The 62,447-nt window shown below is 48.7% G+C and overlaps 1 protein-coding gene across 1 annotated transcript; it reads right to left on the bottom strand.

Annotated features, from left to right (window-relative positions):
• Nucleotides 1-13,523: 13,523 nt before the first annotated feature.
• Nucleotides 13,524-40,970, bottom strand: LOC147700520 (uncharacterized). Its single transcript, XM_086929675.1, has 3 exons — nt 40,691-40,970; nt 15,412-16,523; nt 13,524-15,351 (listed from the first exon to the last, which is right to left on the bottom strand). The coding sequence occupies exons 2-3, from the start codon at nt 15,533-15,535 to the stop codon at nt 13,865-13,867; spliced, it is 1,611 nt and encodes a 536-aa protein (XP_086785801.1). The 5' UTR covers nt 15,536-16,523; nt 40,691-40,970; the 3' UTR covers nt 13,524-13,864.
• Nucleotides 40,971-62,447: the final 21,477 nt, after the last annotated feature.

The raw sequence follows: 62,447 nt of genomic DNA on the forward strand, positions 1-62,447 counted from the left end.
TCTCTCCCTTCTGCCCTCCCTTTCCATCTCTCTCCCCCTCTCTCTCTCTCTCCCTCTCTCTCTCTCTCCCTCTCCCTCTCTCCCCTCTCTCTCTCTCCCCCTCTCTCCCTCTCTCCCCCTCTCCATCTCTCTCTCCCTTCTGCCCTCCCTTTCCATCTCTCTCCCCCCCTCTCTCTCTCTCTCTCTCTCTCTCTCTCCCTCTCTCTCTCTCTCTCCCTCTCCCTCACTCTCTCTCTCTCCCTCTCTCTCCCCCTTCTCTCTCTCTCTCCCTCTCTCTCCCCCTCTCCATCTCTCTCTCCCTTCTGCCCTCCCTCTCCATCTCTATCCCCCCCCTCTCTCTCTCTCACTCTCTCTCTCTTCATCCCTCTCTCCCTTCTGCCCTCTCTCTCAATCTCTCTCCCCCTCTCTCTCTCTCTCTCTCTCCCTCACTCTCTCTCTCCCTCTCTCTCTCTCTCTCTCCCCCCTCTCTCTCTCTCTCTCTCCCTCTCTCTCTCTCCCCTCTCTCTCTCTCTCTCTCTCCCTCACTCTCTCTCTCCCTCTCTCTCTCTCTCCCTTTCTCTCTCCCTCTCCATCTCTCTCTCCCTTCTGCCCTCCCTCTCCATCTCTCTCCCCCCCCTCTCTCTCTCTCTTTCTCTCCCCCTCTCTCTCTCTCCCTCTCTTCTCTCTCTCTCTCCCCCCCTCTCTCTCTCTCTCCCCTCCCTCCCTCTCTCTCTCTCTCTCCCTCTCTCTCTCTCTCTCCCTCTCTCTCCCTCTCTCTCCCTCCCCTGTCTCTCCCCCTCTCTCCCTCCCCTGTCTCTCCCTCTCTCTCCCTCCCCTGACACTCCCTCTCTCTCCCTCCCCTTTTCACACTGTTAAAAGTAGATTGTGAAGGGCAGCCCTGCCATCAGCCAGGGGCAAGCGGGCTTATGTATGTGACCACCAGAAACCTGCGTGCCAGGTCAAAGCCCTGAAGGAAATATATGTGTCACATACAGGCGTGCAACGCCCATTGAGTTTGAAATCGCCCCACCCCCTTGTCAGCCCGGGACCATTAACTTTTTAATGAGGCTTTGTTCTGTTTCACCTCTTCCGAGGCCCCTGCAGCTCCACTCTATGGCTGGAATCTCTCGCCCCCAGAGAGCAGAGCCCCTCCGAATCCAGGCTGCTGCAGCCGGTGGTGTTTACGGACACTCAAGAATTTTTTTTTTAAACTGGTACATGTCTGTAAGGTCCGCGGGCCGCCAAGGAAGGCTTGCCGGGCCGCGGGCGGCCCGCGGGCCGTACTATGAGTACCCCTGCCTTAGAGCATTTGCGCGCTTTAGAAGCAAACAAATTTAAATTCTTCCAGTTCCGTGTTTTTATGGGCTTTTATTTCGGCATTTGCGATTCTTGCATTGAAGTCGCCCACTATTATCATTTGGGAGTTCCCTCCTGACTCCAGGATAGTTTCAACTATGTCAAATATCTCATTCATCTGTGTATTCTTTTACGGGTCGAGCAGGCATCATTGTTGAATTGAAATAAAGTGTCCACCGAGTGAGCATTTGCTTCAGTTAGTTTCATTTTCGATGCATTGTATATGGTTACTCAGAAGTTGTATTATTTCAACTTCCCACTGTATCTCGATTGTAAGGAGAGTGGAGAGGCCCCCCTCAGCGTGGCCTTTCTTAACCTTTGTAGCAGGAACATCAATAAGAAAGTCATTCACCCAGTTGAATTTTGCATATGACCAGGTCTCTACGAGACAGATGATTGCTGGGCAAAATCTCATCAAGCTATGCAACTTATATGTTTCTAGGCCAGCCAGGTTTCAAGAGATAATCGCCAAATTGCCACTAAAAACGAAGCTTGGGGTCTTTTGGCGAGAATTTTTAAAAGTGCAAACATGACCCGAAGGTATCAGAGCACTTTACACGAGCACCAATGGTGTTACAGATGGACAAACTCATTTTGTTAGGCGCGGGGAGATTACCCAGAATTGTAGGATGTTGAGCATCCCTGACATGACTCGAACCTGGTTCCCCAGCATCAAGGTCCACCACTCTAGCCTTTAGGACACATCCTCTCCGCTTACTCATTAATTTTTTTTTTCACTTAGGCTTCTCGACAGCCAAGACCTAAAGACATCAGTTTTTGCATTAACCCCTTTGAACTGAGTTCAGTTCCATATCTGTCCACCTTCTTTATCAATCTGTGGTTGTGCGGCAAGTTAACAGCAAACCAGTTCTGGTGTTCCTGGTAAGTTAAAGGGATTTCCAACTCTTGGTATACCCTATAACGGGCTAGAGGGTCTACCGTTCTTTAGGCTTTAAACTGCCCCGAGGCAGCACTGATAGGCTCAAACCCCACCCATGAGTAAAATCTTTCAAAGGCATATGCCCCGCGTGCAGCTAGTGTCATTGTAACTGACCCCGCCTCTCTTGTGACATTCAAGTGGGGTTGGTGGTAGGCGGCTGCCTTTCCAGCTCCTACGGCGTTGTCTCGTGCTGGGGAGTTGAAGCTCAACTCGTGCAGAGAGAACGCATTCGCCAGGATAGGCTGGCAATCTTTGTCGTTTCTCTTCTGACTTAAGAAGTAACACTTTTCCCAGGAACTACATTGGGGAATACTTGCTTTGTTAGATACAGGACGTGAGGTGTTTACTTTGCACATTTCTGTTGTTCATACAAAGTAATAGGAAGCTATTGTGATATTCTGTTTACGTTTGGATCTGAGGACATATCAGACAGCATGGCATGGCTCTATCCACAGAAGAGTGTAATGTTACGCGTGGATCACTGTTGATAACCGATTCCTAGTTTAGTATCAGCTCCATTTTATCCTCGTGATTTATAGTAAAGATGCATTGGTGCCTTTTGTGTTATTTCACTAACAGGGAAACAGGAACACACCAAGGTCAGCTCTTCGCCCCTGTTCTGCTTCAAGCTACATATTGTGGGTAGGTGTTTTATCATGAGCAAGAAGAGAGGCGAAGGGTTACTCTATTACGCTGACTAAGAATACCGAAGGACTTTGCTTTACAGGTATATGCAAAACCCCGTAAGGCAGGAATAGGCATTACTGTGCATGTATGGTGTGTATCTTGTATTATAAGGTTCTCATTCTCATTACAGGTCTCCTTCCCTGCTGTCCCCATCCTTCCATTCCCCCGCTTGATCACTCCATTGAGTCTGTATACTCAACCAGACCTTGGGGCTATCAGGAGGTGGACCATATAGAGCAACATTTGATCCTGAGGATTCAAGGCGGCGACACTTATCCTTTATCGCTTCAACAAAAGAGGGGGCGGGGGAGGAGCCAAGATGGCGACCTGATCGAACGTGTAGTCCCTCGGCTCCGGAGACCGTCTCCTTCTTTGTGACTATCCTGCCGGTGATCCTGTTTTTAAAAGGCACGCTGTGGAAGCCGATATGCTCAGGCGGCCCGCGGTGAAATCCTGAGGCTTGCGATTCCCTGCAAGTGGGAGCAATGTCCGACTGAAGTTTGCGGCCCGCAGCGGACCCGAGACCGGGGCCTCGAGTGGACGCTGGGGCCGGCTGCCGGGTGATCAACACCGGGCGCCAGAAGCTGCTTTGACCCGGTCGGACCATTTGCATTAGACGCGGCCGAATTTGGAACGTGCGCCCCTTTGGACTGCAGGCACTGTGTTGGTTGTGCCTGGTGATTTATCCGCAGAGACTACATGAGCGCAGATACCCACACCGCGACTGCAGACGAGTGCTTGAACACAGCCCCGCTAGTGGCGGGAGACTCCCGATCTTTCTACCCCCCCAATATCGGGCGGTGCTGCTTGCTTCAGGGACAATGCTCACGGCCTCTTTTCGGACCCGCTTAACGCCTTTCCCTGAGCTGTAAACCTGTGGCCCAATATCAGCAGCCCTGCTCCACTCGAGGTGTTTCCAGGGGTGATCACGAAGTGCACAATGGAGGGCAGCTTTGGAGAGCCTGTGTCATGGAGTGATGGTGGATGTGTGGTGCAAGAAGACTTGGCCGGAAGGGAGCGTGGAACTGCTCGGGGCTATGGAGATCTATTGGTGGCTATTGACTCCCTTCATTCCGAAGTGCTACACTCTGCAAGAACCCTGATCAACAAGGTGGACGTTCTAATAAGTGCTCGTGGATGCTCCAAAATGGCCGCCTCGTCAGACTGTAGTGGTGTTCTTTGTTCCACGTCTGACCGCGACAGGATGGCGGCGTTGCGTAGCGGTGCTTGCCCAGCTTCCCCAGAATCCGGGGTGCCTCTTGCTACTGCTGATTATTGCCCTGACCGAAGTGGAAAGCACGGACTGCAATCACGACGGGTGTTCTCTCCCAGCACCGTACCTCCCTCTACCCGGAGATCGCTCCAGAAGGGGCCTGACATTGAGACTTTCTTCCTTGGACCAGTTTCGCTTGGTGCCACAGGTGTGGCGTACTTTTGGCCCAGCTTGTTATCATTGGCCCTGTATATACGGGACATGGTTGAGTGCTCAAGTCGACGTTCCCAGTTTGGACTATCGTGCACATCTCCCTGGACTCTCTGGGTTTCCGTGGTTAGCAGTGGTGGCGGAGAGAGGACGGGCCAGGGGTGAACATTTATTCTTATGGTCTGGGTGGTCTCCTGTTGCTGACCTGGGCGTGTGGGTGGTGTGTCGCTGCCTTTGACTGCACTGTGTGTCGATTCTGCATCTCTAATTTATCCTGCTTGTACTGCTTAATGTCACCGGGCTTTTTACTCTGTGCTATTGCTGAACTTGCGGGACGGGGTGGCCGGGAGACTGGCGGTGGGCTCCTCCCCACCTTTCTTTATTTACTGAGAGTTATAGATTAGGATTCTTTTCTTACTCTCTATATTTCGGGACTCCTTTTACTGGGCGACAGGCACACTGCTAGGGGGGGTTGGGCCGTAGCCAGCTGCAGGGGTGCAGGGTGGGGGGTGGACAGGGGGGGGGGTTGTTTTTTCCTTTTGGTTCTATGGGCCCTCTATTCTTTTTCTTTTCTGGGTTTAGACGTTCTACGTGTGTGGTAGGCAGCGAATCTGGCATTTTATTACGGTTCGTATTTGTCTATCCTGTTCCTATGAAGCCAGAACCAACTCGTTGTTCTTCGATATCCTGCTCTTGTCTATCCTACAGAAAAAATCTTTAAAAATTAGACCTCATTATTACTGTTACATATCCTTTGCGCCTTTTCTGTTGCAATATACTGTACTTGCTAGCCCTCGGGCTCATTGCTGGATTGTATGTGCGATTTTTGTCAATAAAGGTCTTCCAAAAATTTAAAAAAAAAAAAAAAAAAGAGGGGGGGGACCAAGGAGCTTTTTAAGGTCCAGTGTCCATGCTCCTAAATTATAAATGTATACCAAAAAGGGGGACACTGTTCCTAATGCAAGGTGCAAAAGTCACCCGTGCAAAAGGGTGCAAAAAGTCACCCGTTTAAAAACAGGGGAAGAAAAGAGAAAGAACAGGGATCCTAGGTAACAGTCCCCACTAGTGATAGGAAAACCATGTTGTTGTCCTCTGTTGCCCTCGCACACCCCGAAAGGTGTCATGCTTCATCATTGGGCAGTTGCTCCTCGTAGGGCCGGCGCTGCAATTCCCTACGGGTCCCCCGAAGGGTCTCTTTATCGGAGATCTTTTTATAGGACTGCCGGTTGATGCATGTGGGTGTGTGGGGTGTGGGGAATGGGTTTGTTCATGTTCAATTGAGGGTAATAAATTGACGTGCAAGTGTGATATAAAAGTAGGGTCACCATGCAGCGAAGGTAAATTGGTGTACCCAGAGTAGTCTCACCTGCTAATTAAAATCTAGCCCCAATGGCATACTATGCCCGGGTATAGAACGAAATAGGTCAACATGTTTCGCGCCTATATTGCCATAAGGATCTTTGACGCTTCTTCAGGACCAGAGCTATAGTGTGTAAGGTGCACGTGAAAGAAAACTAAGGATGTCTCCATGATGACATAATAATGTTTTTTGTGTGTGTGTGTGTGTGTTAATAATGAAAAACTACGCAAGGTGTAATCGTAAGTTACAAGCCACTTGTTGGGCGCCAAATGTTGCGTAAACTACAACTTTGGTGTAGTTCTATAAGGTTTGCTTTTCCACCTATGGGTGACATCAGCGATCTCAGTTCAATGCACCAGTGCTGATTGTGAAAGGCACTATAAGTAGGCCCACAGAATCCTATTGAATACATTTTTAAAATAGAGTTATTGCTTTTGGGTTACTAACAATCCCTATAAACGGATCAAGGGCACCGTGGTAATGACACCAACCCTATTTTGTTGTTCACAGTATCACTCACACACAAACACACATACACCTACACGCAAACACACACACACAAACACACGCACATACACATTTGCATTAAGACAAATGGACACTTTAGAGTAAAATAATTTATTACAACAAGAACAACCTGTTTTTCAATAAGTCTACAGCTACCCAGAGTATCATAAAAACAGCAAGAAAGCATTTTAAGAGTAAGAAGATTAAAATAAACATTTCTACATGGTTAAAATGTCATCAAAAACCTGACACCCTAAAATATATTTCTAAGCGCTACAGTAGATGGCAAGGAAAGCAGAGCAATTTGCAGTCTAGAGTTTCTTATGGAGGAGCGAAGCCCTGCATACTTTGTTGACACCAAAGGCTGTTGTTATCAGTGGAGGAAAGAAGGCAGTGTTCCCTGCAAAGGGCACACTTGTGCCGCGATAGCAGCCTTCCTCTGTGACTTGGCATTTTCAGCACTGAGTGAGATGTTGCTTCTTTGAAGTGCGCCAACAGTAGATGAGATCATCTTCTGGCACAATCTCAGGAGATAATCTGGGTGAAAGACCTCCGTCCTAAATGGTAAAACGGTGGTCCTTCTATACTTAATCTGATCAGAGATTGGAACTTCTGACATAAGAGAAAGTCAATTTAGACTACACTTTTTGACAATATGTCTAGACTTGTTCATGAGTGACATAGACATAGTGACCAGTTGACACTAAACCCAGACATATCCCTCAGCAGGTGTTATATATCAATATATTTAAATAAGCTTCATGTCGATGTTTACATACGCGTATTTGTACACGATATATATACATGGTCTAGTGTTCAAAAGTTTGCGTATTTTGCACATGGTACACAGGATGTATGTGGTTATATACATATGTGCTTGTTGTAACTACCGTGAACAAGAACAGAGTTCAAAACGCGTAGGAGACTTTGCAACTGAATAAAATAACTTTTTGTAGCCAAAAGGAGTTCCGCGTTATCATCTTTGCGGGATAAATAAAAGCGAGGCACTGTCCTGGTCTCGCTGCAGGCATCAACTGTTAAGGTGTTCCTCTCACACAGGACATTGTGCGGTTCAAAATATATATGAACAAGGCGGGTGCTTACCGCCGAAACGCGTCAAGCAGCCTTAATGAAAGAATAAATTTATTTGGAATCAACTAAAATTTCACGGAGTCAGTGCCTTACTTGGATGAAAGAGTTTGGAGTGTTCCAGATATATATATATATATATATATATATATATATATATATATAACCTACTGGCGGTCGCCAGTAGGTAGTTATAGTTAGGATTTTTTTCAATGTTAAATCTCAAAATTCTATTTGGAATAACTTTGGCGCCGGTTGACGAATCTGCCTGAAAATTTCCTGAAAATGGTCTCGCGGTGTTCCGGTCCTTCCCTTAAAGTTTCGGGGGGATCCGTCAAGCGGGGGCCGAGATAAAAGGGGGTCCCAAAACATGTTTTCTCCATGTTAATTTCCATAGGGCGGTCGAACTCACTTTTAGCCCGAACGGCTGAATGGATTTCCAACAAACTTGGCAAAATTGTAGGGACTGGTAGCCCGATGTGCCTTTGCTATGTCTCAAGATATGTGCTCCAGTGGTTTTTGAGTAATTTAGGTTCAAAAAAATATATATATCTGTAAGCGCGCTCCGGTACACGCCCTGGGGAGCGTTCCGGGCGCGCCACGCGACTTGCGCGCAGAAGGCTGATTGGTTCTCGGGTGTCTGTAAACATTCGAAACAGTCCGCAGCGGCCGCCATCTTGTGTCTCGGTAGGATCGAGACACAAGAGGTGGCCAAAACAAAGGGGGAAATGACCATAAGGGGGCAGGGTAGACCCACCCTGACCCCTTAGGTTTGATGTGGGGGCTATAAAAGGGTCTCGCGGGGCAAAAAAAAAGAATTTCGATTGTCGCGGAGGGAGCGCCCGGTACACGCACCGGGGAGCGCACCGGGAAACGCACACAAGAGAAAAAAGAATGCCAGAGTTAAAAAATGTTGGCAAGATTTTATAAATGGGAGGTAGTTCTGAAAAGAACTTTTTTTTAATTCTTTTTGTCGTTTTATAATTTTTTTTATTATTTTTCTGAACATTTTTTTATTTTTTTGTATTTTTGAACAATTTTATATTTTTTGGGGTTTTTTAAAGGGACCAAACAAAAAAAACAGGGAATTTGAAATGGCTCAACAGGAGCAAAAAAAAAGAAAATAATTACTGTTTTCTTTTCTTGCTGCATTGGTGGTTGTCTACAGCATTATTTATTAAGGTGATGCTAAGTTCACCATAGCATAATGTTTTGCCACACAAAATGCAAACAAATTTGAGTTGGCCAAATTTTTGCTGAATATTTGGCACCATTTGGCGTTCTTCAGGACCAGAAAGTGAGGGTACAGAAGAGGAAGTGCTGGCCACAGGGGGTGGGTTGTTTCGAAGTTTCTGGACTTCAGCGTGGGCTAAATTATTGGGATGCCACCTCTCCATGTGGCGGATCATGGTAAAATTACCAAAAGAATATTTCTTTGTGGGATTGCCCCTGGAGAGAACTTTGTCACAAATAAGACAGGTGACTTTGGGAGCGTTCACCTTTTTTTGGTCATCAGGAAAAGAGAAGAATTGCCAAATGAAGTGCACTTTATTGTGCCTTTGTCTTGGTTCTTCACGGAGGAAGCGCCTTGGTTGTTGATCTTCCTCCTCTTCTTCTTGTCCTCCAAGAAACTGTGGTGGTGGACCTTTTTTTATCGGTGGTGGGGGTGCACCAGCTGCAGCAACAAGTGATGCCATTGTTTGCTCAAAAATAGCTCTTGCTCTCTCAATGAAGAAAGTAAGAATGAGGAAAAAAGGAGGGGGCTTTCACTATTTGGAGAAAAAATGATGAGAACCAATGAAAAGTGTTATTTTCAAGTCACATGACCCGATGCGCTTACGTTATGCGCTCCGGCGCGCTTACGTTACGCGCTCCGGGCCGCGCTGCGGAGCGCTTCCAGGTGCGTTTACGCAGCGCGTCATAAGACACATCGCGCGGCTACGCGATACGTCACGCTTACGCGATGCGTCTCAATGTTGTTTTCGATCGCGACATTGGCGCTAACGGGACGCTTCCCGATTCGCGCACCGGGGCGCTTCAAAATACTACGCTTACCGGGGCGCACACCGGGAGCGCTCCAGGGCAAAAAAAAAAAAAAAAAACAACAAAAAGAAAAAAAAACGGGTAATGCGATCCCTCGGAACAAAAGCAACCCGCCAAAGCAGCAGCCAGCTAAATCCGTGGCCCACAATTGATGTGGAGGCCTCCGTATCACACAACTGGCACAGCGTGAATTACATCCAAACACCTCCTCTCAACTGAACAAAGAGCGGAGGCCACACGGGGGACAGCTTGGGAAACGCTTTATTTCAAGATCGAGCGGCATAATGCATTTCGGCCTCTTGTTGGCCTTCCTCAGATGCCTGTAATCGCCAGGCGGCATTTTGAAAAAAAAATATATATAGATATATATATATATTACCATAGTTAGGACCTAGTTACCATCCCTATATAAAGTAGGAATTAGCATTTAAAAAACCTATGAAATTCACTGAAAAAACCATAGGTTTCACACCAGTTATAGTTAGGAATTAGCATTTAAAAAACTTATTAAATTCACTGAAAAAACCATAGGTTTGACACCAGTTATAGTTAGCTGGAAATTTTACTGATATAAAACCATTGCAATTCCCACGTTATAGTTAGTTGGACTCACTATAACTTGCGCGCCTGCAATGCACGGCTGATGATGTTACATATTACATCATTCATGACATGGTCAGTGACATCACTCATGACATCACTGATGACACCATCCTTGTGACAGAGTGACAGACCTCCTTTCAGTGTAATGTAACCCTTGAAACACATATTCAAAAATAGAAACTAACATTTTCAAAAACATGGAGATACCCATACCAGTTATAACAACCAATTCAGTAATTCCGCCATCTATATACACATCCACTCATTCACCAACAGTTCTATATAGTCACTCATACATATACTCACTCATCATATGTAGTCATACACCTATACATCCTGTTACACACTGACAGTCATCCAAAAGTTACTCACACACATACTCACACATGCAAATAAACTATTGAACATCCATTTATTTGAAAAAATACACATACTTACTCTCTTAAACAATCACTTTATACTAGATTAAAACATATGTAGTTACTGATAAAGACACTAGTGAGACAGTCATTTACTCACTAACATACATATAAACACACTCATCCACCCATACAGTCCTGCACATAAGCGGTCTTCAAAACACATACAAACAGTGAGTGAGTCACCAACGCATGCAGCCACTTGTACACAAAGTGAACCAATGTATGTATGTAAATGTATAGGCATTTATATAGCGCACTACATACCCGGAGGGTCCCAAGGCGCTTCGACCGCTGCGAAACCCTTCCTGGCTTCCCTGAGAGATGGTCCCTTAATGGGTATCTCCAGGGTGAGACCAGGCATCCCCGGCGGTCTGGTGGGGCCGTTAGTGAAGATGAGGCAAGCTAATGCCCAGAGTTGCCGAGTGTGATCGCTGATCAGAGTGGGCACCGAGGCGAGAGAATTATCGAGTCCGCTGACCCTGGTCCAGAAACCTGCCGCGCCGGGAATCGAACCCTGGTCCCAGGCCGTCCTCTGCTCTCAGGTCTGCCGCCTCTAACCAGTGAGCCACACTACTTCACTGATAACAATGATACATATATTTCAATATTTAAAAGTTACTCGCTAATATATGTATTTACTAAGATACACTTAATAGGGCAGTTAACAAATCATTTTATTAAAAAAAAACATCCATTTACACACTTATTTAACCATTTATTCTTCCATCGACCTATACAAATACATATATAAAACAAATTTATTTTTCAGAAAGACACACATTCACTGGATGGTGTCATCAGTGATGTCATGAGTGATGTCACTGACCATGTCATGAGTGATGTAATATGTGACATCATCAGCAGTGCATTGCAGGCGCGCAAGTTATAGTGAGTCCAACTAACTATAACGTGGGAATTTCAATGGTTTTATATCAGTAAAATTTCCAGCTAACTATAACTGGTGTGAAACCTATGGTTTTTTCAGTGAATTTAATAGGTTTTATAAATGCTAATTCCTAACTATAACTGGTGTGAAACCTCTGGTTTTTTCAGTGAATATATATATATATATATATATATATATATATATATATATATATATATATATATATATATATATATATATATATATATATATATATATATATATATATATTCCCACGCTATAGTTAATTGGACTCACTATAACTTGCACGTCTGCAATGCACTGCTGATGACGTCACATATTACATCACTCATGACAGAGTTTTTAAAAAAAAATTGATTGGTTAACTGGCTTATTAAGTGTATCTTAGTGAATACATATATTAGCGAGTAATGTTTAAATATTTAAATATATGCATGAGTGATGTAATATGTGACGTCATCAGCAGTGCATTGCAGACGTGCAAGTTCTAGTGAGTCCAACTAACTATAATGTGGGAATTTCAATGGTTTTATGCGAGTAAAAGTTCCAGCTAACTATAACTGGTGTGAAACCTATGGTTTTTTCAGTGAATTTCAAAGGTTTTTTAAATGCTAATTCCTAACTATAACTGGTGTGTAACCTATGGTTTTTTCAGTGAATATATATATATATAAAATTTCTATGGCAAAATGAAACCCCTCATTTTGTTCCTTTTCAAATTAAATGTATTAAGTGTTACCACTTTATTCCAATCAAGATGACTTCAGGTGTGCCATACTTTTGTCATAAGTAAGACTGTTAGCGTTCAAGTTTTTCTTTAGAACACTCTGGGACATTCTGTCATTGGGCTATAGTTGGGCTACATCTGGCTGATAATTGGGATACATTTGGGCTCTTTTGTCTCTGGTGGTCATCTTGGGAGACTGCATATCAGAATTTTTTTAATGAAATATAAGAGGATTTGAGAAGTCACTCAAAATGTGCCCTAATTTTTCTTTCTTCAGCACTAATCATAATTTCTATGGCAAAATGAACCCCCTCATTTTGTTCCTTTGCAAATTAAATGTTTTAAGTGTTAACACTTTATTCCAATCAAGATGACTTCAGGTGTGCCATACTTTTGTCATAAGTAAGACTGTTAGCGCTCTAGTTGTTCTTTAGAACACTCTGGGACATTCTGTCATTGGGCTATAGTTGGGCTACATCTGGCTGATATTTGGGCTACATTTGTTTTTTTTGTCTCTGGTGGCCATCTTTGGGCTACATTGGGCTACATTTGGGCTCTAACATATATATAGCCCAATGTAGCCCATTATATATTTTTTCAAAGTTAATTTTCGTAAAAACCACTGGAGCATATATCTTGAGACATAGCAAAGGCACATCGGGGTACCAGTCCCTACAATTTTGCCAAGTTTGGTGGAAATCCATTCAGCCGTTCGGGCTAAAAGTGAGTCCAACCGCCCTATGGAAATTAACATGGGGAAAACACGTTTTGGGACCCCCCTTTTATCTCGGCCCCCGCTTGACGGATCCCCCCGAAACTTTCAGGGAAGGAGCAGAGCGCAGCGAGGCAAAGTTAAGGAAAATTACAGGCAGATCCCTCATTCGGCGCCAAAGTTATTCCGAATAGAATGTTGCGGATTTCCTATGGAAAACGATCCTAACTTTAACTACCTACTGGCGACCGCCAGTAGGTAATATATATATATATACATACATATATCTATATATATATATATGTGTTTTAACAATTCAGGCATTAGAATTTTTAGCATAATATTTAAATCAGCTAATTGTCAATGTTTACATATGCGTATTTGCACAGGATATAGATGCTACTCTTACCCGCATTGTATGTAAAGAAGAGTCTAGTACTTTTTACATTTTGGCACTTTATTGAAATAGATTTTTTTACAAATTAGGTTCTTTGTGCTTTAACATCATGCACTTACTTTATGGCCATTGAATATCAGTTTAGAGCTTCCTTCGTAACTACATATATACATAAATATATATATATATATATATATATATATATATATATATATATATATATATATATATATATATATATATATATATATATATATATATATATATATATATATATATATCTCCACCAGCAGTATCCATGTGCGAGCGCGCACAAACAGGACCACGGACTCAGGATATAGCTGTTGCCAATATTCGTGCTTTATTCCAAAGTGAAAAGGTGCAGCCTCAGAAGTGTTTCGGACACGAACTGTGTCCTTGATCACTTGAGGACGTAATCCAAAGCGGGAACTTTAAACACACATAGCACTTCCGGTAACGTGATCGGCAGGGTGATAAACTATGAAAAAATACTACACAATATAGTATTGTATTTACAAAGGAAGCCAAGGAAGTAGTCATCTCTTCTGTCCAGATTTGTCGCCTGGTGAGTAGTGAGGCTTCATTTCATTCTATACTTTTATCATATTCTCAGCATTGATATGATTTCTAACTTTGTGTACCCTAATGTGCATTTTAAGACTTCTTCAACATCATAGTGTTTCACACATTCTTAGCACTGATAAGGTTTCTCACCAACGTGTCTCCTCTCATGTACAGTAAGACTTCCTTTTTGAATGAACCTTTTCCCACATGCACGGCATTGATGAGGTTTCTCACCTGTGTGTGTTCTCTCATGACAAGTGAGAGTTCCTTTAATGCTAAAACGTTTCCCACATTCAATGCATTGATAAGGTTTCTCGCCTGTGTGTGTCCTATGGTGGTAGAGGAGACTCCTTTTCACATTGAACGTTTTCCCACATTCAGTGCATTGATAAGGTGTCTCGCCTGTGTGTGTCCACTTGTGATCAGTGAGCCTTCCTTTGAAACTGAACCGTTCCCCACATTCAGAGCACTGATATGGTTTCTCTCCTGTGTGTGTCCTCTGGTGTGCAACGAGAATTCCTTTCCTGCTAAAACGTTTTCCACATTCTGAGCATTGATGAGGTTTCACCCCTGTATGCGCCCTCTCATGTACAGTAAGGGTTCCTTTCGCTCTGAACCTTTTCCCACATTCACTGCATTGATGTGGTTTCTCGCCAGTGTGTATTCTTTGATGCATTATAAGATCTGTTTTCTGTGCAAAGCATTTTTTGCATTCGGAGCACGGATATGGTTTCTCACCAGTGTGTATCCTTTGGTGAGTTGTAAGATTTGCTTTTGAACTGAATATTTTTCCACATTCTGAGCATGGATAGGGGTTTTCACCTGTGTGTACCCTCTGGTGAGTTGTAAGATGTACTTTTGAAATAAATCTTTTCCCACATTCTGAGCACGGATATGGTTTTTCACCTGTGTGTACTATCTGGTGAGTTGTAAGACGTGCTTTTGAAATAAATCTTTCCCCACATTCTGAGCACGGATATGGTTTTTCACCTGTGTGTACCCTCTGGTGAGTTGTAAGACGTACTTTTGAAATAAATCTTTTCCCACATTCTGAGCACGGATATGGTTTTTCACCTGTGTGTACCCTCTGGTGAGTTGTAAGACGTGCTTTTGAAATAAATCTTTTCCCACATTCTGAGCACGGATATGGTTTTTCACCTGTGTGAATCCTCTGGTGATCAATAAGCTTACTTTTTTCATTGAACTTTTTCCCACATTCACTGCATTGATAATGTTTCTCCCCTGTGTGGCTCCTCAGATGAATTGTAAGAGCTTTTGTCGTACGGAACCATTTCCAACACTCCAGGCATTCATAAGGCTTCTCATGTATGTGTTTTTTATAATGAAAAAGAAGACTGAACAATTTTCCACATTTGGAGCACTGATATGGTTTCTCACTTGTGTGTGTTCTTTGGTGAACAGTAAACATTTCTTCTGTTATAAACTCGTTTCCACATTCTGAACATTGAAAAGGCTTATTGCCTATGTGTGCCCTTTCATGAGCGGGAAAGTGATCCTTTCTTCTGAACACTTGTCCATATTCTGAGGAATGAGAAGGTTTCTCATCTGAGGGTAACCTTTGGTGATGAGTAGCACTTTCTTTCCTTTTGAACTCTTTGCCATATTTTGCATCCCTATGTGCTTTCTAGTGAATAGTAAGGCAGTTTTTCAAACGGAACCCTTTTCCACATTCTGAACACTGATAAAGAGTTACTCCTGTATGTGTCCTGTGGTGCCTGATTAAGGTGTTCTTGTAGCTGAAGCATTTTCCACATTCAGTGCATTGATAGGGTTTCATGTCTGTGTGTGTCCTCTGGTGTACAGAAAGATTTATTTTTTGACTAAGGCTTTTCCCACATTTAGCGCACAGATATGTTTTTCCCCTGTATATTTTCTCTCATGCGTACTAAAGCCTTGTTTCTGAGTGAAGCTTTTGCTACTTTCTCTGCAGTCTTAAGGGTTCTCACCAATACGTGTTCTCTCACGTCTAGTAAGATTTCCTTGGTGGCTGAAGCTTTGATCACATTCATTGCACTGATAAGGCTTCTTGTCTCTGTGCACTCTTTGATGAGAAGTTAAACTTATTTTTTGAATATGCCGTTTCATACATTCAATACATTGTTATGGGTTCTCTTTGTATGCATTCTTTGGTAAGAGGATTTCTTTAATTCAAAGTTGCCTCATAATTAGTGCTCTAATAAGGTTTCACTCCCAAATGAGTTCTCTGGAGCTGAGGGATCTTTCCAATTATGTATATGCCGCCTTCTGTATGTATGTACATTTTGCCTGCATGCAGTATCAGGTGGACATTTAAATGTGAATCAGGTTCCTCATTGGTATAGGTTCTTCTGATACACTGTTACACTTTCACTTTATTGAAGCTATTTTCACATTTAGTACATTAATAGTGTTTATTCCAGATATGCATTCTTTTGTTGACGGAAAGAGTTTCGGTGTGACTGAAGCGTTTCAAAAATTCACTGCATTCATATTGATTATTGCTAATTTTTTCTGCAAATGCTCAACATTTTTTAACTATATTTGTCTTAGATATGATCGTTAATCCCAGTGTTTCTTCGTGAGTAAAAACTTTATTACTCTGACCTAAACTTTGCTTCCAGATTTCTTTTGTGTGTCTGATGGGTATGATGTCATATTCCTTTGACTTGTTGGGACATTGAATTGGTAATGTCACTTTCTTTTTAGAATTAGGCTGCCAGCAGTATGAATCTTCAAAGCACTCAACAGGATGTTACTTGTTGCTTTTCAGCTCACACATCAGTCACCTATGAATTAAAAAGTGTCATAGTATTAGCTTTATTCATGTTAACACATCATTATCTACATGAAACAGGGTATTTCTCACTGGCATTACAGAGATATATCTATTTTTACATGTTGTAAAAACCAAGGCTCTGAATTTCTGTGGATTCAGGATGCACGCATACTAGCTGTACCCCAGTAGCACCCAGTCATTGAGCTGCAGAGAATAAGAGACAGAAGACAGGATTGTGATTCACCACCGATGCCTGAAGTCATCATCCCTTGGTTCTTACCAACACCACACAGGTAACATGGCAATCTCACAACACCAGGTTACTGAGAGATTAAACCCAAACTCCTCCCTTCCAGAGAACACTTCTGAAGTCAGAGAGGAAAACAATGACCTGGAGGAATTGTTTGAGGAAATGATCTCAAAGGAATGGGCATCACAGATTTTCTTGGGTAGTTTGCTCCTTGAAGGACAACTAATCTCTGTAGCCACTTTCCCAACCAGAGAACACAGAACACAAAGCTAGGGACTATCTTTCAAAAGATGCATAGATAGCAGAAGGAACAAACACTGGCCAAGCCTAAATATCACCCCTTTGAAAGGAATTAGCTGATATTTTGGCTTTAATAATGCTTGTTGCTGCAAAAAGAAAATAATAGTCCTGGCAATGCCAATAGGTCTAGCTTTTTAATATTGAGTGACTATTAACTGATGGGAGGCTTTTGTGTGTTTCTGTGGGGTTGTATGGATGGGTGAATCATTGAATGCAGGTGAAGTGTCAGTGCGTGACCTGAGGGTAAGTCAGTGGGAGTGCTTACTAAATTAGATAATCACTAACAGTTCTCTTTGAGGTAGTGTGGTTGAGGAGTTAGGCTTATCAGAGGGTGTGTTAAGCATTTATTGTATTCAGTGGAGAAGTGTGGCTCAATGCTTAGAGCGGCAGACCTTGATGCAGAACGCTGGCCAGGGACCAAGGTTCGATTCCCGCCTCGGCGGGTTTCGGGCCTAAATTCCTCTGACCGGATATTCTCGCCTCAGTGCCGATTCTAAGCATGGGTCCCACGCTGCAACTCTGGGCAATAGCTTGCTTAGTCTCCACAAAGGCCCCCTGATACACAAAGGATGCCTGGTTTCACCATGGGATGCCCAGGAGTGGACACCCCACAAGGAAAAGCCAGAAGGGGTTCCCTTGTAGTAGGAGTACAAGCGCCGGGATGCCTCCGAGTCACTGTTCGCGCTATACAAATACGCCACATTTACATTTACATTTACTCAGACAGGGAATTATAGCACATGTGGAGTGGAGTGGTGTGGCTCAATGGTTAGAGGCGGCAGACCCGTAAGCAGAGAACGGCGCGGGACCAGGGTTCAATTCCCGACGCGGCAGGGTCGTGGACCAGGGTCCAACGGACTCGATAATTCTCGCCTCGTTGCCTACTCTAACCAGGGAACACACTCGGCAACTCTGGGCATTAAGCTTGCCTCATCTCTACAATGGCCCCCGACAGACGCTGGGGATGCCTGGTTCCACCTTGGAGATACCCAGAAAGGGACAATCTCACAGGGAAAACCAGGACGGGTTCCCCAGCGGTCTTCAGCGCCAGGATACTGCTTGGAGTCACAGTGCGCTTTACAAGTACACCCCACATACTCAAGAGACAAATCCAGACGAGTTAGGTAAGTACAAACAAGCATTTGCAATGCAATAGATTTTGCAGTACTGAATGTTTGAGCTATTGGCGTTGCTAATAATAATGCAACATCAATAGCTCAAACTCTCAGTAATGCGAGACCTATTGCATTACAAAGCAATTGCGGCATTCTCGCTTCAGCTTTAAACATCTACAGTGTGAGTGCTGCAGTCCATTTCCAATGCATTAGCTCTCCCATTACTGAAAGTTTGAGCTACTGGTGTTGCATTTTTATTAGCAACACCAAGAGCTAGTGCCTAGGCCTAGTGCCTTCAGAGACACATTCAATCAGTTCATGGGAACAGAAGATAAACTGCGCTTGTGACCTGTTTGTGGAAACCCACAACACATGCTTGAGAAACAGCTGCTTTCAGATAAACATCCAGACCCTTATGTATGAAGGGCATGCTCCACCGTCGCATCACTGTTTTTTACGCTGGGGCGGTGTAAATAATGTGCCATATTGTCGGTTATTTACAAAGTAACGCATCTAGGCAGATGCGTCACTTTGGAAAGCCCTGCGCTACATTGTACCTGCATCAGGTATAATGTATGCAGAGTGTGTGTTCCCACGAGAAAATGCCTCGTAGAAGTGGTGCAGTGAAATGTATGAGATTTCGCTGCGCCACTACTGTGACTTGACTGCGTCGCAATCCTTACACCTGCTTCAAGCAGGCATACGAAGTGATGCAGGTCTTTTCACGTGGGACTCACCCATGCATAATGACACATTGCTGAAGTTGCGTCAGTTTTCCGACAGACTCCAGCAATGTGTCATTTTTGCACCACCCGATGTGTCAGGATTCCTGACGTATTTGTAAACCATTGTGCCATAAAGCCCCGTATTGTAAATACGATGCATCCATGGTGTCACAAGGAAGACACTATGAAAAGTGACGCATCGCAGTTTTTGCCCAGCGATGCGCCGTTTTTCATAAATGAGGCCCTCAATCAGTTAATGGGAAGAGGAGAGAAACTGAGGCTGTGGCCTAGAGCAGGGAGACACAGCCAATACAAGCTTGAGAAGCAGCTGCCCTCAGCACACAATCATTTATTGAAATAGAAGAAAAACTGATATCATGATCGTCATGTTGAGGGATACTGCTAACATATGCACATGAAGTCACTTCATGGGAACAGAAGAGAAACTGAATTGGTGGTCTTTATGTAGTGAGACACTTTCAACACATATGTGAGAAGTACCTGCCTCCAGAGACACATATGTAGTGAGACGCTTCTGATACATACATGAGAAGTAAGCTGCCTTCAGAGACACATTTAATACTGTCATGGAAACAGAAGAGAAACTGGGCTTGTGACCTACATGTGGCACTCCAGTGCTAGCACATACATACTAAGCAGCTGCCTTCAGTGACACATTTAATACTGTCATGGAAACAGAAGAGAAACTGGGCTTGTGACCTACATGTGGCACTCCAGTGCTAGCACATACATACTAAGCAGCTGCCTTCAGTGACACATTTAATACTGTCATGGAAACAGAAGAGAAACTGGGCTTGTGACCTACGTGTAGCACTACAGTGCTAGCACATACATACTAAGCAGCTGCCTTCAGTGACACATTTAATACTGTCATGGAAACAGAAGAGAAACTGGGCTTGTGACCTACGTGTAGCACTACAGTGCTAGCACATACATACTAAGCAGCTGCCTTCAGTGACACATTTAATACTGTCATGGAAACAGAAGAGAAACTGGGCTTGTGACCTACGTGTAGCACTACAGTGCTAGCACATACATACTAAGCAGCTGCCTTCAGTGACACGTTTAATACTGTCATGGAAACAGAAGAGAAACTGGGCTTGTGACCTACGTGTAGCACTACAGTGCTAGCACATACATACTAAGCAGCTGCCTTCAGTGACACGTTTAATACTGTCATGGAAACATAGGAGAAACTGGGCTTGTGACCTACGTGTAGCACTACAGTGCTAGCACATACATACTAAGCAGCTGCCTTCAGAGACACATTTAATACTGTCATGGAAACAGAAGAGAAACTGGGCTTGTGACCTACATGTAGCACTACAGTGCTAGCACATACATACTAAGCAGCTGCCTTCAGAGACACATTTAATACTGTCATGGAAACTGATTAGAAACTGGGCTTGTGACCTACATGTGGCACTACAGTGCTAGCACATACATACTAAGCAGCTGCCTTCAGGGACACATTTGTTGGTTCATGAGATGTTTCACATCTGACAAGTGCCAGAAAAGACAGATAATGAATCGGTCAGTGGCATAATTACTGCACAATGATAGCAGTAGTGAAAGTGACATCTTGTGACCTTTTACCCTGACTGGTGAACAGAATTACACCACAAAACCTTAGAGATCTCTCCTCTTTGGCAAAGCCAGTGCACGTTTTAACAATTTTAAGTGTGCGCTTGAAATTACAGCATATTCATAAACTGGCTTTGGTGTAACTTTTGACAGGAAAAGTGAAATTGAAAGTGAGCAGCGCATTAATTAGTACATAAAATATATTAGAAATAATAGAATGTTGTCAAAGTTTTAAAGATATGTCGAACATGTATTACAAGAATTCAACCAGTTAGGATTAAACATCGGCAGCCAATGTTAAATATAAACAAACATTGGCAAAGCTAATGGGTCTGCCTTATAACTAAAATGCAAGACTGACCTATGACCTTGGGAGTGCTTGCATGTTGTATGTTGCTGACATGAGCTTTGGCCGGAGGATGGTGGCAGCTGGCTGTAGCAGGAAGAGCAGCACTAGAAATATGAAGTAGCAACAACAGGGGGGGAGGCGGGTGCTGCTGATGAAGGAGGCTGCAGGAGGGAGGGAAGGAAGGCGAGAGTAGTGGTCTGTAGAAGCTTTGGTGGGGACGTAGGGTGTCAGGGAAGGAAGGACTCAAGAGGTGGGTTTTTCAGAAGGGACGCGACTGCATGAAGGAGTAAACGTGCAGGGAAGCAGCGGGCAGCTGAGATGGAGGCAGGGGTAGCAAAGGACATGAAGGAGTGTGCGCCTTTAAAAAGGGAGCAGTGTGTACCCCCTCCCCCACACTACCTCCCCAAGATCACATTGACTTTTATTACAAGCAGTTTTACATGTCCTTTTATGACCATTACTTTACATGCCCCAAGATGCAAAGTTTGGTTGGCTCAGAGAGCTGTGACGACTATGCCCAGTCATCAATGGGAGCATCACTGACAAGTACATGCTTAAAGGGACAGGCATGTTAACGCTTGGATTTACATTCCCACCTCGATGTTAGGAATGCCAATGTAAAGATGCACCCATTGAACAGTAGTGTACGAGGGTTGCATAATTCGAAACGTACAATCTATGTAGTGCTAGCAGTGACCATATGCTAGTATTACCCCACCTACTGCACACATTTGATCAACTTTGAAAGAATAAAAGCATGAGCTGGCCTGCCGCGGACAGCAAAACGCCATCTACAGTTTGATAGCTACAGGTGCATGAACCCTCTGAGCAATCTTCCATTGTTGCTCGTGGAGAATGTAGTGTCATTGCTGGCAGTGATATGCAAAGGCACATCCTCTACCCTCTTTGTCCCTCCCACTCCTTTTCATATCACAGAAGGTAAATTTGCCTTATTCCGTCTGCACTTTTTTAAAATTCTACTGTTCATGTCTTGCCTGCGTCCATAGAAGGGGAGGGGCTGGCTCTGGAACATGAATAAAATAATACTATATCAGTCCATTCCAGCCTGCCAGCCGAAAGAAGAACAGAAGCACAGTCTGGTTGTCTCCAGCTACTTCCAGCCCAAAAAAGTAAAGTTCCAGCAAACGAGAGAGTCAGACAGAAGTGGGAGGGAGGGAGGGAGAGAGCGGGGGGAGGGAAGGAGAGAGGGAGGGAGGGAGAGAGAGCCAAAAGAGCTGAATTGGAGTCAAATGACTCGCCGGCCCTCTGGCCGTACCCTAACTGCTCTTTACCTGTTTTCCAGCAGTGCTCCCCATTGGGGCGTGCCAGAGCAGGAAAGGACAGGCCTACCTTCAGAAGCCTGTTTGGACAGAAATTCGAGAGCTGCTCCATTCTTTGCCGAGGGGGTGGTTGTTACATGCTGGAGGAACTGACAAGAAAAACAAAGGCTAGACTCTGGGTTAAGGCATGTGGCAGGGTCAGACTGTGGCAGGAAATAGGACCGGCACCGATATATAAGAGGCCCCTTAAGTGAAGGCGATATCAAGATCCCAAGTTTCAGAAAAAGGACAACGGTGGAGGATTCCCAACCGAACAGCACCTAGTCAAATATTCTCACAATATTAGTTTAGACCCACACTATAATATATGCTTTTTTACCCTGGTTCCAGCTCTATTCTTGGACCATCACCCATTTCTTGATGTAAGTGATGTGATTTTTGTCCTTTGCTTGTATATAAAGAACTGGTTAGCCTACCCTATTGGTTGTTGAAGTACAATGTGATAAAGGTATCATGGAAATATTTACTTCCGTTACCCTTATATCACTGACTAGCCTCTCCACCTCAAATAGTAAACGTAGAAAATCTGGTGAGCTGTTATTGAGGAGAATTCTAAAAATTCTAAAAACACTCTGTCTGTCCTATAGGAGAATCATATGTACAACTTTGAAATCCTGCTATAAAAGAGCTGTTGCAGAACGAGACTACAAATAGATACATCTCTCCTAAGATCAAGAACAGCGTGGTCAGATCAGATTCCTCCACAGAAAACTATTTTGTTGAACAGGGTAGGTTATAGGCCTTACTTACAACCATTCATAGCTAGTTTAAGCTCCCCGATTTTCTTAGATTGTTCTATTGTCAAGATGGTTGTTTTTTGACCATTCATCTATGTTTTCTCATAAACTACTTCTAGATGCCTATTTGAGCACAGATTTTCGTCACAGACAATTCTACGAAACCAAATAACTGCGGGAGAGGATACAAGGACATTAACTCACCCTTTATTGTGGTATGTTCTATATTCTAGTGCTACTTATATCTGTAGTAGAGCCATTGTTTTCCCTTTCTACTTACTATTGGATGCTGGTTTCTCCACTTCCTTATAGATATATAGAATGTTTCTATTATTTCTGAGAGGAGGGTTAACGATATAAGAGGGAAGGACCCATATGGGGTACAATATGCAATAACCCAGAACACCCTGACCACTTTTGAGGAAGAAAAAAGAGAAAAAGAAAGAAAAAAAGAAAAAATTTCAGTAAAAATCCAAAAAGTTCAAACAGCTCTCTGTCAATTAATGCAGACATCTAGTCCTAACTGATGTTGGCAATTTGTTTTGACTACTTGCACTAGATTTTATTCCTGTAATGAATTGTGTATGAAGCCTGGCATTTTCTGTATGAACATAATTGCTTTTGTTTTCAATGTAGATTTTAATTGTATGTCTTTTGTACATTGTCATTTTTTTGTAAACAGCCCTGAAGAAGTCCCAAGAGGACGAAACGCGTCGGCTGTAGCTCCTGTGTGTTTTTTTACTCTCAACTGAACTCAATAAAGAACTCTAAAAGAACACAAGTAACAAACTAATGTGATTATTGCTGTTAATCTCATCAAAAGTTATCAGTGTCTACAAATCCTAAAGTGGTGCACCTTGACCTTGTTTAAAGTATCAAGATCCCAAGTGTCTGGGTAAATTGTGAGTCCTTCATATTTAGAATGTCAAAGAAAGGCGCCAGTAGTTTGCCAGATACCGGACCTGGTTTACACGCTCACTACAAGCACACCCCCCTGTAACTGACTGAAAGCGAGGAGGGTGGGAGAGCAGAGAGAGAGGGCTGGAGAAGCAGAGAGAGAAGGGTGGAGGAGCAGAGAGAGGGGGGTGGAGGAGCAGAGAGAGAGGGGTGGAGGAGCAGAGAGAGAAGGGTGGAGGAGCAGAGAGAGGGGGGTGGAGAAGCAGTGGAGGGAAAAAGAGGAGAATAAAAGCACAGCCAGTGCGGCACTCGTGAAAGGGCGCAGCGCTGATAGAAAGACCTCATACTGCAGTTCTCTGCCAAGAGTAAAGACCAGAACCAGTCTACATCCAGGGCAGCTGCAAGGGTCAGGCACATGCTGTGCTCCCTGCTCTAAGGCCCTCCCTGTCCGTCTGCCTGGCTACCCAACACCGCTCTGAGGCAGGCTAGGCTGGAGGTAGTTTTAGGCAGAAATAAACAAAATATCCCAGAGAAACTTTATAGAAAGAATAAACATGTACCTTTGGCCATCTGCTCGGATGCGGTGTTGTGCACGGGCTGCTTCGCATGCCTCCTGCTCCGAGTCGAGCTCTCAAGAGTACCCTCCCACTGGCGTAACGAACCTTGAGGGGGCCTCCCTGCAAGACACCTCGGGGGCCCCCCTCCAGGTTCAATCAGGAGCCCTGCAGCCAGAGTGCTGTGCTGATGGGGCCCCCTGGAGCTTGAGGCACCCCCGCACCGCAGGGGCTGCGGGGGCCTGTGTTACGCCCCTGTACCCTCCCTGCGACCGGAGCAAAACAAATTGAGGTGCAAATCACTGGCACAAATTAGTTGAATTATGGGAAAGACTGAAACTTGAAGCGACGTTGGCAGAACGAAACTGCGTTTAAGATCTCAGATCCTTGCCCTCACTGGCACCTGCTTTGGTCTTCTCCGCATGCTTCGGAAGTTTTTCCCTTTGCTTTCTGAGGACCACAGGAGGATTACGGTACAGGCCTTGATCGGTTCAAGACTGGACTACTCCAACGTCCTATATCTTGGCCTGCCGGAATATCTCCTGCAACGGATGCAGGTGGTCCAGGTCGCGGCAGCGCGTGCCATTTTTGGCCTGCATAGGCGAGTCAGAGTCCCTGGCTTTTTGCAGTCGCTTCATTGGCTGCCTATCCGACAGCGGATAGTTTTCAAAGTCTTAACTCTTGCTCACAAGGCCTTTTATGCCACAGGGGTTAAATTCCTTCAGAAGAGGCTTGTCTCCTATCGTCCTTCCCGATCTTTGAGGTCAGAGTCGATGTTCCTTGCCACTGTTCCTCGTGTGATGAAGGCTCGTATGGGAGGTCGTTCCTTTATGCTCTGGGCCCCACAGCTTTGGAACTCTCTGCCCCTGACATTACGTAGCACCTCAAATCTGTTGGCTTTCAGGAAGGGCCTGAAAACTTGGCTTTTTGCTTCCTAGATTTCCGTATTCTGCTGACCCTGTTTCTTTTAATCTGTGTGTTGTGTTTGTCTTTTTCAGGTTGTCAATAAAGCGCCGGGACACTCTTTTGAGTAGCCGAGCGCTATAAAAGACACAAAATAACATAACATAACATAACATAACAACTTCTGAAGGTAATTTGTACAAGTTACAGTCAAGATTGTGAAACCAAAATGAAACCATCGGAGGACGTTGCCCTTTCTTTAGACAAACCAGGTCTAAACAAAGTAGCACGGCCCCATTAAAGGTTAAGCACTGAATGCAGCACTTGTTAAAAAAACAAAGTAGTCCATAAACAAATAGATCAAACCCTACAGTGTAAGGAAACTAGTTGGCAGGTGCTCCTAGCTTAGAAACAGAAGTGATGTATCCGGAGCACTGGCCAATAAGGAGCCAGGAAACAATACCATTGTAGTTTTGAACCAATGGCAGGCAGCAGCTGTAATTTCACTCTGTCGACTGACTACAGCTGGTCTTGCATACAGTGCATGCGTGCTGATGCTCAACCTAAAAAGGTATACCTATATTTTATTTCTAGAACCAAGCAGGACTTGGCACAGGCAAGTACAGAATACTTTCAAATGCAAAACTTTACCAGGGAATGGAATTGGAGTTGAAAATAATTATTACAGGTTTGTATTTGCTTTAAAAACAGTTCAGATTACTGTGAAATTACTTTTGATTACGTTGGCATTACTTTTCAGTTACATTGACTACTCAGGGTGATATGCTTAGATATCACACCGTAGATCCAACAGTACAAATGTAAATAAGACAACTTTACTTTTTAAGCATAGTTAAGCTTTTGTTTCTTACAAAAATAGGTTGACACAGAACTTTTTTGGGAAGGAAAAACCACAACATAGATTCCTATGGGAAAAATAGTTTTATCGGTTTCCAGGTAAATAAAAGACCTTCAAGAATAGTTAGTGGGGGATTAGAACCAGGGTTCCCCAAAGTTCAAGGAGACACTCAAGTTGCAACACCAGTGACACTAGGATGGCCAGGTGCAGAGTGAAAGGGTCCAATGTTAGCCAATGGGACTAGGGTGCCGTTGGTTAAAGGGCTGCTTACAAGCAGGCCACTCGGTTGTGGGAGCCAAGCCGCAGGGGCCAATAATCAACACAGAAGCTGCATCACCAGGGTCACGGGGCGGTCGGAAAAGATGCTGCAGGCTTGATCAAGAAGGTTTCCTGAGCACGTCCACCAGCAGGAGAGGTAAGTTGGATCGTTGAGGGATGCCTGGACACCATCAGTTGGGCCACCTAGGGCCGTGGGGCATCAGTTGCAGGGGTGTCTTTAGGCATTGGGTTTTCGTACCAGCGCAGGTCGTGGTCGGGGGGACACCTCATGTTGAGGCTGCAGACGTCGGGTTGGTGGTTGAGGCAGGCTGGGGATTACTGTATCCCAGGTCAGGATCGCTGGGGAGACCTCCTCGTGGTGTTGGGCCACTCAAACTCGGGCCGTAGACATCAGGTGCAGAGTGATGCAGAACTGGGGATTCTGCTGGATCTAGGGGTCTGCGTTGGCGTCTTTGGTTTTTAGCAAATCCAGTACTCATGGGAGACAGAGTCTTTCTGTGTGTGAAGGCAGGGCAGGTCCTCTGGGTTCTGGATGGCTGCTGGACACACCGGGGTTTCGCTGTGAGCAGGTCTAAGTCGGGATAGGCCGGTAGGGCTGGGGACAAAGTAGTTGGTGTCCTCCTCTTCCTGGTTGAACGTCTCTTCGGTCTTAATTCTTTTTTCCTCGAATCTGAGGAGGCAAGGTTTGGGGTTTGTTCCTAAATGGGTCACTTCTTTGGGTGAGTATATCCCTTATTTTGCCACCCTTCAGTGGGAGGTGGGAATGAGCCTCTCTCTGATTGGTGGTGTCTCCTCATCCTCAAGATGGAGGGGACTGAAATGTGTGCTTCACCTCGCCTCCCAAACCTGAGGGGTGGGGTTGGCAAAGGTGGGCACATCTGTCTTCCTAACTCAGTTTTCCTGACAATTCTCCTGTCCAATGTGGGGGGGGTAAGCATCGGGGGTAGCCATTTGCTGGGGGCAGCACAATGCAGGGTCAGCTAACAAAGGCGGCAGGCCTTTGAAGCTCCTCCTTCATGGACCCGTCCCATCCTGGGGGAGAAGGCAGGGCACCTTTGCCAAGTATGGGCTTTGTTTCTGGACCCAGAGAGCGTAGGTCCTTTACTCAGGGTGACATAGAAAACTTCTCAGGGGTCCCACTGACACTTAGGGCCAGATGTAGGTAATCCCAGATTACCGATTCTTAAATACCGAATCATACCGATTCGGTATTTAAGAACTGGCAATCGGGATGTAGGTCATTTTACCGAATCGGCATGATTCAGTAATTACCAAATCAGTATTTACCGATTCGGTAATTGCCATTCATTCCTATGGACCAATTCGGTAATTGGGGGAAACATTGAAGGGTGGCAGGGTGTCACTTTGACACCCTGTTGCACCCCTCAATTGTGCATGGGCGCACATGTTGCAGACATATATGCCCTTAGGGCATGTATGTCTGCAACATGGCACTGTTTAAAAAGCAAAAGAAATGCTTTTTAAAGGGTTTTCCTTATTTAAATTTTTCCTTATTTACCACCAACTTCTAGTTGGTGGTAAATAACGAATTCTTAAACCCCTGTAGCACTGATTACAGTGCTACCTAAATGTCAAAATACAGATTCGGTAATTTTACCGATTCGGTAGTTTACCAATTCGGTAAAATTACCGAATCTGTATTTTAACATGCCCCTACATCCCAAACTCCAAATACCGGTCGGTAACTGCTGAAATCGGCCGTTACCGACCGGTATTTGCCTTCCTACATCTGGCCCTTAGTCCTTTTAAACTCACAAAAAAGAAATTGGCACAGAAGCTGAAATATAAAAGAGACTCTTTAATATCCTCAAATGAGTGAGACTACGTCACACAGAAGCCTTAGCAACTGAATGAGGCAGTCTAAGGAGTACAGAAAACTGGGGCTTTATATATTCTTAGGGTTACATAGTAAGCATAAAACCAAGGGGCAGTCCTGGCTCATGTAAGCATGCAAAACGACTAAGATGGGCATACAAGATCTACTTGCTCAACAAAGTGGGAGGAGAGTTACTTCTCCATACAGCAGCAAGAATAGCCTGACAGTTATACAAGAGAAGCAGGTGCATTCTATTAGCTAGGCCCTTCTGGGCATGTGCGAAGGTGGAAGATGCTAAACATAGTTTGTCTCTAGGCAGACTACAAGGGCAGTTAACAGAAAGGTAGGACAGAGCATATGGCAAGCACATGGCAAACAAAATGGCTGCCAGAAATACAAAATGGCTTTCACAAAGCGGATAAGATAACTTCCAATTACAAGTTGGCTTCTGCTAATGGTAACCCAGAGAGCAGCGTTGGAGTGCCATCGAGAGGGAGGCCTTTGCTGTGGTCTGGTCCGTGAAGAAGCTGAGACCATAACTGTTAGGTACTCACTTCAGAGTCCAAACTGACCACAGACCGCTCAGGTGACTAATGCAAATGAAAGTTGAAAAACCCAAACTTTTGAGGTGGTCCATCTGCCTACAGGGAATGGATTTTACAGTGGAATATAGCTCGGTACTTCCCATGCCAATGTGGATGGCCTTTAACTCTCTTGGGAAAGGTTAGTATCATCCTCTTTTGTTTGGGGGAGTTGTGTAGGAAAGGGCCGTTTTTTGCATGGTTTCCCCTCACTTTTTGCCTGACACTTGATGCACTTTGACTTGATGCGCCCTGGGTCCCTGGAAGTCAGGTTCCCAGAGCATGAGTTCTTTCCCAAAAACGGTATCTTTGGATCCCCAATTGGCACATCTCTGGCCACAGGTCAGCCCCTTGTAAAAGGTACCATGGGTACCAAGGGCACTGTGACCAGGGAAGACCCCTCAGTGCTGCAGCACTTATTGTGCCACCCTTGGAGACCCTGTACCTGAACACCAACACACACTGCCACTGCAGGCTGAGTGTTTTGGCGCAGAGAAAAGAGAAGAGTCGACATGGCACACATCTCTGTGTACCATGCTTGCAATCCACTGCCTGTGGCCTATGTAACAATACTATTTATGGGAGTGGGCCTGCACACCTACATTTCTCAAATTATTCAAATCGTCAAAACTAATGCCAATACCCCTGTTACACTATATACGTGTGCACAGGACTTTGAGCTTTACTTGTTGTGTGGGTTTACCCATACTCTGGCAGGGGTTGTTTTCTCCTTAGGGTTTGTTTCCCCTGACCTGTCTGCACCGTGACCTACTGTCTTTTGCTCTTTGACTCAACATGTACACGCTAGAGCGCCATTTCTTCCTGTAACCAATCCTAAGCCATCACAGTGACTTACTGCTTATAAAAGCAACAGGTTGGACTTATCCATCATCATTGGTCTGGGATAGGACCGCTATTATCCCTACCTAAGAGGCGTCAGTTTGCACAATGAACTGCTTGGAGTAATCTGGAGCTTTGAGAATAGGGTGTCAAAAGCCTTTTGACAGCTAACAGTCCAGTTGATTTTCTTGGGCATTCTGTTGGAGCTGAGTTCTGTGAGGGGAGTCACAATGGACCAATACCCCTTCACAAATCTCCTGTAGTACCCAGTCAAGCCAAGGAATGCCCTGACTTGGATCCCGATGGTTGGAGCTTGCCAATCCAGAATTGTCTGGATTTGGGGTTGTAAGGGTTGCACTTGGCCTCCACTAACATGGTGTCCCAGGTATACAACTGTGCCCCACTACATCTGGCATTTGGATGCCTTGATAGTTAGGTCTGCAGTCTTCAGGACTTTTAAAACCTTGCCCAGGTAGACCAGGTGATCCTGCCAGGAAGAACTAAACAATATCATCTAGATAAGCTGCACTAAAGCCTTCCAACCCAGCAAGGAATTGATTCACCAACCTTTCTGAGGGTGGCAGGGACATTATTTAGACCAACAAGCATCAGAGTGAACTGGTAGTGCCCATCAGGTGTGGAAAATGCTGTCTTTTCTTTTGCTCCAGGGGCCATGCCAATCTAACAGTACCGTGCAGCTAATTCAAAAACACTGAAAAATGTGACAGCCCCAACTTATCTATCAGTTTATCAGCTCTGGGGATGGGGTATGCTTCCATCGTAGTGACAGTATTGAGGCTTCTGAAGTCCACACAGAACCTAACCTTTCTCTTTCTACCCTTTGGATGAGGTTTGGGGACTAGGGCCACTGGGCTAACCCAGGGTCTCTCTGAAGGTTCAATGACTCCCAATTCCAGCATCTTGCTGACCTCAGCCTTGAAATTTCCTTAACTTGGTCAGTCTGGCGATCGATTTTGGTTTTGACAGCAAGCTGTCTCCAGTGTCCACATCATCTGGCGCTATAGCGTGAGGACTACTACTTCCCTCTTCCCACGATCCCAAGGTGCTCGGCAGGGCTGGTGAAGCCCCGGGTCCCGGATTACGTGGCGGCCATCTTTGGTTGGGCTGTAGTTGCCAGTATAAAAGGGGAGGCGGGAGCCAAAACTCGAGAGATCATCACTTCATTACACCCCCGAGATTGAATCGGGCGGATCGCTTATTTTACCAGTGCTATTTTTAAAAACTGTATTCTCCCTTGTGTCCGACCCCTTTTTAAAATATCCCCTCGCTGCTTTGCACAATTGCACTTTGGACCACTCGCTTTTCTTGAAAGCCATAATTTTACCTGGGGAACTGGCGCTATAGCGTGAGGACTACTACTTCCCTCTTCCCACGATCCCAAGGTGCTCGGCAGGGCTGGTGAAGCCCCGGGTCCCGGATTACGTGGCGGCCATCTTTGGTTGGGCTGTAGTTGCCAGTATAAAAACGATCGGCCATGTCTCCGCGCAGCGGACGCGGTCAGCGGACGCGCCGGATCTGTGCCGGAGTCGTGCCAGAGTCCTGCCCGTCTGCGCCCGTCCGCGCACGGAAGGGCGCAGGGGCAGGGCCCCCCACCAAACGGATTACATACTCTGGTGAGGAAATCCGTCATCTGAATGGGGCCATGACATCTCTAGACCTGGCTACACTCACTCGTATTGAGGAACTGTCTATCCAGGCACCGCAGATAGGTAGGTCCCGAGCCCCCCCGCATACTTTAAAGCTCGTCAGCCTAAACACTAGGTTGCTATGTTGTCATAGTCTTGAGATTTACACTCTACTACAGGGCGAAGACATTGACATCCTGACCTTGTCCGAGACCTGGATGGGGGATAACTCCCTACCAGACATCATAGCTGCTGTCCCTGAAAATTACGACATCCACTGGCAGAATCGCACAGGGAACACCCGAGGGGGAGGGGTGGGAATAATTTTGAAGAAACATCTAGCAGTGACTAAAATACTGGCGGAGTCGGCGGATTTGGCCGACTTGCTGGCGATAAAAATTATGTTTGATAACATGTGTGTTACAGTTCTCACAGTCTATTGCCCTCCCAACGCCACCCCAGGTTTTAATGACTCCTTTATGACCTATGCCTCCGACATGTGCTCCAGATATAGAAACGTCATAGTTACAGGAGACTTCAATTTTCACTGGGACAAAGATAGGAAACAGCCAGCGGCCAGCACCCTAGAGACAACCATGTCCTCTCTAGGATTCAGGCAGCTTGTAAACGCTCCCACCCATATAAAAGGCCACACCCTAGATCTGATATAGACCACAGATCTCAGGGTGGTACTAGCTGGAATACTTCCTTGTATGTGGTCAGACCACCACCTGATCTACTGTGACATCCCCCTGGATACCATACTCTCACGCCCAGCACCAAAAACCAGACTGACCCGCCAGTGGAAAAACGTAGACCAACACACACTGACTACATCACTCAGAGGAACTGTCCAGCCGATAATGCTTAATAAAGATGTAGATCAGGATTGTAAAGATATGATGGACTATTTGGTAAAGGCCATTGATCAGATAGCCCCTGAGAAACTTCAGACAAAAAACAGTGGGAAAAAGGGAGCCCCTTGGTTCACACCCGCCTTGAGGGACCAAAGGAAGGCCCTGCGTAATATAGAGAGAAACTGGAGGAGGAATAAGGACACAGCTACTTATGAACAATACAAGATGGCGTTTCGTAGCTACAAAAAATCTATCCGGACAACCAAAGCCGCATTCTATGAGGTCCGTATAAATAGGGCGAACAATGTTCAAAAGGAAACGTTTAAAATCCTGAAGGAACTAACAAAAAGAGCCCAGGATGCAGAAAGTGGCATAGACTGTGATACTTTCCAGAAATATTTTCTGGATAAGGTTGATACTATCATGCGCGAAATAAAAAGCATGGGGTGCAGCCCAATTGAGCAGCAGATCGCTCTAAACCCAACTGCCAGCTGCTTATCATCATTTCCCACTATGGATTCACTAACCCTCGAATCATTGATGAGAAAGACAAAATCTGGCTCCCCAGCAGATCCATGCCCCCCAAGTATTTTCTGCTTGGCAGGTCCAATTCTAGAGGACCATATCCTAGCTACACTGAATAAATCCCTGAGTACTGGCAGGCTCCCCACTAGCTTCAAAGAAGCTCGTGTAAGACCGCTGCTAAAAAAAGTGGGGGCAGATCCCAATGCCTTAAAAAATTATCGACCCATATCCCAGCTGCCCTTCCTGTCCAAAGTACTGGAGCAACATGTACTAAAATCTATGTCAAGCTATCTGGAGTCTAACCATCTACTCCATGAGAGGCAGGCAGGCTTCCGTGCACACCACAGCACCGAGCTGGTCATGCTCTCGGGGCTGGACGAGCTCAGAAGGATGGCTGACAGTAAAAGACCGAGCACCCTGATTTTGTTAGACCTATCAGCGACGTTCGATACTGTCAGCCATTCCATTCTGTTGAATAGGCTGGCTGGGTTTGGGATTCAGGGTTTAGCCCTTCGGTGGCTGGAATCATTTCTATCTGGGAGAACCCAGAGAATCCAGATGGGAGATAGTGTATCAGGAGTGGGAAGTCTGACTTGTGGCGTCCCCCAGGGCTCAGCACTATCCCCACTCCTGTTTAACATATATCTACAGCCCCTGATTAACACACTAGCGGGGATGGGCTGTCGGGTGTTTAACTATGCTGATGACACACAGCTGCTGCTGGGCATAGATGACACAGCACAAGCCCAGTCACACGCCCAGGACATACTTAGATATACGGTCCACTGGATGTCCACCAACAGCTTAAAATTAACCCGGAAAAGACAGAGGTGCTGATAGTACCATCCAAGTGCTCCTCCTGGAGTGACATGTACTGGCCCCAGGAGCTGGGCCCAACCCCACAGCCAGCAGCCACGGTCAAAAGACTGGGCATTAAATTGGACAGTGCCCTCTCAATGACCAACCAGGTTTCCACCGTGGTTGGCACTTGTACAGGTCTTCTAAGACAGTTGCGCAAACTAGTCCCTCTCCTCTCCCAGTCGATGCCACGCACAGTGGTCTCGGCCACCATAGTGTCAAGACTCGACTATGGCAATGCGCTCTACTTAGGCCTGCCAAAAATGCTAACAAACAGACTTCAGGTAGTCCTAAACGACGCCGCTAGACTTATTTTCAACCTTCTGTGGAGAACGCATGCCTCTCCACTATTAAAAAGTCTACACTGGCTGCCAATTGGACAGAGGTCCGTTTTTAAAAGCCTCTGTATAGCCCACAAAGCCATCTATGGGAAGGCCCCGACCTACATCAAGGAACGGATTGAGATATATAGACCGGAAAGAAATCTCAGGTCCTCTGATGCCAAACTCCTTGTATGTCCTTGTTTTAAACTGGCCACAATAGGAGGGAGATCCTTCTCGGTTTTACTACCGAACCTTTGGAACGCCCTGCCTGAGACACTCCGAAAGGAGGGGAATCTACTCCGTTTCAGGAAAGCCTTGAAAACTAACTTGTTCAGAACAGCACTCAGCTTAGCTTAAGTACTCCACCCTTTTTTTATATCCCGGATGTTATGTTCTGTGGTCAAAGCGCCCTGAGACCTGTAGGTGACCCGGCGCTATATAAATCCACTATAACAATAACAATAACAATAACATCATGGGTACACCAGGGTGTCTGACCAAGGGTTAATGAGAAGAGCTGTGCATACTCTTACAGGACCTGCCTACAATCAGCTTTCTGTTGGGCAGGGAGCGTGTCTGAAAAGACAATTCCAACCACTGACCTAGCTTACGGGCAGTAAGTGAGGAGGTTAGGGAGAGGTTCCCTCTCTATCTCCTGATCCTCATCAGTAATCATCAACAAAGTTACATCAGCCATGTCACAGAAAAGTTTCAGGCGGTTCACATGTATCACTCTTTTGGGGGACCTGCTAATGCCCAGGTCTACCAAGTAGGTGACCTCACTCTTCTTTTCTAGGGTAGGGTAAGGGCCACTCCATTTATCCTGGAGAGCCATTGGTGCCACAGGCTCCAAAACCCATACCTTCTGTCCTGGTTGGAACTCCACTAGTGCAGCCTTCTGGGCATACCAAAGCTTCTGGAGCTCCAGGATGGCCTCGAGATTTTTGTATGCATTCTTCACGTTCTCTGCCATTCTGGAATGAAGGCCTAGCACATAGTCTACTACATCTTGTTTTGTTAGATGATGTGGTTTCTCCCATCCTTTCCTCACAAGAGAGAATGGTCCCCTTACAGGGTGACCAAACAGAAGTTTAAAGGGTGAAAACCCTACTCCTTTCTGAGGCACCTCTCTGTAGGCCAAAAGCAGGCAAGGTAACAGAACATCACATCTCCTTTTGAGTTTTTCAGGGAGGGCCATTTTCATGCCTTTCAATGTATTTTTGAACCTTTCAACAAGGTCATTGGTTTGTGGGTGATAAGGTGTTGTGAAGTTATAGACCACTTCGCACTCATCCTACGTATCTCAAGTATGCAAACATAAAGCTGGTACCTTGGTCTGATACTACCTCCTTAGGAAACCCTACCCTGGTGAAGACACCAATAAAGACCTTGGCTACTACAGGGGATGCAGTAGACCTAAGGGGAATGGCTTCAGGATTTATGGTAGCATGATCCACTTCTACCAGTATGTATATGTTTCCTGAGGCCGTGGGAGGTTTGATTGACCCACGATATCCACCCCTACCCTTTCATGGGGAACCCCAACCACTGGTAGTGGAATTAAGGGGGCTTTTGGGTGTCCACCTGTTTTGCCACTGGCTTGTCAGGTGGCATAGGAGCCAAAAAACACCTTTACTTTTTGGGACATCTGTGGCCAATAAAAGTGGTTGACAAGACTTTCCCAAGTTTTTATCTGGCCCAGATGTCCAGCTAGGGGGATGCCGTGGGCCAATGTGAGCCGGAACTCTCAATACAGCTGAGGCACTACGACTCTCCTAGTGGTACAAGGTCTCAGTGTAAAGGAGCCTCTCTTCCCAATAGACCCTGTGGGAGCCACTGACATCTCCCTGCTCCTGTGCAGCAGCTTGCTGCCTCAGGCTTTCAGAAGTAGGGCAGACCGGCTGCCCAAGGCACAGCTATTACCTAGAGGGTGCCCTTGAGCCCAAGAGCTCTACCTCGTAAGGTTCAGTTCCATGGGCTCAGTTCACCCTGGGGCTAACAAGTCATCTCCCTGAGGACGGGGGTCCTGCTCCTGTTACTATTTGGAAGCTGTGTCATCAGTCTTTCTACCTTACAGCTTGGGAGGTTGGGCCATAATTTCAGTTTCTGTTGACCTTATCAGGTAAGTCGCTCCCACCCACCCCCCTGCTGCTGCTCCTCCAGCGCTTGTGCCCTTCACCCTTGGTTCCACTGACCATTCCTGGGCTCCCTTGTTTTCTCGCCGTTCTTCCTCGCTCTCCCCCCGCCCACTGCTCGCAGTTCCCGCCACTGCTGCCCTTGCGGCCCCACGCCCATTCACTAATCCCATGCCTCCCACCTACTCCTCCCTCCCAGATCCCCTTAAAATGACAGCAGCTGCGCAGTCGCGCCGAAGGCGCGTTTAAGGCAAACCCGTCTGCGAACGTCCGCGCCCAGCACCAGAAACCCTGGACCCCGCGAAGGCCACTACACCAGATTTCACGACGCCAACAGCCTCCACGCCCTCAACGCCGGCTGAAACAACACCTGCTTCCAGGCCACCCTGTAACGGGCCCATGGACCCTTCTCCTGCTGCACCTGCAGCTTCACCTGCGACAGAACCACCAAACCTCCAAGGACTGGACCCAACCACCTCTGCTGCATACTCCTCAACACCATGCTCTGCATGCAAACACACCGTCAAGCTCTGGGATCTGCTCGACACCTCCGCCCCAGACGTGGCCTTCCTGACCGAGACCTGGTGGAACCACTCCTCGGTGCCCGACATCGCCATAGCAATCCCAGACGGCTAGAAGGTCACCCGCAGATATCGCACTGGATGAGGAATAGCCATTGTCCACAAATCCACCCTCAAGGTCGCAACCCTCAACACCACCGAAGACCTGCACTTCTGGATCCACATCGACCCTAACACCACCCTCAGAGGAACACTCATCTACAGACCCCCCTGGACACCGGGCCCACTTCAGCAACTCCATTGCCGACCTCACCAGCACACACGCACTCGCCACCATGGACTACATCCTCCTCGGGGACCTGAACTTCCACCTCAAGAACAACAACGACGCCAACTCCACCACCCTGATCTACAACCTCGCAAACCTCGGACTCAGACAACTCATCACCGCACCCACCCACGCTGCCGGCCACACGCTGGACCCCATCTTCTCCACAGGCACCCACGTCACCTTCAACCATACCACCGAAGTCCACCGGACCGACCACCGCTGCATCCATTTCACCTTCAAGAAACCAACCACGTACCACCGCACCCAACAGCTGCCTTGCCGCCGCTGGAGCAAAGTCACAGAGGACCAGCTGATCACGACCCCACCAACCCAGACGCCGCAACCCGCAACCTCAGACAATGGATCGACAACTGCGCCAACACCCTCACCCCGCTCAAGAAACCCTCCAACAACCACGCCAGCAAGAGAGCCACCTGGTTCACCGACGAGCTACAGACCTCCAAACGCGCATGCCGGAAACTGGAGAAAATATGGCTCCATGAACGCACACCGGACAACCACGCAGCCCACAAGGACGCCACCTGCAGACATCATCCCCTCATCAGATTAGCCAATAGATCCTCCTTCAAAGACCGCTTGGATAACAAAGCACACGACAGCAAAGAGCTCTTCAGCATCGTAAAGGAACTCTCCAACCCCAGCGCCAACAACATCCCGCCCTCACAAGAACTGTGCGACTCACTAACCATCTTCTTCCTCTGCAAGATTGCTGACATCCACGACAGCTTCAACACCACGACCGCCCCGACTACGCCTGACTCCTCCTCCCTAATGAACACCACCAGCGCCATCCGCCTGACCTCCTGGTCCAACGTCAACGACGATGAGAGACACAAGACGCAGGGAAGGGGTTAAAATACACAAGGGTCAGTGCCCGGGTGAGGGGTGAGTGACCCGCAGGAAAGGGGTTAAAATACACAAGGGTCAGTGCCCGGGGTGAGGGGTGAGTGACCCGCAGGGAAGGGGTTAAAATACACAAGGGTCAGTGCCCGTGGTGAGTGACCCGCAGGGAAGGGGTTAAAATACACAAGAGTCAGTGCCCGTGGTGAGGGGTGAGTGACTCACAAGGAAGGGGTTAAAATGCACAAGGGTCAGTGCCCGGGTGAGGGGTGAGTGACCCGCAGGAAAGGGGTTAAAATGCACAAGGGTCAGTGCCCGGGGTGATGGATCAGTGACCCACAGGGAAGGGGTTAAAATACACAAGGGTCAGTGCCCGGGGTGATGGATCAGTGACCCACAGGGAAGGGGTTAAAATACACAAGGGTTAGTGCCCGGGGTGAGTGACCCGCAGGGAAGGGGTTGAAATACACACGGGTCAGTGCCCGGGGTGAGTGACCCGCAGGAAAGGGGTTAAAATACACAAGGGTCTGTGCCCGGAGGTGAGGGGTGAGTGGCCCGCAGGGAAGGGGTTAAAATACACAAGGGTCAGTGCCCGGGGTGAGGGGTGAGTGGCCCGCAGGGAAGGGGTTAAAATACACAAGGGTTAGTGCCCGGGGTGAGTGACCCGCAGGGAAGGGGTTGAAATACACACGGGTCAGTGCCCGGGGTGAGTGACCCGCAGGGAAGGGGTTAAAATACACAAGGGTCAGTGCCCGGGTGAGGGGTGAGTGACCCGCAGGGAAGGGGTTAAAATGCACAAGGGTCTGTGCCCGGGGTGAGGGGTGAGTGACCTGCAGGGAAGGGGTTAAAATACACAAGGGTCAGTGCCCGGGGTGAGGGGTGAGTGACCCGCAGGAAAGGGGTTAAAATACACACGGGTCAGTGCCCGGGGTGATTGACCCGCAGGGAAGGGGTTAAAATACACAAGGGTCAGTGCCCGCGGTGAGGGGGGAGTGACCCGCAGGGAAGGGGTTAAAATACACAAGGGTCAGTGCCCGGGGTGAGGGGTGAGTGACCCGCAGGGAAGGGGTTAAAATACACAAGGGTCAGTGCCCGGGGTGAGGGGTGAGTGACCTGCAGGGAAGGGGTTAAAATACACAAGGGTCAGTGCCCGGGGTGAGGGGTGAGTGACCCGCAGGGAAGGGGTTAAAATACACAAGGGTCAGTGCCCGGGTGAGGGGTGAGTGACCCGCAGGAAAGGGGTTAAAATACACAAGGGTCAGTGCCCGGGTGAGGGATGAGTGACCCGCAGGGAAGGGGTTAAAATACACAAGGGTCTGTGCCCGGGGTGAGGGGTGAGTGACCTGCAGGGAAGGGGTTAAAATACACAAGGGTCTGTGCCCGGGGTGAGGGGTGAGTGACCCGCAGGGAAGGGGTTAAAATACACAAGGGTCAGTGCCCGGGTGAGGGATGAGTGACCCGCAGGGAAGGGGTTAAAATACACAAGGGTCTGTGCCCGGGGTGAGGGGTGAGTGACCTGCAGGGAAGGGGTTAAAATACACAAGGGTCTGTGCCCGGGGTGAGGGGTGAGTGACCCGCAGGGAAGGGGTTAAAATACACAAGGGTCAGTGCCCGGGTGAGGGATGAGTGACCCGCAGGGAAGGGGTTAAAATACACAAGGGTCTGTGCCCGGGGTGAGGGGTGAGTGACCCGCAGGGAAGGGGTTAAAATACACAAGGGTCAGTGCCCGGGTGAGGGGTGAGTGACCCGCAGGAAAGGGGTTAAAATACACAAGGGTCAGTGCCCGGGTGAGGGATGAGTGACCCGCAGGGAAGGGGTTAAAATACACAAGGGTCTGTGCCCGGGGTGAGGGGTGAGTGACCTGCAGGGAAGGGGTTAAAATACACAAGGGTCTGTGCCCGGGGTGAGGGGTGAGTGACCCGCAGGGAAGGGGTTAAAATACACAAGGGTCAGTGCCCGGGTGAGGGATGAGTGACCCGCAGGGAAGGGGTTAAAATACACAAGGGTCTGTGCCCGGGGTGAGGGGTGAGTGACCTGCAGGGAAGGGGTTAAAATACACAAGGGTCTGTGCCCGGGGTGAGGGGTGAGTGACCCGCAGGGAAGGGGTTAAAATACACAAGGGTCAGTGCCCGGGTGAGGGATGAGTGACCCGCAGGGAAGGGGTTAAAATACACAAGGGTCTGTGCCCGGGGTGAGGGGTGAGTGACCCGCAGGGAAGGGGTTAAAATACACAAGGGTCAGTGCCCGGGTGATGGGTCCCGGTAATGTTGGGGCGCCTAGTGAACCCCCCGCTGCCCCGTGTGTAGTGTGGAACCGCAGGCACCGGACACCCCTCTCTGCCCAAGGTCACACTTTATTTTATTTTATTTATTTTATTTATTGTGTTTTTATATAGCGCAGACTTTACCCGAAGGTGTCAGAGCGCTTCACAATAGGAACAGTAATGATACATGAGGAGAAAATTACAAGTGAACAAATTACAAAGCAAACGTTAAGTTACATGAGGAAAAAGTGACAATTGTGAGCAAACAAAATACAAGAGGTGGCAAAGGTACATTACAGGAGGTGGCGTGTGCAGGTTACAAAGATATACAAAGTACAAGTAGAGGTAAAATACGGTAATAAACGGAGGACACTCAAACACAAGAACAAACGTGACGTAGGCAATGGGGCACGTTTCGAAAGCAAGTATCGAAAGCAAACACAATGTAAGAGGAGCAAACAGGGTGTTAAAAGAGAAAAGTGAGATGTGCATGTTACAAAAGAGTACCGAAGACAGGTAGAAGGGTAGTACTGCAATAAACAGCAAACCCTCCAACCACAAGAACACACTGGGAAGGCACTTCCAAAGTCATGGAGAGTAGAGCCTCCAGCATTCCTTCTTTTTTGCACTTTTACATAAGGTGAACTCGACCCCAAGTATCTGGAGTCTGCCCAGGAGCACCTCACCTTACACCAGGACTCCTTTATTTGTGGTAGGCGCAGGGAGACTTGGTGATTGGCCCAGGATCACAGGATGCTGCGCCGACGCCGAGACTCGAGCCCGGCTCCCCAAGTGCAAAGTCAGCCGCTCTGGCCGTTCCGCCACACTGCACATCTCTCCCATGCACTGATGCCCCAAGCTTGGAGTCGGCGAGCAGGGCTCAGTCTCGTGGCCTCATATGAGACTCTACCTCTGTAGGGCGGTTCTTCATGTGCTGCCTCCCCCTGCTCTTGCATTCCTTCTTATGCACGGCCCTCCTGCTCCCACTGCGCATGCGCATCAGATGCGCTGCTGAGCACAGAGCATGTCCAGATGGGGCCCGCGCCGGGGCCTGGAGGCATCAATCACATCACATCACTCATGGATCTGCTACTATGTAGCGCCGACGCGGCTCGGGCCTCAGAGCGCTTTTCCAGGAACCGAAACAGCCTGTATGAGGGGAATATAAGCTAAGAGGAGTGAGAACCAGGAGCACAGGAGGTGGGGGGTGGGGGGAGCGTGGGGGAGGGAGAGAAGTGGGCGAGCCTGACAGTTCATGAGAAGCGAGCCCAGGAAAATACAGCAGCAGACACAGCATGGCATAGAGAGCCCACAGCATGGCATAGAGAGCTCACAGCAGGGCATAGAGCTCATAGCAGGGCATAGAGCTCATAGCAGGGCATAGAGAGCTCACAGCATGGCATAGAGAGCTCACAGCATGGCATAGAAAGCTCACAGCAGGGCATAGAGAGCCCACAGCACGGCATAGAGAGCTCACAGCATGGCATAGTGAGCTCACAGCAGGGCATAGAGAGCTCACAGCAGGGCATAGAGAGCTCACAGCATGGCATAGAGAGCTCACAGCAGGGCATAGAGAGATCACAGCATGGCATAGAGAGCTCACAGCAGAGCATAGAGCTCATAGCAGGGCATAGAGAGCCCACAGCACGGCATAGAGAGCTCACAGCATGGCATAGAGAGCTCACAGCAGGGCATAGAGAGCTCACAGCAGTGCATAGAGCTCATAGCAGGGCATAGAGAGCTCACAGCATGGCATAGAGAGCTCACAGCATGGCATAGAGAGCTCACAGCAGGGCATAAAGCTCTTATCAGGGCATAGAGAGCTCACAGCATGGCATAGAGAGCTCACAGCATGGCATAGAGAGCTCACAGCAGGGCATAGAAAGCTCAGAGCAGGGCATAGAGAGCCCACAGCACGGCATAGAGAGCTCACAGCATGGCATAGAGAGCTCACAGCAGTGCATAGAGCTCATAGCAGGGCATAGAGAGCTCACAGCATGGCATAGAGAGCTCACAGCATGGCATAGAGAGCTCACAGCAGGGCATAGAGCTCTTATCAGGGAATAGAGACATAGAGAGCTCGCAGCATGGCATAGAGAGCTCACAGCAGGGCATAGAGTTCATAGCAGGGCATAGAGCTCATAGCAGGGCATAGAGAGCTCACATCATGGCATAGAAAGCTCACAGCATGGCATAGAGAGCTCACAGCAGGGCATAGAGAGCCCACAGCATGGCATAGTGAGCTCACAGCATGGCATAGTGAGCTCACAGCATGGCATAGAGAGCTCACAGCAGGGCATAGAGAGCCCACAGCACGGCATAATGAGCTCACAGCATGGCATAGAGAGCTCACAGCAGGGCATAGAGCTCATAGCAGGGCATAGAGAGCTCACAGCATGGCATAGAGAGCTCACAGTATGGCATAGAAAGCTCACAGCAGGGAATAAAGCTCATAGCAGGGCATAGAGAGCTCACAGCAGGGCATAGAGCTCATAGCAGGGCATAGAGAGCTCACAGCATGGCATAGAGAGCTCACAGCATGACATAGAGAGCTCACAGTATGGCATAGAGAGTTCACAGCAGGGCATAAAGACATAGAGAGCTCACAGCATGGCATAGAGAGCTCACAGCAGGGCATAGAGAGCTCACAGCAGGGCATACAGAGCTCACAGCATGGCATAGATTGTATGGCATAGGTATAGAGCTCATAGCAGGGCATAGAGAGTTCACAGCATGGTATAGAGAGTTCACATCATGGCATAGAGAGCTCACAGCAGGGCACAGAGATCACAGCAGGGCATAGAGCTCATAGCAGGGCATAAAGAGCTCACAGCATGGTATAGAGAGCTCACAGCATGGCATATAGAGCTCACAGCATGGCATAGAGAGCTCACAGCAGGGCATAGAGCTCATAGCAGGGCATAGAGAGCTCACGGCAGGGCATAGAGCTCATAGCAGGGCATAGAGAGCTCATAGCATGGCTTAGAGAGCTCATAGCATGGCATAGAGAGCTCACAGCAGGGCATAAAGAGCTCACAGCAGGGCATACAGAGCTCACAGCATGGCATAGAGCTCATAGCATGGCATAGAGCTCATAGCAGGGCATAGAGAGCTCACAGCATTGCATAGAGCTCACAGCATGGTATGGAGAGCTCACAGCATGGCATAGAGAGCTCACAGCATGTCATAGAGCTCATAGCAGGGCATAGAGAGCTCACAGCATGGTATAGAGCGCTCACAGCAGGGCATAGAGAGCTCACAGCATGGTATAGAGAGCTCACAGCAGCCGCCTCCGGGATCTAGGGCACTGGTGCGGATTTCCCCCCGGTGAGCCCTACATCTGCATCGTGGCCCCCCAGCATTGTGAGGGAAGTCGGAGAAGCGGATACGGAGGACGTCCACAGCCGAGACGCGAGGACCGCCCCAACACTGTCTCCAGAGGACCGCCTGTTGCCGGTTCAAACTCGCCATATCTCCGCCCCAAGACCCACAGGACACCCCAACCAGTGAGACCCGAACAGATTGCGACTGGGAACAGCCCCCATTGCTGGTGAAGCCCAATTGGAACCAAATTCTCCACATATAAAGCGGAATCCGCGCCCACCACCCCAGGATTGCAAGGGCTACAGGGACCCCCACGCCTCATGTGATGGGTCGCCGTACAGCACCACCCATACAAGGCGCTAACTCCTAGAAGCCGCAAAACCAAACACCACCACAAACTTCGCAACAGGACGTCCAAGACACGATGGATCCCACATCCAGAAAACTGGACCAAGTGTTGGCGGCAATAGAACACTCAAGAGTAACAATGGAACAGAAGTTCGACTCCTTGGCGACGGACCTTAATCTTCTCCGAGATGATCATAAAAAATTATCGGACAAAGTGTCTCAGGGGGAACAGACCTTGCAGACGCTCCAGCCACAAGTACAACAACATCATTGTGACATCGCGGACCTCCAATCTAGGCTCAAAACCCTGGAGTACAAGGCGGACGATTTGGAAGGAAGCTCCCGAAGGAGCAACATCCGCGTCATGAACCTACCGGAGGGAGCGGAGGGGGCGGACCCCGTGCAGTACATCACCGACTGGATCACATCCTTCACACCCTCCACAGATCTAACCCCCTTCTTCCCGGTGGAACGGGCCCACCGGGTCCCAGCACGCAAGCCGAAACCGGGCCTACCCCTGAGGCCGTTCCACCTGAAACTCCTCCACTTCAGAGACAGGGACGCAATCCTTTGTGCGGCCAGGGCACATGGACGACTGCAGGTGGAGGACAAGCAAGTCATGCTCTTCCCCTACTACTCCCGAGCGGTCCACCAGCAAAGAGCCACCTTTCAAGCAGACACTTCAATCAATCAATCAATCAATCAAGAAATTTGTATAGCACGCTACTCACCCAGAGGGTCTCAAGGTGCTTGGGGGAGGGGGTCCGCTACTGCTCAAACAGCCAGGTCTTGAGTTGCTTCCTGAAGGAGAGGTGGTCTTGGGTACGATGGAGGTGGATGGGGAGGGAGTTCCAAGTCTTGACTGCCAGGTAGGAGAAGGATCTTCCTCCCATGGTGGCTCTTCGGATGCGTGGGACTGCTGCGAGGGCGAGGTTGGTCGATCGCAGTTGGCGGGTGGGAGTGTAGAAGGTCAGGCGGTTGTTGAGGTACCTGGGGCCCAGGTCGTGGAGGGCCTTGTGTGCGTGGGTGAGGAGACGGAACGTGATTCTCTTGCTGACGGGGAGCCAGTGCAGGTCTCTCAGGTGTCCGGAGATGTGGCTGTGTCGGGGGATGTCCAGGATGAGTCGTGCGGAGGCGTTCTGGATGCGTTGGAGTCTTTTCTGTAGTTTGGTTGTGGTTCCGGTGTAGAGGGTGTTTCCGTAGTCCAGTCGACTGGTGACAAGTGCTTGGGTGACCGTCTTCCTGGTTTCAGTGGGGATCCATCGGAAAATCTTTCGGAGCATGCGTAGGATGTTGAAACACGATGATGAGACGGCATTGACATGTCTGGTCATCGAGAGGGAGGAGTCCAGGATGAAGCCCAGGTTGCGTGCATGGTCCGTTGGTTTGGGTGCGCTGCCTAGGGCCGGGGGCCACCAGGAGTCGTCCCAGGCAGAGGGTGATGATCCAAGGATGAGGACTTCCGTCTTGTCTGAGTTCAGTTTCAGGCGGTTGTTCTTCATCCACTCAGCTACTTCTTTCATCCCTTCGTGTAGGTTGGTTCTGGTGGTGGCAGGGTCGTTGGTGAGGGAGAGGATCAGCTGGGTGTCATCGGCGTAGGAGATGATGTTGAGGTTGTGTTGGCGTGCGCTGGCTGCGAGGGGGCTCATGTAGACGTTGAAGAGGGTGGGGCTGAGTGATGATCCTTGTGGTACGCCGCAGATGACTTCGGTGGCCTTGGATCTGAACGGGGGGAGGCGGACTATCTGGGTTCTTTCGGCGAGGAACGAGATGATCCACTCCAGTGCCTTCTCTTGGATTCCAATGTTGCTGAGGCGTTGTACTAGGGTGCGGTGGCAGACAGTATCGAACGCTGCGGAGAGGTCTAGGAGGATGAGGGCCGCTGTTTCCCCGTTGTCGAGCAGGGTTCGGATGTCGTCAGTGGCTGCGATGAGGGCGGTCTCGGTGCTGTGGTTGACTCGGAAGCCGGACTGTGAGTGGTCGAGGGATCCGTTCATCTCAAGGAAGGCAGCAAGCTGACTGTTGACGGTCTTCTCGATGACTTTGGCGGGGAACGGTAGGAGCGAGATGGGGCAGTAGTTCTTGAGGTCGGTGGGGTCTGCTGAAGGTTTCTTCAAGAGGGCGCTGAGTTCGGCATGCTTCCAGCTTTCCAGGAAGGTGGCGGTGTTGAAGGAGCAGTTGATGATGTCCCGGAGTTGGGTTGCTCTGACGGAGTCGGCCTTGTTGAAGACGTAGTGGGGGCATGGGTCGGTTGGCGATCCGTAGTGGATGGTGTTCATCGTGCGGATGGTGTCTTCGGTGTTGACAGGCGTCCAGACGCGGAGGGTGGTGGTGGGGGCGTTGGTTCTGTGGTTGGGTGCGTGGTCTGTTCGCCGAAGCTGTTGTGTATGTTGGCGATCTTGCTGTGGAAGAACGAGGTGAGAGAGTCGCAGAGGACTTGTGAGGGAGTGATGTCGTTGTTACCGGTGCTGGGGTTGGAGAGCTCTTTGACGATGCTGAAGAGTTCCTTGCTGTTGTGTGCGTTGTTGTCTAGTCGGTCCTTGAATGCTGACTTCTTGGTGGTGTGGATCAGCTGGTGGTGTTTGCGGGTGGCGTGCTTGAGGGCGGTCATGTTGTCTGTGGTCGGGTTTTTTTGCCAGGCTTTCTCGAGGGTACGGCAGTTCTTCTTGGAGTTCTTGAGGTTGTCGTTGAACCAGGAGGCTTTATTGCTTCCGGGCCTGCTGGGATGGTTTTTCAGGGGTGCGAGGTCGTCACCGCAGTTGGTGATCCACTGTGTGAGGTTGTTGGCTGCTTGGTTGGGGTCCGTTGATCTGGTGGGAGGGTTTTGGTTCTGTGATGTGGTGAGCTGGTCGGTGGTGATTTTGTTCCAGCTTCTGCAGGGAACCTGTTGTGGATGGTGGTGAGTCGTGGTCTTTCTGAAGCTGAAGTGGATGCAGCTGTGGTCTGTCCAGTGTAGTCCGGTGGAGTGGCTGAAGGAGATGTACTTGCTGGAGGAGAAGATTGGGTCGAGTAAGTGTCCGGCGTAGTGGGTGGGGGTGTTCACCAGTTGCTTGAGTCCAAGGTTGGCGAGGTTGTCCAGCAGGGTGGTGGTGTTGTTGTCGTTGTTGTTCTCCAGGTGGAAGTTGAGGTCCCCTAGGAGAATGTAGTCAGCAGAGGGAAGGGCGTGTGGGCTGATAAAGTCTGCGATTTCTTCGCTGAATTGTGTGCGGGGTCCTGGGGGTCGGTAGATGAGGGTACCTCTGAGTGTGGTCTTGGGGTCGGTGTGTGTCTGGAAGTGAAGGTGTTCGGCGGTTGTGAGGGTGTCGTCTGAGAGCTGGTCGTGATGCAGATGGTGTTCTTGTGGACGATGGCGATGCCTCCTCCTGTCTGGTTGACGCGGTCCCTTCAGGTGATCTTGTATCCGTCGGGGATGGCTATGGCGATGTCGGGCGCTGAGGAGGCGTTCAACCAGGTTTGCATGAGGAAGGCGACGTCCGGAGATGTGGTGTCAAGCAGGTTCCATAGTTCCACGGTGTGTCTGTGGACGGAGCGGGTGTTGAGCAGGATGCCCTTCAGGTGGTTGTTGTTGGTGCTCGGCTTGGCGGGGGCGGGAGCAGTGCAGGTCCGGATGCAGGAGAACTTGCAGAATCGGCAGGTGAAGGGTCCATGGGTGCGTCCTGGGGCGGTTCGGTGGCAGCCGGGGAGTCGGCCGATGTTGAGTGCGCTGAGGGTGGCGGCGTCGTATGTCCGGCGGGTGGGATGGCATCTGAGGGGGCCAGGGGGTCTGGCGCTGGGCGCGGTCCAGGCGCGGACGGGCATACACGGGCTTGCCTTTGGCGCGCCCGCTGCGCGTGAACGCTGCGCGTACGTGCGGACTCTGCCATAAATGGAGAGTGAGGGGGCGGAGCGAGGGAGGAGCAGCTGGGAGGCGGGAGCGGGGTGGCGAGTGGGGAGGGGAGCGGTGATGCTGGAGGGAGCGGGGGTGGGGCCGCAGGGGAGCAGCGGCAGAAAACGGCGGTGGAGGCACAGAACGATCAGGGGCACAACGATGCAAACGATAACAAAACAAATACAGGCACAATACTGAGGTCAGGGGGCAGGGGGCAGAAACAATACTGGCGCAACTTCGACAAAAGAACATTCAATATGCCCTCTTGTTCCTAGCCAAGCTCAAAGTGATTCATGAGGGCACCACACACTTCTTCACTGACCCAAAAGACGCAGACACCTGGGCGGAACAACACACTCCACGCCCCCCCCGCGCCAGCGTGCTCGCAAAACAACCCAACTGAGCAGCGACGACGTGGCCACAGCCGCAAAATCACCCTGACTCACCTCAGCGCCCGTTACACCCCGCAGGGGAAGGGCTCCCCAGACCTCTCCCAGATCATAGCGGAACGCAGAAAGGTACTCTGAGCCGCCGCCGCATTGGGTCCGCTGGAAGAAACTTCGGACCTCCACAATGGACCGCACCTGTTCAGCTCAGAAGAGGACGCTAACGACGGTCGGGCCTCCCGCGAAGGGTCCCAAACTTCTCCGAAAGTGACACTCCAGACATCGGACTCGCTGATTTAAAAGTGAACATAAAGTTGGTCTACACCCGACATGGACATAGAACCCACATTACCCCGCCACCTGGATCCCGAGAAACCCAAAACACAGGAACTGCTCTCTCAACGGGTGAGCGGGCCTCAGACACGGCCGGAGGGCCAACACCCCTACCTCGGGCATGCCTGATGGCCAACACGATACCCAGGGGACATTTTCACGATCACGCAACTTTTCCCTTGGGAGAGCAGCCGGCAGCGCCGCAGAGGAGAACAGGCCACCACCCCTCAGAAACGGACTAGTGAATGTATATGTCTTTCAGTTTGGACGTATTGCCCCGTGCGATAGGTCCCCCTAGTTGGGAATGTTTTCCGAAGTTACGCTTTCTTTACCCTGTATGTTATGATTCTCCTTGTCACGAAGCAAGTGATGGGCACAATAGTGTGAACTCGGGGCGAAGGTTGTCGGGCCGGCGGAGGATGGGGGCCTGGGAGGGGGAAGGAGGATGGGGAGGGTGGCCCACGCACTGCACATAGTGGAGAAGTGTGGCTCAATGGTTAGAGCGGCAGACCCTGATGCAGAGGTCTAGCCCGGGACCAGGGTTCAATTCCCCGCCTCGGTGGGTCTTGGGCTCAAAATTCCACCGACCTGATCATTCTCGCCTCGGTGCCTATTCCAATCATGGAGTCCCACTCTGCAACTCTGGGCAATAGCTTACTTAATCTCCACAACGGCCCCCACAACGCTAAGGATGCCTAGCCTCCACCTTGGGGGTGCCCAGGAGTGGACACCTCACAGGGAAAGCCAGGATGGGTTCCACAGCGGTATTCGTACAAGCGCCTTGAGACCCTTGCGGTTGAGTAGTGCGCTATACAAGTATCAATTTACAATTTACGCACTTTACATGACGCAACCACATCATGACCCCCAAAACGCCACACTCGGATCTTTAGGTCATCACACTGAATGTCAGGGGGATGCACACAGCGTCTAAAAGATATTCTATCTACGCCTACATTAAGCGACAACAAGCGCAGGTGTCCCTCCTACAGGAGACTCACCTGACAAACCTAGAGGTCGGTCGCCTACAGCGTAAGTGGCGGGGACTCATATGTGCCACAAAATACTCGCCCTTCGCGAGGGGAGCCCTCGTATGGGTCAGACCCTGAGTGCCATTCAAAGAACAATCCAGAGTGAGATATTAGTGGCCTACTAGAAGGCCAACCTATCTCACTCGGCAGCATCTACGCCTCCAACACAGAACAAGACCGTTACTGGGAAGAACTAACAGGGATCCTGGCCCGCTATTCTGTAGTCTCCTGGCTACTGGGAGGGGACTACAATTGTGTGCTGGATTTACTCCTCGACAGATTGCACCCCCCCCCCCGCACGAAGTTCCCCGGCACACAAGCAAACTGAGAGTTTCCGCAACTGGGTGAGTCACTGGGCACTGATAGACACCTGGAGAGCGCGACACCCAACGACCAAACTATACTCCTTCCATTCTATCCCACACGACCTCAGGGTGCGCCTGGACAGATTCCTATGCTCCTCCACACTTCTACCGACAATACAACACACCGACTACCTCGGACGCACGGTGTCTGACCATGACGCACACGTAGTGACGCTGCGATGGCGACCCCCTCACCCCCCGGTCCCCACGTGGCGACTCCCCCAAGAATGCCTCACTGACCAAGCCTTTTGCCACACACACGAAGAATTAATTAGGACCCACTTCCAATGTAATGCTGGCACTGCGTCCTCTAGAGGCTTGAAATGGGATGCATACAAGGTTACCTTGGATCAGATAGGGGCGGCGAAGCTGACCTACGCGGAGACGCTTCGGGACCTGCGGAAATATAACTTTCGTAAATACGCGACCCGCATGCACAAGGAGGGTAACAGGACGGGAGCCCTCCTAGCGTGGATGGCCAAACAGGACACACACCCACAGCCCTTCACGGAACTGTTAGAGGAAACAGGTAGCCTCCACTACACTCAAATTGATATCCTTAACATCTTTCGCACCTACTACGCAACAATATACCGTAACCCTGCGCCAACACCACACAACGCACTACAGCACTTCCTGGGCGTCCACAGACTCCCCGCTATATCCCCAGAAGACGAAAGAGACTTGAATAGTAAAATCACAGCAGCAGAGATCAAACATGCCATAGGGTCACTTGCCAGAAACAAATTGCCAGGGATGGATGGGCTCCCGCTAGAGTACTATAGCAAATTCAAAGCGCAATTAGTGCCCCAACTCACACTCATGTATGAGGAGGCCAGATCGAGGGGCGTCTTACCCGCTTCGTTTCGGGAATTCGTCACGGAAACATTTCCGAAACCGCATAGGGACCCCACACATCCCTCCTCATACAGACCCATTACGCTCCTGAACATGACTGTAAAATCCTGGGGAAAATATTAGCTGAGCGCTATAGTCTACTCATACCCACATTAATCCACTCTGACCAATGCAGATTCGTGCCCGGGCGTAACACTTCGCACAACCTGAGGAGGCTCTTTCACATCCAAGACAGCGTCCGTGAAAGGCACCCCAGAGCGGCGTGCTTAATAATTGACCTTGAAAAGGCATTTGATACCCTGACGTGGTCACACCTGTTCGCAGTCCTCCAGTCACAAAATTACGGCCAGACTCTGCTAGCCTACACACGACTCCTATTCAAGGGACTCACCTCTAGAGTGCGCATCGGTAAAATGGTCTCAGCCCCCTTCCCGATTGAAAGGGGCACAAGGCAGGGGTGCCCACTCTCGCCCCTCCTGTTCGCACTAGCGGTCGAACCCATGGCCATATGACTGTGGGGCGAGGGAGATGAATGGGGAATACCGAAAGCAGGGACAACACACTGCGTCTCTTTGTACGTGGATGACCTGCTCATCTACGTTCGCGACGTAACCTTACCCCAATCTGGGACACCCTGCAAGCCTTCGGCTCCATCTCAGGACTCAAAGTCAATTGGGAGAGGTCGACAGTCTACCCGCTCGGCCCCCACTTAGCTCCTCATACGGTGACACTGGGCCCCAAAATGCTACATTGGAGCGGAGACGCCCCCCGATACCTGGGAGTGCAACTGTGCTAATCCCTGGTGGACCTGTATGATGGCAACCACCGCAAGGCGCTATCCGGACTACGATCGGCGGTGGCCTTCTGGAAAACATTGCCCCTAGCGCCCATCGGCCGGGTAGCACTGGCAAAGATGATAATGGTGCCCAGGCTACTCTATCACTTCGCCAACCTGCCAGTGATCCCACCTAAATCTTTTTTCCGGGAGCTAGATACTCTGCTGACGGCACTCATATGGGGTGACAGCCGACATAGACTAGCGCTCAGTAAACTGCAGTTGCCCACCATGGAGGGCGGCCTAGGAGCCCCATCCTTCGAATCGTATGTGTGCAATGGCTATCCCACTGGACAGCAGAACGACACGTGGTGGAGACTACTACGGAGGTGGGTAGGATGCCTCTCCCGATCATCAGACCCTGCTTCTACCAGGTACCAAACCATCCCGCACACACCCTCTTCAAGTGTCTATAGCGCTAAAGTGCATGATGTGCGTGCATCGACTCTCCAAGGGCTCACCGCTCTACTCCCCATTATTACCGCTAGTGGGTCTCCCCCGTGGGGAACATCACTTCACCGCCAGGAGCCTACAAATCTGGACCGACCATGGCGTGACTGAAGTGGCAGAGTTGATCCAGGACGGACAACTACGCACATACGACCAACTGATGGAATGGTATGACCTTCCACGTGGCCAATTCCTCACGCATATACAACTCCTAGAGCACACGCGACCTGCGTGACGGGGAACCACCTACGCACTCTGTGCTATACACGATACTCAGAATGGGCTCCGGCAGGCATCTTGTAACATGGCACTACAAATCCATCAGGGAACTAACGAACGTCTCCCTAGACACCCTACGGCAAACCTGGGAAGACGATATGGGTACAGTGTTCCACGACGCGGAATGGAAGCGCGCCCTGGAATACACCAAAAAAGTGTCCAGAAACGCAAGATTTAAGAACATACAGTTCAACATTCTCCACCGAGCCTATCTCACGCCAAATAAGCTACAACGATACTACCCGGACACCCAATTTCAATGCCCACTGTGTGGCCTACCGGCAGCACCTTTTAGACACATATTGTGGGATTGCCCTGCCCTGGGCCAATACTGAACCAGGATACATCAGACTCTCCGCACGTTAGTTAACCTACCACAAATAGAATCCTGGGAGGTCAGTGCGCTGGGAATTTACAGCAGGAAGAAATCTGAGAAGCTGCAATGGAGGTTCGCCTCCCTTGCACTCCTGTTGGCGAAAACGGCAATCGCCATGCACTGGAGGGCTCCCTCGGGCCCTCCGGAAACGGCCTGGATAGGAGCGGTGTGCAAATGGGGGGCGGCGGAAGAGGAGCTCCTACGAGAGGAGGAAGTGAAGGGCATATGGAAGAACCCCATCTCCCTAGAATGGGCCCAGCTACTCTTCCAATTCAAACAAGAAACAACCCCGTAAGCCGTACCAGACCCGTCCCCCGCGCTCTCAGGCCTCCCCGAGACCTCCCTCGCAGGTACCGGACCCTTGAACCCCCCACCCGGGAGGCAGAAGAGAGCGACCACAGGCCTCCCCCATAACTAGTTTGTTTCGCCCCCGTTGGCTGACACCCCATTCCCCTCAGATGCCCCCCGCGAGCCGCACTTGCTGACCCGGACCACTGAGTCACACGCATCTAACACTACACGATACACTAGGAGACGTTTTCCCCGCACCCCCATGACCTCCCCATAGTTTCCAACCGGCAGTTCTGAGACCTGTACAAGTTCCCTTTTTTCTTCTCCTTACCAGGGTTGATCATGAGATTACAGGCCAGAGACAACACACCGAAAAACGATACCCACCTGCGCCTCTACGGACAAACATTTCAGGGAACACGAACCGGAGAGCCCTTACACTCTCCACCCGAGGATCCCCTCACCGTGTTAATGATCCCATTGGTTATAGCTCAGTCAAACGAGGTTACAGCTACCTGACACACGACAATCACAATATGTACATCTAGGTTTGGTTTATGATGCCCTCTGCTTGTGTAAAATTGTGTAATGATCTTGTGCCTTACCCCCTTCGGGGGACGTGTTATGAGAACATTTAATAAAAAGATTTAAACAAAAAAATACAGAGCTCACAGCAGGGCAGAGATAGCTCACAGCATGGCATAGAGAGATCACAGCATGGCATAGAGAGCTCACAGCAGGGCATAGAGCTCATAGCAGGGCATAGAGAGCTCACAGCATGGTATAGAGAGCTCACAGCATGGCATAGAGAGCTCATAGCATGGCATAGAGAGCTCACAGCATGGCATAGAGAGCTCACAGCAGGGCATAGAGCTCATAGCAGGGCATAGAGAGCTCACAGCAGGGCATAGAGCTCATAGCAGAGCATAGAGAGCTCACAGCATGGCATAGAGAGCTCACAGCAGGGCGTAGAGAGCTCACAGCATGGCAGAGAGAGCTCACAGCATGGATTTAACCCAGATCTCTTGACTGGGGGTGAATGTTTTGATTTGTTCTGCATTCCGTCCATCAATTGTGTGTCTTTTGCTTTCTCGCCCTAAGTGCGCCAGGTATGCCCAGACTTGGGTCTTGGGCTCACTGTGCCACTGGAATCCAGCTATCCTGGATGAAGAGGGGTGAAACCCCAAAACCGGTCCTAGGATGCTTGTTTCTGGTCCAGGAAAGACCTGGCTTTAAGCATGGGCGAATTTTGCGAATCTCGCGTTCGCGAATTTTGCGGATTTGCGAACTCGCAATCCGCAAAATCCGCGAATTCCCGCGAATTTGCGGATTTTTTTTTTTTGTGTTCGCGCGTGTTTCTGCAAGTTCGCGAGGGTTTTTACAATTTCGCAATTTGCGAACTTACCTGTCGGGTCGCAAGTTTTGCGAACTTGTTGTTTCTACGTGTCCAGCCTGTTTGGGACACTCTTCTTCATCACTGCCACTCTCTGTCACCACTGCCACTCTCTAACTACTCATGCCACCCTCTGGCCCACCCATGCCACCCTCTGTTTCATCACCACACCCTCTGGTTGTCCAGTGTACATTATTTTCGGCAAAGCAAAGCACACCTTCCCTGCCTCAAGTGACCTGAATTAATTTGGGGCTGATTAATGTGTCACAGAATATTTTTTTAGCTGGCACCTGCTTCCTTAGTGCTTCCTGATTAGTGATCTTTTGCACTTGCTAAGTGCTTTCATTGTTGCAAAATTAGTTACAACACCTGCCCTGCCCCAACTGACAATAATGAATTAGGGGCTGATTAATGGATTTTAACTTCCAGCCTGGCTCCTGCTTGTCTCCCTTAGCTGTAATTCAGGACCTTTGTGGCATATTTGTAACTATTCTGAGGTTCAGAGCAGGGTCACATAATAGTTGCAACTGGCAACTGAACTCTGGAGGGGCCCTCAGGAAGCACTACAGGAAATGGCTACTAATGATGAGCCTGAACTTTTGAACCTGGTAAGTAGTTTCAGTTTTGCTAAGATCGTATTTCTGCAATTTAGCACTTACTCGCGGGGTGCGAAGTTGTACTGGCAAGCCGCGAACTCACGCGAACAGTGCGAGCAAGCCATAAAATCCGCTGCTCGCGGATTTGCGGATTTTGCGGGAGATTCGCGGATCTCGCGGATTGCGAATTTACCGAAAATCCGCAAAATCCGCGAGCGAAACGGATTTTCCGCCCATGCTTACCTGGCTTGGCTGTTCGGGCTGGACTGTTCCCATGAGGCACAGGGTCAAGACTGGTTGGCATAAGGCCATGTCTAAACTGGGGTGGTGTGGTGAGCAAAAAAATGATGGATTTAGGCCCAGATCTCTGTACTGGGGTGAATGTATGACATTGTTCTGCATTCTGTCCATCAACTGTTGTTTTTGCATTTGTCATCCCAAGTGGGACGGGCATGCTCAGACGTGAGTCCCATGCTCTCCACGCCACTGGATTCAAGCAAGCCGGGCTGAACACAGCTGATAGCCATAAACCGGTCCTAGGATGCTTGATTCCGGTCCAGGGAAGACATGGCCTGGCAGTTCGGGCTGGACTGTTCCCATGAGGCACAGGGTCAAGGCTGATTTGCATATGGCCAGGTCTCAACTGGGGTGGCATGGTGAGCAAAAGAATGATGAATTTAACCCAGATTTCTTGACTGGGGGTGAATGTTTTGATTTTCTCTGCATTCCGTCCATCAATTGTGTGTCTTTGGCTAGTCCAATGAGGCACAAACTGGTCACCAAGCTGTACTTCATAGCCAGAGATGAGAAAATGATTGTAAATAATAGAAGCTTAGAGAAGTGGAACACTAGACTTCACCCTTGCCTTACACAGAAGGAGTGGGAGTATTGCTGTCAGCTCACTAGTGCATTCACGTCGAACGGCAAGCTACGCATTATCCACTTCAAATATCTCCCCCAGGTCTACTACACACCACATAAACTATATAAATATGGTCTTAGGGAGAGCGATGCATGCAAGTGACGTGGATCTCAGGGTGCAGATTTCTGGCACCTAGCCTGGGAGGGCAGTCGGGTGGCTGAGTTTTGGGCGGAAGTGACACACAGACTACAAAACATGACAAACATTGAATTACAGTGTACCCCACAAATGTGTCTATTGTGCTTCACACCGTCCCTGAAGGGTATCACAAGTAAATTCATCAGAATTGCTTTATTGTTAGCCAAGAGGCGGGTGGCGCTGAACTGGGAGAGCTCAGCTGCCCCGCTTCCAGAACACTGGATAAAGGACCTTGTGTACTGTAGGGAAAATCTAGTACTGTATGCAGAGGAGCTGCCGGCCCGCTCGAGACCCAATGACATTTGGGAGCAATTGTTGCAATATTTAAAGTCCACTGAAAAAGAAGCGTCATCTGAAAATCCAGAAAAGTAGTACAGTGTGTGTGTGTGTAATGATGGTACAGCAAATTATCAAAATGAAGAAGATTGTAGCTGAAGGCAATTCATTAACGGTAATATATAGCCACGGGTTGTCTGTTCTACTATGTTTTCGTAATGTATACAATGTATGAATAAAACTAGTTAACGCTTTCGCTGCTGGCCCGATTCCCCCGCTGTGCTGGGGGGAGGGGGGTCGCGCACAGTTCCCCGGTGCCCATGACGAGCTCAGCTCGTCATGAGCCACGGTTCTGGTGTGCTCATGACGAGCTGAGCTCGTCACGGCCACACCCGTTTCCGTGGAACGCTCAGCACAGCAGGGGAATTATCCCCGCGTGTGAGCGTTCCAACGGTCATGACGCGCTGAGCTCGTCATGAGCACACGAGAACCGTGGCTCATGACGAGCTGAGCTCGTCATGAGCGTGGGAGGGGTTAAAAAAAAGGGTTTTGCACGGTAAAGACTTTTAAATTACCTTTACTGCAAAGAGGTATTTGTGGTCAGTTGTCAGGGGTCTCCTTTAGGTTGTAGAGTGCTAGGGATACAAGGTCACTAGAAACACCAGCAGTACAGTTTTACCTGCCCTGGGGCATATGGGTGCAGAGGTGAGAGATGGGTCTGGTGTCATGAACACTGCAACACTGGCCAAGAGAAGGGCCACCTGGAATCAGGCAGCTGAGGGAGACTTAGGGACAAGTCTGGGAGCTCCCAAAGGGGGGGCTCGGTCAGTGGAGGTCCCGGGAGGAGGTGAACACCATTGGTTGTCATGGACCCGGGCCATGGAATTTGAGTGCTGCGGGATTTGGTCATGCTTCAAGATTCCTATGGTTCTTGGTTGGACCTGCAAGAAGGGGGACAAAACAGGGCAGCTGGTCTACTCTCGGGGCTTGCCTCTGCGGTGCCCCAGGTATTGGAGCCGCATGGCTCCGGTAGATCCTGGTGTCTTTTCACTTGGTGGGGTGATGGGTTTGTCCTACTGGAGCACACTGACCTCATCCTGGGTGGCTGCTGCGTCGGTGGACCCGATGGTCAGCAGAACGGTGAACTGGACGTTGCAGATGGTGCCTGCAAGCCTTCTTCATGCCAAGGGAGATGCTGATGGCTTGATAAAGTGCTGGAGACTTTCAGAGGGTTTTGGAGGTAGCACAGCAGCAGAACAAGTTGGGTTGTCGAGATTGTCAGGACAGGAGCAGGTAAGCAGGTAAGCAGGCAGGGTTTCATGTCAAAGTGCACCATCAGTCCACAGTTGTCTCCTTTGGATCTTTTTGGTCCTTCTTCTTCTTTTGTCAGACAAATCTGTTCTTCTGGTGTCAGGGGGCCAACAAAATACTAAATTTAGTAGTTTTTAGGGGAGTATGGAGTAGTACTCAATGGGCTACTTACCCTTGGGGTGACTACACCCCCAATATGCCCACTGTCTGCGGGTAGTGGGAATAAACCTATCCCAAAATTCCTAGTTCCACTAAAGGCAAGATGGTGGAATCCTCCTTTTGTGGACAACATCAGGCTGCCCACCTTATGAGTGTGTCCAGCCTGTTAGTGCACCACTATTACATGCATAGCTAACTTCCCATTTGTCCTGGTGCCAAATGAGTCCCGTGCAGGGGTTGGCAACTCCCAAGTCTGGGGGAAGACGGGGTCGCACACCAAGCAGGGTCGTTGTAGTCCCTGGCCATGATATGCAGATTTACAAGTTATCCTGTTGGAAAAGGTGAAACCTTCCTCCTGAGCAGGCATTGCTTCTGGCCTCCGAGAGCGCAGTGTCTTACCTCCCAGGGGTCAGAAGAATGTCTGTGGTGGCATGCTGGTTCATACCAGTCAGCCAGCACACTAAGGGTCTGGTAGGTTCCGGTGCCCTCTGGGTGCATGTCATAATAAATCCAAGACTGGCATTGATATCAAACACCACAGATTTCAGTGAAGCCATTTTGTAGCTGGGTAACTCATATCAACAAGTGCCGAGTACATACATTAAGATGGCTTCTCTGTTCACTTGCAATATTTAAGTAATTGAACTAGACATCACAGGGGCATATCCGCTCATACGGATATGTCTTCACACCAAATATTATGCACCGTGCCTTGGGGCTCCAAGGCCTGCTGTAGGGGTGACTTACATATATTAGGTGTAGTGACTTGGGCATGGCACACAGGTGCACCATGTCGTGTTTTCACTCATGGCTTGCACCATGACCCAGTCTGTGATGATAGGCTGTAAGCAATTTTTAGTGGAGTCCCTTAGGGTGGACCAATACATGCTGCAGCCTTTGGGGACTCTCTCTGGTACCCAGGCCCTAGATACCAGGGGTACCATTTACTAGGAACTTACAGATGTACTAGAGTGTGTGCCAATTGTAAACAATTAGATCTTTTTACCTTGTTTGATGGGAAGAGCACTGGCACTGGGGACCTGTTTGGCAGGAACCCAATTCACCTCAGTCTAAAAACCTCAGTATCATTGAGCAAACAAGTGGGGTGGCCATGTACAAAGGGGCACTTTCCTACAATAGAGCAGGTCAGAGGTTGGGGCCTTACAGTGTTGTTTAAAAGTCATACATTTGGTATAAGAAGTTGACTGTCAATATTTTTCATTCGGCAACACCCAATGTATTTGCGGTTTTCAAGGATTGTTCTCCGGATTCAAAGATGACCTTTGTTCAGTTTCAGCAGTCCCTGACAGGCATCCTTGTTGTAGTGATACATTGTAAACTGCTATAAGCTACAGCACTAAGCCTGGAGTGGCATCTTATATGAGCGTAAGTATTGGAATCGCTATGTTTCTGCTTAAAGTATTGAAGACAGCATTGTAGAAAGCACAAAAGAAACAAATTGATTAAAATCGGACACCATTGATAAAACTGGACTTATAGTGTGGCGCATGCCACTTGGTTGTGCATCTTGCGTCTGGTGCACCTCTTATGCACCAGATAAGGGCGCAGTAGACTGAAACATCGACACTTTCCTGATTACATTCCTCCCACCCCAAAAAAAACGTTCCCCGTAGGAGACAGAGGGGCTTATTTAAAAGCCCCTTGCACCCCAGTGCGTTATTTTTAATATGGGAAAAAGTAACAAATCAGCGGCACTAGGGGCTTGTAAATAAGCCCGAGTCTGTGCCCGAGAGGCATGCAGAAGTAGAGTCCCATGTACGGCCCTGAGTGTCCTTCTAATACTGGGCTATGTGTGCCCACGTGTTTTAAATTGTACCACACGCAACTGAATTATCGGGAGTAACCGTGAGCATAAAAGAGAACTAACTGGTCTGTATCGTTTTATAGTTTTTGTTCAGATTTCATGGTTGGCATTAGTATGATGTATTTAGTTAGAGCTGTTGTGATTAAAGTGATAGTTTTTCATCTACTTCCAACTGGTTTGTGTTTTCTTTTTTGTTAAAATAAAAACGTGAAGCTGGTCTGCCTGATCTAGAGGCTTACTACTGGGTGGAACACCTGGCGGCCGTTAATGAGTGGATACACGCATCTGCGACACAACCGACCTATGAGCTAGAAAGGCACTCCATGGGCACACGCACATGTATACACTTCCTATACGGTGGCAAGGGACAGGCCAGACTACTACCCGCTACGAAGATTACACTGGGGGCGTGGAAGATGGCAACTAAGACAATTGGGTGGGAACACAAACCTACAAAACAAACCCCACTATGGAAATGCACCTGGATGAGGGAACTAAGCAAGTTGAGAGGGTTTCAGCGCTGGGATGCAATGGGAGATGTGATTAAGAAGGGGGCGTTGCAATCTTTGCCCTCCCTACAACAGGAATATGGGCTCCACCGCTCCCAATATTTTAAATACTTACAATTAAGACATGCAAGGAGGGCAGAAAGAACATTGATGGAGGCACTCCCCGAGTATGCTCCATTAGAGCGCCGCCTTCTACAGGAACGGATCTCTGGGAGGGCAGTGTCGCTGACATATAAAACTATAATGAATAATAGACCTGATGCACTCCGGGGCCTTGGGGACAAGTGGCAGCAGGAGGTAGGGGTCATGGACGACGTAGATTGGGGGGTAGTCCTGATGCATCCTAAAGAGGTGGCAATTAAATCGCGCCTCAGACTGGTCCAATTTAAGATACTAAATAGGACATATTTTGATAGGGTGCGCTTGTATAAGATGGGGAGAGTGCCCGATCCCTGCTGCCTACGATGTGGACATGAAAGGGGGGATTTCCTACACACGCTCTGGTCCTGTCCAAACTTACAAATATATTGGAGTGCGGTCCTTTTAGAACTGGGGGAGGTGTTGGACACGGCTATTCCGTTGGACCCAAAATTGGTACTACTGGGAATGACTAATGATGTAGACTTGGCCCGCCCACTGCTGACCTTCCTGGTGCTCGCCTTGGTGGTGGCCAAAAGAGACGTGGCACGGAGATGGGGGGTGTCTGATATGCCCCAGTTGGAGGAGTGGAGGAGGGGACTAGATATGTATATGGCAGCCGAAAGGGTCACATACAAAGCTATGGGGTGCCCAAAGAAGTTTGGCAGGGTGTGGGGCAAATGGCGTCGATATCATGGACTGGATGGAGGGCTTTAAAGAGACATGGAGGCTTGAATTTATGAGGGACATGGAGGGGGTGGGGCCTTGGGGCCCAGCGCTGCTACTGCTGAGGGCCTGGAGGACAATGCCAGATGGACTAATGGACTTCAGAAACTGTGCCCTAGAACTAAGGAGGGGAGGGGAGGGAGGGGGTCCGACATTAGGAATGTGGAAGTGTTGCTTGACATCGACATGCTTCTTGTTTGTTTTCTATGCTGAAAAATTAATAAAAAGTTTATAAAAAAATAAAACGTGATGGTGGTGTGCATGACCTGACGCTTGGCTGGCGGTGTACGCGATCAGGCGCTTGGTTAGCAGTGTGCGCGGACTGGCGGTTTGGATGGTGGCTTGCTTGAACTGGTGTTTGGCTAGCGGTTTGTGTAGACTGGCACTTGGATGCCAGTGTGAGTGGAGTGGCACTTGGATGCCGGTGTGAGTGGAGTGGCACTTGGATGCCAGTGTGAGTGGAGTGGCACTTGGATGCCAGTGTGAGTGGAGTGGCACTTGGATGCCAGTGTGAGTGGAGTGGCACTTGCCTGGCGGTGTGTGTGGAGTGGCACTTGCCTGGCGGTGTGAGTGGAGTGGCATTTGACTGGCAGTATGGGAGTAGTGACTAACTGCTGGTCACTACACACACATTGCTAGCCAAATGCCAGTTCACGCGCTCCATCAGCTGCCTGCCACTGTGACTGTTGTGTCAGTCATGTGGGCGTATGAAAGTGATGGGCTCTCGAATGGCACTGTCTATTGATGTGAGTGTTGTAATATGTTGGGGCTGGCAGTGTGAATGGTCTTGTGTGTGTCACGCATGAAAGGTCTATAAAGTGGTTGGTGCCTTCTTGACGCTTTGCAGCTCATGAGTTGCGAGTCTTTGGTTCAGCTTTTTGAACTATCATTTATTAACAGTGTATTTCATTTTTGTGAAATCATATGTTCAAAACAATTACATTTTGAACCTTTCACGTTGTGCTTAATCCAACCAGTATATGTGTTTACTTGAGGAATAGTTGGCTGTGAAGTAATATTTGTTTTTTCTGTCTTTTTCTGCCAAGGTGGGGATTGTCTCGATGTAAAATCTACAAACATTAGATATTTTTGTAAAGGAAAAACCCAGGGGAGTACAGACTGGTGTGCCTCTCATGGATCCCAAAAGGTTTTCTTACCCACAATGCCCTGCAAACCTCAAAATGTAACCAAAATCACACATTTCCTTGCATTTCTGTGCCATATTCTTCCGGAATCAGATTCTGAGTAAAAGTACCTGGTGAGAGCCACTCAAGTCACTCCATCCTGGATTCCTCTAGATGTCTTGTTGTCAAAAAAGTACAGGTTTGCTAGGGTTCCTGTGGAGTGGTGGAGAAGCAGACCAGGAGGCACGAGTATCTATGGAAGTGGTTTATTGCCAATAAGGTGCTTTACACACAAAGATTGTACAGTGACTGAGTCTTTAACCACATCGCTGCTGTGGTTATTTTTACCCTGTGCTGGAAATTACTCTTAGGCTCTATTCATGACGAGCTCAGCTCGTCATCAGCACAGCTCAACTGTGCCTCATGACGAGCTGAGCTCGTCATGAGCATGGAAGGGGTTAAACAAAAGAGTCCTGAAAACAGAAGGAGATGCACACTTCCGGTGTAAGGGATTCTGGTAGTTGTGGTACGGCTTCACCCGGTCTCCTATGCTTCTAGGAACCTCGTCGTCCTTCGCCCGTT

The sequence above is a fragment of the Lissotriton vulgaris genome, chromosome 7 (assembly GCF_964263255.1).
Source record: "Lissotriton vulgaris chromosome 7, aLisVul1.2, whole genome shotgun sequence".
NCBI classification, from domain to species: domain Eukaryota; kingdom Metazoa; phylum Chordata; class Amphibia; order Caudata; family Salamandridae; genus Lissotriton; species Lissotriton vulgaris.

Coding starts and splice junctions, on each gene's coding strand:
- LOC147700520 (XM_086929675.1), bottom strand. CDS start 15,535: ATGAAACCCTATCAATGCACTGAATGTGGAAAATGCTTCAGCTACAAG. Junction 15,352..15,411: donor AGAATGTGGAAAAGGGTTCC/GTTTGAAAAACT, acceptor AATATGGCAAAG/AGTTCAAAAGGAAAGAAAGT.